This window comes from Rutidosis leptorrhynchoides, chromosome 4, assembly GCF_046630445.1.
Source record: "Rutidosis leptorrhynchoides isolate AG116_Rl617_1_P2 chromosome 4, CSIRO_AGI_Rlap_v1, whole genome shotgun sequence".
NCBI lineage: Eukaryota > Viridiplantae > Streptophyta > Magnoliopsida > Asterales > Asteraceae > Rutidosis > Rutidosis leptorrhynchoides.
In genome coordinates, this window is record NC_092336.1 from 636,240,379 (window position 1) to 636,312,467 (window position 72,089).

At 34.0% G+C, this 72,089-nt stretch overlaps 1 protein-coding gene and 1 pseudogene across 1 annotated transcript; one reads left to right on the forward strand and one right to left on the reverse strand.

The window, feature by feature from the left end:
* The first annotated feature begins 17,598 nt into the window (after positions 1–17,598).
* On the forward strand, positions 17,599–23,473 carry LOC139843145 (protein ALP1-like; annotated as a pseudogene).
* A 7,114-nt stretch (positions 23,474–30,587) lies between these two features.
* Positions 30,588–32,625, reverse strand: LOC139904272 (indole-3-pyruvate monooxygenase YUCCA2-like). The gene is made up of 4 exons (XM_071886214.1): positions 31,863–32,625; positions 31,303–31,551; positions 31,045–31,167; positions 30,588–30,944 (listed from the first exon to the last, which is right to left on the reverse strand). The coding sequence occupies exons 1-4, from the start codon at positions 32,547–32,549 to the stop codon at positions 30,747–30,749; spliced, it is 1,257 nt and encodes a 418-aa protein (XP_071742315.1). The 5' UTR covers positions 32,550–32,625; the 3' UTR covers positions 30,588–30,746.
* Between the last annotated feature and the right edge of the window lie 39,464 nt (positions 32,626–72,089).

Consider the following 72,089-nt stretch of genomic DNA (forward strand, 5'->3'; position numbering starts at 1 on the left):
ATTAACAATATTTATATAAATATTCATATATATATATAACAAGTTAAGATTTTTATTAAAATACTAATCAAATATATATTAATATAACTATATTAATATTAAAATTTTGAATATATACATAAATTAAATATATATAATATATAATTTAAGATATAATACATAAAATTGTTCAATTACGATTATACATTTTAATATATATACAAATGATATAGGTTTGTGAATCTGATGCCAACCCTACACTTGTTCAATGCCGTCATATGTATTTTTACGATAAAATACAGTATCGTGAGTTTCATTTGCTCCCTTTTTAAATGCTTTTGCAATATATATTTTTGGGACTGAGAATACATGCGCTGCCTTTATAAATGTTTTACGAAATAGACACAAGTAATCGAAACTACATTCTATGGTTGGATTATCGAATCGAATATGCCCCTTTTAGTCTGGTAATCTAAGAATTATGGAACAGACACCCTAATTGACGCGAATCCTAAAGATAGATCTATGGGCACTAACAAGCCCCAGTCAGAGAATTTGAACTGCTTTAGTACTTCGATTTTATCATGTCCGAAGGGAGTCCCGGAATGATGGGGATATTCTATATGCATCTTGTTAATGTCGATTACCAGGTGTTCAATCCATATGAATGATTTTTGTCTCTATGTATGGAACGTATATTTATGAGAAATGGAAATGAAAATCTTGTGGTCTATTAAAATGATGGAAATGATCGATTTACGATAAACTAATGAACTCACCAACCTTTTGGTTGACACTTTAAAGCATGTTTATTCTCAGGTATTAAAGAAATCTTCCGCTGTGCATTAGCTCATTTTAAGAATATTACTTGGAGTCATTCATGGCATATTTCGAAAGGCGTTGCATTCGAGTCGTTGAGTTCATCAAGATTATTATTAAGTCAATTATAGTTGGATGTATTATGTGAAATGTCCCGTTCTTATTGATTAAAAACGTTCCATATTAATTGATTTCGTTGCGAGGTTTTGACCTCTATATGAGACGTTTTTCAAAGACTGCATTCATTTTAAAACAAACCATAACCTTTATTTCATCAATAAAGGTTTAAAAAGCTTTACGTAGATTATCAAATAATGATAATCTAAAATATCCTGTTTACACACGACCATTACATAATGGTTTACAATACAAATATGTTACAACAAAATAAGTTTCTTGAATGCAGTTTTTACACAATATCATACAAGCATGGACTCCAAATCTCGTCCTTATTTAAGTATGTGACAGCGGAAGCTCTTAATAATCACCTGAGAATAAACATGCTTAAAACGTCAACAAAAATGTTGGTGAGTTATAGGTTTAACCTATATATATCAAATCATAATAATAATAGACCACAAGATTTCATATTTCAATACACATCCCATACATAGAGATAAAAATCATTCATATGGTGAACACCTGGTAACCGACATTAACAAGATGCATATATAAGAATATCCCCATCATTCCGGGACACCCTTCGGATATGATATAAATTTCGAAGTACTAAAGCATCCGGTACTTTGGATGGGGTTTGTTAGGCCCAATAGATCTATCTTTAGGATTCGCGTCAATTAGGGTGTCTGTTCCCTAATTCTTAGATTACCAGACTTAATAAAAAGGGGCATATTCAATTTCAATAATTCAACCATAGAATGTAGTTTCACGTACTTGTGTCTATTTTGTAAATCATTTATAAAACCTGCATGTATTCTCATCCCAAAAATATTAGATTTTAAAAGTGGGACTATAACTCACTTTCACATATTTTTACTTCGTCGGGAAGTAAGACTTGGCCACTGGTTGATTCACGAACCTATAACAATATATACATATATATCAAAGTATGTTCAAAATATATTTACAACACTTTTAATATATTTTGATGTTTTAAGTTTATTAAGTCAGCTGTCCTCGTTAGTAACCTACAACTAGTTGTCCACAGTTAGATGTACAGAAATAAATCGATAGATATTATCTTGAATCAATCCACGACCCAGTGTATACGTATCTCAGTATTGATCACAACTCAAACTATATATATTTTGGAATCAACCTCAACCCTGTATAGCTAACGCCAACATTCACATATAGAGTGTCTATGGTTGTTCCGGAATATATATAGATGTGTCGACATGATAGGTTGAAACATTGTATACGTGTCTATGGTATCTCAAGATTACATAATATACAATACAAGTTGATTAAGTTATGGTTGGAATAGATTTGTTACCAATTTTCACGTAGCTAAAATGAGAAAAATTATCCAATCTTGTTTTACCCATAACTTCTTCATTTTAAATCCGTTTTGAGTGAATCAAATTGCTATGGTTTCATATTGAACTCTATTTTATGAATCTAAACAGAAAAAGTATAGGTTTATAGTCGGAAAAATAAGTTACAAGTCGTTTTTGTAAAGGTAGTCATTTTAGTCGAAAGAACGACGTCTAGATGACCATTTTAGAAAACATACTTCCACTTTGAGTTTAACCATAATTTTTGGATATAGTTTCATGTTCATAATAAAAATTATTTTCTCAGAATAACAACTTTTAAATCAAAGTTTATCATAGTTTTTAATTAACTAACCCAAAACAGCCCGCGGTGTTACTACGACGGCGTAAATCCGGTTTTACGGTGTTTTTCGTGTTTTCAGGTTTTAAATCATTAAGTTAGCATATCATATAGATATAGAACATGTGTTTAGTTGATTTTAAAAGTCAAGTTAGAAGGATTAACTTTTGTTTGCGAACAAGTTTAGAATTAACTAAACTATGTTCTAGTGATTACAAGTTTAAACCTTCGAATAAGATAGCTTTATACGTATGAATCGAATGATGTTATGAACATCATTACTACCTTAATTTCCTTGGATAAACCTACTGGAAAAGAGAAAAATGGATCTAGCTTCAACGGATCCTTGGATGGCTCGAAGTTCTTGAAGCAGAATCATGACACGAAAACAAGTTCAAGTAAGATCATCACTTGAAATAAGATTGTTATAGTTATAGAAATTGAACCAAAGTTTGAATATGATTATTACCTTGTATTAGAATGATAACCTACTGTAAGAAACAAAGATTTCTTGAGGTTGGATGATCACCTTACAAGATTGGAAGTGAGCTAGCAAACTTGAAAGTATTCTTGATTTTATGTAACTAGAACTTGTAGAATATATGAAGAACACTTAGAACTTGAAGATAGAACTTGAGAGAGATCAATTAGATGAAGAAAATTGAAGAATGAAAGTGTTTGTAGGTGTTTTTGGTCGTTGGTGTATGGATTAGATATAAAGGATATGTAATTTTGTTTTCATGTAAATAAGTCATGAATGATTACTCATATTTTTGTAATTTTATGAGATATTTCATGCTAGTTGCCAAATGATGGTTCCCACATGTGTTAGGTGACTCACATGGGCTGCTAAGAGCTGATCATTGGAGTGTATATACCAATAGTACATACATCTAAAAGCTGTGTATTGTACGAGTACGAATACGGGTGCATACGAGTAGAATTGTTGATGAAACTGAACGAGGATGTAATTGTAAGCATTTTTGTTAAGTAGAAGTATTTTGATAAGTGTATTGAAGTCTTTCAAAAGTGTATAAATACATATTAAAACACTACATGTATATACATTTTAACTGAGTCGTTAAGTCATCGTTAGTCGTTACATGTAAGTGTTGTTTTTAAACCTTTAGGTTAACGGTCTTGTTAAATGTTGTTAACCCAATGTTTATAATATCAAATGAGATTTTAAATTATTATATTATCATGATATTATCATGTATGAATATCTCTTAATATGATATATATACATTAAATGTCTTTACAACGATAATCGTTACATATATGTCTCGTTTAAAAATCATTAAGTTAGTAGTCTTGTTTTTACATATGTAGTTCATTGTTAATATACTTAATGATATGTTTACTTATCATAGTATCATGTTAACTATATATATATCTATATATATGTCATCATATAGTTTTTACAAGTTTTAACGTTCGTGAATCACCGGTCAACTTGGGTGGTCAATTGTCTATATGAAACATATTTCAATTAATCAAGTCTTAACAAGTTTGATTGCTTAACATGTTGGAAACATTTAATCATGTAAATATCAATCTCAATTAATATATATAAACATGGAAAAGTTCGGGTCACTACAGTACCTACCCGTTAAATAAATTTCGTCCCGAAATTTTAAGCTGTTGAAGGTGTTGACGAATCTTCTGGAAATAGATGTGGGTATTTCTTCTTCATCTGATCTTCACGCTCCCAGGTGAACTCGGGTCCTCTACGAGCATTCCATCGAACCTTAACAATTGGTATCTTGTTTTGCTTAAGTCTTTTAACCTCACGATCCATTATTTCGACGGGTTCTTCGATGAATTGAAGTTTTTTGTTGATTTGGATTTCATCTAACGGAATAGTGAGATCTTCTTTAGCAAAACATTTCTTCAAATTCGAGACGTGGAAAGTGTTATGTACAGCCGCGAGTTGTTGAGGTAACTCTAGTCGGTAAGCTACTGGTCCGACACGATCAATAATCTTGAATGGTCCAATATACCTTGGATTTAATTTCCCTCGTTTACCAAATCGAACAACGCCTTTCCAAGGTGCAACTTTAAGCATGACCATCTCTCCAATTTCAAATTCTATATCTTTTCTTTTAATGTCAGCGTAGCTCTTTTGTCGACTTTGGGCGGTTTTCAACCGTTGTTGAATTTGGATGATCTTCTCGGTAGTTTCTTGTATAATCTCCGGACCCGTAATCTGTCTATCCCCCACTTCACTTCAACAAATCGGAGACCTGCACTTTCTACCATAAAGTGCTTCAAACGGCGCCATCTCAATGCTTGAATGGTAGCTGTTGTTGTAGGAAAATTCTGCTAACGGTAGATGTCGATCCCAACTGTTTCCGAAATCAATAACACATGCTCGTAGCATGTCTTCAAGCGTTTGTATCGTTTTTTCGCTCTGCCCATCAGTTTGTGGATGATAGGCAGTACTCATGTCTAGACGAGTTCCTAATGCTTGCTGTAATGTCTGCCAGAATCTTGAAATAAATCTGCCATCCCTATCAGAGATAATAGAGATTGGTATTCCATGTCTGGAGACGACTTCCTTCAAATACAGTCGTGCTAACTTCTCCATCTTGTCATCTTCTCTTATTGGCAGGAAGTGTGCTGATTTGGTGAGACGATCAACTATTACCCAAATAGTATCAAAACCACTTGCAGTCCTTGGCAATTTAGTGATGAAATCCATGGTAATGTTTTCCCATTTCCATTCCGGGATTTCGGGTTGTTGAAGTAGACCTGATGGTTTCTGATGCTCAGCTTTGACCTTAGAACACGTCAAACATTCTCCTACGTATTTAGCAACATCGGCTTTCATACCTGGCCACCAAAAATGTTTCTTGAGATCCTTGTACATCTTCCCCGTTCCAGGATGTATTGAGTATCTGGTTTTATGAGCTTCTCTAAGTACCATTTCTCTCATATCTCCAAATTTTGGTACCCAAATCCTTTCAGCCCTATACCGGGTTCCGTCTTCCCGAATATTAAGATGTTTCTCCGATCCTTTGGGTATTTCATCCTTTAAATTTCCCTCTTTTAAAACTCCTTGTTGCGCCTCTTTTATTTGAGTAGTAAGGTTATTATGAATCATTATATTCATAGATTTTACTCGAATGGGTTCTCTGTCCTTCCTGCTCAAGGCGTCGGCTACCACATTTGCCTTCCCCGGGTGGTAACGAATCTCAAAGTCGTAATCATTCAACAATTCAATCCACCTACGCTGCCTCATATTCAGTTGTTTCTGATTAAATATGTGTTGAAGACTTTTGTGGTCGGTATATATAATACTTTTGACCCCATATAAGTAGTGCCTCCAAGTCTTTAATGCAAAAACAACCGCGCCTAATTCCAAATCATGCGTCGTATAATTTTGTTCGTGAATCTTCAATTATCTAGACGCATAAGCAATCACCTTCGTTCGTTGCATTAATACACAACCGAGAACTTGCTTTGATGCGTCACAATAAATCACAAAATCATCATTCCCTTCAGGCAATGACAATATAGGTGCCGTAGTTAGCTTTTTCTTCAATAACTGAAACGCTTTCTCTTGTTCATCATTCCATTCAAATTTCTTCCCTTTATGCGTTAATGCAGTCAAGGGTTTTGCTATTCTGGAAAAGTCTTGGATGAACCTTCTGTAGTAACCAGCTAGTCCTAAAAACTGGCGTATGTGTTTCGGAGTTTTCGGGGTTTTCCACTTTTCAACAGTTTCTATCTTTGCCGGATCCACCTTAATACCTTCTTTGTTCACTATGTGACCGAGGAATTGAACTTCTTCCAACCAAAATACACACTTTGAAAACTTAGCGTACAATTCTTCCTTCCTCAATACTTCTAACACCTTTCTCAAATGTTCACCGTGTTCTTGGTCATTCTTTGAGTAAATAAGTATGTCATCAATGAAAACAATGACAAACTTGTCAAGGTATGGTCCACACACTCGGTTCATAAGGTCCATGAACACAGCTGGTGCATTAGTTAAACCAAACGGCATGACCATAAACTCGTAATGACCGTAACGTGTTCTGAAAGCAGTCTTTGGAATATCATCTTCTTTCACCCGCATTTGATGATACCCGGAACGTAAGTCAATCTTTGAATAAACAGACGAGCCTTGTAGTTGATCAAATAAGTCGTCGATTCTCGGTAGTGGGTAGCGGTTCTTGATGGTAAGTTTGTTCAACTCTCGGTAGTCGATACACAACCTGAATGTACCATCTTTCTTCTTGACAAACAAAACAGGAGCTCCCCACGGTGATGTGCTTGGTCGAATGAAACCACGCTCTAAAAGTTCTTGTAATTGGCTTTGCAGTTCTTTCATCTCGCTGGGTGCGAGTCTGTAAGGAGCACGAGCTATTGGTGCAGCTCCTGGTACAAGATCTATTTGAAATTCAACGGATCGATGTGGGGGTAATCCCGGTAATTCTTTCGAAAATACATCGGGAAATTCTTTTGCAATGGGAACATCATTGATGCTCTTTTCTTCAGTTTGTACTTTCTCGACGTGTGCTAGAACAGCATAGCAACCTTTTCTTATTAGTTTTTGTGCCTTCAAATTACTAATAAGATGTAGCTTCGTGTTGCCCTTTTCTCCGTACACCATTAAGGGTTTTCCTTTCTCTCGTATAATGCGAATTGCATTTTTGTAACAAACGATCTCTGCTTTCACCTCTTTCAACCAGTCCATACCGATTATCACATCAAAACTCCCTAACTCTACTGGTATCAAATCAATCTTAAATGTTTCGCTAACCAGTTTAATTTCTCGATTCCGACATATATTATCTGCTGAAATTAATTTACCATTTGCTAATTCGAGTAAAAATTTACTATCCAAAGGCGTCAATGGACAACTTAATTTAGCACAAAAATCTCTACTCATATAGCTTCTATCCGCACCCGAATCAAATAAAACGTAAGCAGATTTATTGTCAATAAGAAACGTACCCGTAACAAGCTCCGAGTCTTCCTGTGCCTCTGCCGCATTAATATTGAAAACTCTTCCGCGGCCTTGTCCATTCGTGTTCTCCTGGTTCGGGCAATTTCTAATAATGTGGCCCGGTTTTTCACATTTATAACAAACTACATTGGCATAACTTGCTCCGACACTACTTGCTCCGCCATTACTCGTTCCGACACCATTTGTTCCTTTCGTTCTATTAACCCCTGGTCCGTAGACCTCACACTTCGCCGCGATATGACCATTTCTTTTACACTTGTTGCAAAATTCGGTGCAGAACCCCGAGTGATACTTTTCACACCTTTGGCATAGCTGCTTCTGATTGTTGTTGTTGTTGCGGTTATTATTGTTGTTAGGATGATTGTTGTAGTTGCTGTTGTTGTTGTTGTTGTTGTTGTTGTTGTTGTTGTTGGGCCGTTTGTTGTAGTTGCGATTGATGTTGCGATTGTTGGGATAATTGTTGCGATTATTGTTGTAATTGCTGTTGTTGTTGTATTGGTGATTCTTATCACCGTTTTCCTCCCACTTTCTTTTGACTTGCTTCACATTGGCCTCTTCAGCAGTCTGTTCTTTAATTCTTTCTTCAATCTGGTTCACTAGTTTGTGAGCCATTCTACATGCCTGTTGTATGGAGGCGGGCTCGTGTGAACTTATATCTTCTTGGATTCTTTCCGGTAATCCTTTCACAAACGCGTCGATCTTCTCTTCCTCATCTTCGAATGCTCCCGGACACAATAGGCACAATTCTGTGAATCGTCTTTCGTACGTGGTAATATCAAATCCCTGGGTTCGTAACCCTCTAAGTTCTGTCTTGAGCTTATTGACCTCGGTTCTAGGACGGTACTTCTCGTTCATCAAGTGCTTGAATGCTGACCACGGTAGTGCGTACGCATCATCTTGTCCCACTTGCTCTAGATAGGTATTCCACCATGTTAACGCAGAACCTGTGAAGGTATGCGTAGCGTACTTCACTTTTTCCTCTTCAGTACACTTACTTATGGCAAACACCGATTCGACCTTCTCGGTCCACCGTTTCAATCCGATCGGTCCTTCGGTTCCATCAAATTCCAAAGGTTTGCAGGCAGTGAATTCTTTGTAGGTGCATCCTACACGATTTCCTGTACTGCCAGATCCAAGGTTATTGTTGGTATGTAGCGCAGCCTGTACCGCGGCTATGTTTGAAGCTATAAAAGTACGGAATTCCTCTTCATTCATATTCACGGTGTGTCGAGTAGTCGGTGCCATTTCCTTCAAAATAGTCAAATGGAACAAGTTAATCATACAGAATATTAAGAGTAGTTAATAGTATTTCGTAGCATAATATGAACTCATTTATAAAAGCTTTTTCTTCATATTAGCATTTTATAAGTTTAAATTCGGGTAGTACCTACCCGTTAAGTTCATACTTAGTAGCTAATATACAATTCAACTACTACAATTCTATATGAAAAACTGATTGTAATAATATTTCACGTTCAAACTTTTATACAATATTTTACAAACTTACAATACCGCTTATTTTACATAAAGCATGAAATATAGCACACAATAACTTTGATACAAGATAGTTGTGAAGATAATTCTAGCTAGTACACAAGTCGTTGAGCAAAGGCAATAAAGACACGTAATTCATACGTCCAGAAACAAGTCATGCATTCTGGTTTTACTAGGACTACTTCCCATCCTTGGTCTTGTGGAACATAACCGTTATGGCCGTTGATAAGACAGCGTGTTGTAACGTCGTCAAAGGGACGAGGGTTACGTAATGACCAACAGTCTCGTAATAACCTAAAAACCTCATTTCTTATCCCAATTACCGACTCCGTTACTTGTGGGAACGTTTTATTTAATAGTTGTAGCCCGATGTTCTTGTTCTCACTTTGGTGAGAAGCGAACATTACTAACCCGTAAGCATAACATGCTTCTTTATGTTGCATGTTAGCCGCTTTTTCTAAATCATGAAGTCCTATATTCGGATATACTGAGTCAAAATAATTTCTTAACCCGTTGCGTAAAATAGCATTTGGGTTCCCCGCAATATATGCGTCAAAGTAAACACATCGTAACTTATGGATTTCCCAATGTGATATCCCCCATCTTCCGAACGAAAGCCTTTTATAAACCAAGGCATTCTTGGAACGTTCTTCGAATGTCTTACAAACTGATCTCGCCTTAAATAGTTGTGCCGAGGAATTCTGACCGACTCTAGACAAGATTTCATAAATCATGTCTCCGGGTAGGTCTCTTAAAATATTGGGTTGTCTATCCATTTTGTGTTTTTATACTGTAAAATAGACAAGAGTTAGATTCATAAAAAAAATACTTATTAATACAAGCAATTTTTACATATATCATAAAGCATAAGCACACTATATTACATATATTACACCACATGAATACAACTATCTTATTCCGACTCGCTTGTTTCTTCTTCTTCGGTTTTGGTTCGTTTTGCCAAGTTTCTAGGGATATATGATTTTCCCCTAATACGAGCCGTCGTTATCCACATTGGTTTAGAAAAACCTGGTGGTTTAGAGGTTCCCGGGTCATTGTTACAACTTAAGGACTTCGGGGGTTGACGATACATATAAAGTTCATCGGGGTTGGAATTAGATTTCTCTATTTTTATGCCCTTTCCCTTATTATTTTCTTTTGCCTTTTTAAATTCAGTTGGGTTAATTTCTATAACATCATCGGAATTCTCATCGGAATCCGATTCATCGGAGAATTGGTAATCCTCCCAATATTTTGCTTCCTTGGCGGAAACACCATTGACCATAATTAACCTTGGTCGGTTGGTTGAGGATTTTCTTTTACTTAACCGTTTTATTATTTCCCCCACCGGTTCTATTTCTTCATCCGGTTCCGATTCTTCTTCCGGTTCCGATTCTTCTTCCGGTTCCGACTCTTCTTCCGGTTCCTCTTCGGGAACTTGTGAATCAGTCCACGAATCATTCCAATTTACATTTGACTCTTCATTATTATTAGGTGAGTCAATGGGACTTATTCTAGAGGTAGACATCTATCACATAATATCAAACGCGTTAAGAGATTAATATATCACATAATATTCACATGTTAAAAATATATAGTTTTCAACAAAATTTGTTAAGCAATCATTTTTCAAGTAAACACGGTCGAAGTCCAGACTCACTAATGCATCCTAACAACCTCGATAAGACACACTAATGCAAAATTCTGGTTCTCTAAGACCAACGCTCGGATACCAACTGAAATGTCCCGTTCTTATTGATTAAAAACGTTCCATATTAATTGATTTCGTTGCGAGGTTTTGACCTCTATATGAGACGTTTTTCAAAGACTGCATTCATTTTAAAACAAACCATAACCTTTATTTCATCAATAAAGGTTTAAAAAGCTTTACGTAGATTATCAAATAATGATAATCTAAAATATCCTGTTTACACACGACCATTACATAATGGTTTACAATACAAATATGTTACAACAAAATAAGTTTCTTGAATGCAGTTTTTACACAATATCATACAAGCATGGACTCCAAATCTCGTCCTTATTTAAGTATGTGACAGCGGAAGCTCTTAATAATCACCTGAGAATAAACATGCTTAAAACGTCAACAAAAATGTTGGTGAGTTATAGGTTTAACCTATATATATCAAATCATAATAATAATAGACCACAAGATTTCATATTTCAATACACATCCCATACATAGAGATAAAAATCATTCATATGGTGAACACCTGGTAACCGACATTAACAAGATGCATATATAAGAATATCCCCATCATTCCGGGACACCCTTCGGATATGATATAAATTTCGAAGTACTAAAGCATCCGGTACTTTGGATGGGGTTTGTTAGGCCCAATAGATCTATCTTTAGGATTCGCGTCAATTAGGGTGTCTGTTACCTAATTCTTAGATTACCAGACTTAATAAAAAGGGGCATATTCGATTTCGATAATTCAACCATAGAATGTAGTTTCACGTACTTGTGTCTATTTTGTAAATCATTTATAAAACCTGCATGTATTCTCATCCCAAAAATATTAGATTTTAAAAGTGGGACTATAACTCACTTTCACAGATTTTTACTTCGTCGGGAAGTAAGACTTGGCCACTGGTTGATTCACGAACCTATAACAATATATACATATATATCAAAGTATGTTCAAAATATATTTACAACACTTTTAATATATTTTGATGTTTTAAGTTTCTTAAGTCAGCTGTCCTCGTTAGTAACCTACAACTAGTTGTCCACAGTTAGATGTACAAAAATAAATCGATAAATATTATCTTGAATCAATCCACGACCCAGTGTATACATATCTCAGTATTGATCACAACTCAAACTATATATATTTTGGAATCAACCTCAACCCTGTATAGCTAACTCCAATATTCACATATAGAGTGTCTATGGTTGTTCCGAAATATATATAGATGTGTCGACATGATAGGTCGAAACATTGTATACGTGTCTATGGTATCTCAAGATTACATAATATACAATACAAGTTGATTAAGTTATGGTTGGAATAGATTTGTTACCAATTTTCACTTAGCTAAAATGAGAAAAATTATCCAATCTTGTTTTACCCATAACTTCTTCATTTTAAATCCGTTTTGAGTGAATCAAATTGCTATGGTTTCATATTGAACTCTATTTTATGAATCTAAACAGAAAAATTATAGGTTTATAGTCGGAAAAATAAGTTACAAGTTGTTTTTGTAAAGGTAGTCATTTCAGTCGAAAGAACGACGTCTAGATGACCATTTTAGAAAACATACTTCCACTTTGAGTTTAACCATAATTTTTGGATATAGTTTCATGTTCATAATAAAAATCATTTTCTCAGAATAACAACTTTTAAATCAAAGTTTATCATAGTTTTTAATTAACTAACCCAAAACAGCCCGCGGTGTTACTACGACGGCGTAAATCCGGTTTTACGGTGTTTTTCGTGTATTCAGGTTTTAAATCATTAAGTTAGCATATCATATAGATATAGAACATGTGTTTAGTTGATTTTAAAAGTCAAGTTAGAAGGATTAACTTTTGTTTGTGAACAAGTTTAGAATTAACTAAACTATGTTCTAGTGATTACAAGTTTAAACCTTCGAATAAGATAGCTTTATACGTATGAATCGAATGATGTTATGAACATCATTACTACCTTAATTTTCTTGGATAAACCTACTGGAAAAGAGAAAAATGGATCTAGCTTCAACGGATCCTTGGATGGCTCGAAGTTCTTGAAGCAGAATCATGACACGAAAACAAGTTCAAGTAAGATCATCACTTGAAATAAGATTGTTATAGTTATAGAAATTGAACCAAAGTTTGAATATGATTATTACCTTGTATTAGAATGATAACCTACTATAAGAAACAAAGATTTCTTGAGGTTGGATGATCACCTTACAAGATTGGAAGTGAGCTAGCAAACTTGAAAGTATTCTTGATTTTATGTAACTAGAACTTGTAGAATATATGAAGAACACTTAGAACTTGAAGATAGAACTTGAGAGAGATCAATTAGATGAAGAAAATTGAAGAATGAAAGTGTTTGTAGGTGTTTTTGGTCGTTGGTGTATGGATTAGATATAAAGGATATGTAATTTTGTTTTCATGTAAATAAGTCATGAATGATTACTCATATTTTTGTAATTTTATGAGATATTTCATGCTAGTTGCCAAATGATGGTTCCCACATGTGTTAGGTGACTCACATGGGCTGCTAAGAGCTGATCATTGGAGTGTATATACCAATAGTACATACATCTAAAAGCTGTGTATTGTACGAGTACGAATACGGGTGCATACGAGTAGAATTGTTGATGAAACTGAACGAGGATGTAATTGTAAGCATTTTTGTTAAGTAGAAGTATTTTGATAAGTGTATTGAAGTCTTTCAAAAGTGTATAAATACATATTAAAACACTACATGTATATACATTTTAACTGAGTCGTTAAGTCATCGTTAGTCGTTACATGTAAGTGTTGTTTTTAAACCTTTAGGTTAACGGTCTTGTTAAATGTTGTTAACCCAATGTTTATAATATCAAATGAGATTTTAAATTATTATATTATCATGATATTATCATGTATGAATATCTCTTAATATGATATATATACATTAAATGTCTTTACAACGATAATCGTTACATATATGTCTCGTTTAAAAATCATTAAGTTAGTAGTCTTGTTTTTACATATGTAGTTCATTGTTAATATACTTAATGATATGTTTACTTATCATAGTATCATGTTAACTATATATATATCTATATATATGTCATCATATAGTTTTTACAAGTTTTAACGTTCGTGAATCACCGGTCAACTTGGGTGGTCAATTGTCTATATGAAACATATTTCAATTAATCAAGTCTTAACAAGTTTGATTGCTTAACATGTTGGAAATATTTAATCATGTAAATATCAATCTCAATTAATATATATAAACATGGAAAAGTTCGGGTCACTACATTATGAAATGGTATGCATGCTGTCAACTTTCGATGAAAAGAAAGTTTGTCTTTTAAAAACGAATGCAATGTTTGTAAAATGTATCATATAGAGGTCAAATACCTCGCGATGTAATCAACTATTGTGAATCGTTTATAATGTATATGAACGGGTCCTTTCATAAAATGTCAAAACTGACGCCTCATTAGATGTGTCAGTTGGTGACTTGGTGTCAGTTGGTGCCACATGTGCTGCCACCTCATCTGACTAAAAAAAGTGAAGCCACGTTGAAAATAGTGTAAATACTTGCATCTTTTTCACTCATACTATGTTGCACTTAACCTTTTCCTTCCTTGACCAAAAAGACACATGCACCTCACACTCTAACCCACCCTAAACGACCATATTTATTGTGGGTGTTAGTAAATATGGAAATACTCTTATATGGTAGTATAAAAGGGAGATGATTCTCACACACCTATTATTGATCCATCAACACCATTTTCTATAAAATCACCATTCTACCCCTCATATTAATTTACTCTCCAACTATTACTATTTTTCTTTCAAACCCTTGGCACTAAATAGTACGAGTAATATCTTTTATTATGAAAATATATTCTCAATCATGAGCACGACGTTCTTTAGTGATGATGGTTATATTCAAGTAACTTATTTTCTTCTGTAGAAATATTAAGATATGAGAATAATTCAAGGATTCAAAATAATTTTATCAACACTTTAATAAATATTTAATTATTTAATTATTATATAATTTTATCAAACAAAATGTCCAGTATCCACTCATATGAATATTTTACCTAACTTTATTTTCTTTTTAATTAAAAAAAAACAAATATGCAATTCATAACCATATGAAAAATTCAACCCACAATCCCTTAATTATCTTACCTCCATTGTTGAGCAGTAGCCTCATTTCCTGACGCAACATAATAACCCGAAGGAGACAACCCATTAGGGAAAAAGACATCAGAATGTTATTACCTTTAATTCTCCCAAACCACCGTCCAACTTTTCGATTGGGAGCATTTATCGATTATGAACTCTTAGAAACAAATGTTTCAGTAGTTAGGGTTTGAGGATTTACGAGGATGAAATAAAGATAATGGTTAAGATAAATAGTTAAAGAGTAGATTAACTAAATTAATATAAAGGGTAGAATGGTCACTTTTAATAAAAGAGTGTAGATGGATTAATAATAGGTGTGTGAGAATCACCTTTCATAAAATATACTATAGACTATATTATAATTATAATATAATATAATTATTAAATTAATATTAATATTAATATTAATATTCATTAACCATATATTATAAATAGTATGTACTCTAGTGAGTATTATCTGTGAATGTCTATTTTAGTAATTTACTTATTTAGTTATCAAATAATCTAATTTCTCAAACACTAAAATAAATGATTATTTAATTATTACGTTATCAAACAACATAATCTAATCCAAATACATTTTCTTCACAACACGTTTTGCTATAGCTGATTATATGGTTCTAATTATTTAAAACGCATAAATAATTTTCCAATCGCAAATCCGAACACCCCCTTAATAAGTTACATCATTTTTGTGTTTTCTTTTTTTTAATGGTTTTTACCTATTTCTTTTTTCACATCAACAAATCACACTATTTTGTTCTTTTTTTAGTCTTATCAATTTATGTTTTCACATTACTGTTCTTTAATTAGAAAAAAAAATTCTGAAGTTGAACTTGTGTAATAAAACAAAATACATTTCGTATATAAAATATTTAATCAAGCTCAGAGACATTGGAATGAACCTTATGGACAAATCTAACCACAATTTATTAACATACAAAAATAAATATAATTTAAATGAACAAGACACTGTGTCTAGGTAAAGGATCCATCAAATTAAAAAATTGTTATCTTTTAAAAATATATGATTAATTTGTTTTGCATTATGTTGATGACAAATTAGCAGAGAAGAACAAAACACATACATGAATCTCAACATTGAGCAGAGCCCTTTTGTACTCGACACTTTGAAATTTAACACAAGATGACAATTATTTTGCCAAAATCCTTGACAATTATTAACATTGACATTGTACATATTCTATAAAAAAATAAATAGCGAAACATCAAATGATGTGTTGTCGAATTATCAAATTTTAATTTGAAGTTTAAACGGAGATGTTGTCTCTATTCAAACTATTCTAGAAGGATGCAAATTTGACTCAGATGTAAGCGATTTGATGTAATTATTTTGTGGTCGTTTTCGACTATTTTCTTGATATGTGTTGCTAATAAAGTTTTGACATGAGATTTCTTGTGAATATATTTCAATGTGTTAGTCGTTATGTAATGTATAGTACAGTTTATTCATTTTTTAAAAGAACATTATTTAAAATTTTATTGACTGTATATAAATTACATCATAGACACGTTTGTACTATACTATGCTTTGGGAGTGGGGGTCCTAATTCGTGCTCAGGAAGTGCTTCAACAAATATGGGAACAAACTGCAATAACTTTTTATTTTTTATTTTTTACATTATACTGTCATAACTTTTAACATTAAGTATTTATTTAAAATAATTAAGTCGTACAATGGAAGGAACATTATAGGGTTCTATATTATGTCACTTTCTTAGCTAAATAAAGTGATTTTATAGAATCATAGCATATGTAGCTATATCTATCTACATTGAACCTAAAATTGCCACATTTTAGGATATAGAAAGTTTTCACGTGGGATGAAAATATATTTACGTATTCACTTACAATATAAACATATAATTTAATGTTTGTGTGTAAAAGTGTAGATTGGCAGGGACACCTTAACCCTGTGTTGCCTTTGGCAACCCACCAAGCCAACCCCGTAATAGCCGGATGCCTGTAAAACACCTCCACCGAATACCCCATGAGTGGCAAGCACGAGTCTAACCCGAAGGCATACTCCGAGGGAATTGCTCCCCCCAGGACTCGAACCTGCGCCCTGTTTGTGTGTAGCTTCCAAACATGGGGCCCCGGCTTCAAAGGGACGGGTACCGTTGAAGCACTGCTTCTTTGGTATATAATTTAATGTTGATGAGACGTACGGAGTATGATTTAACTAAAATGAGTCGACATTCATAGACGTGTAACAAATTATATTCCAAAATGATAATATTGCGTCGCAAAATTTTTTTTTTTTTTTTTTTTTTTTTTTTTTGATGTTTACTCGCAACTTAATAGTAATCTCAACTAAGGCCGCATGCAATGATCCACCACCACCACCGTTATCCATCACCACTGCCTCACCACCATCATCAGCAATCTGCCACTGGCTCCGCCAGTAGCTGCTGCAACGACTCTAACGGGATTATTTGTGGGGCCCACTTCAATTCAATTTTGAAAAATTCATCCGTTGGTTTTTTTTTAACCCATTTCATATATATATATATATATATATATATATATATATATATATATATATATATACACACCATTACTTAATCAAAATCATACCGTTTCACTCATTATCTCACACATACATTTTTCACTCTCAATTTTTACACAAAAAATGGTTATCACAAACACGGTTACGTTCGAGATTTACGGCGGCGGGTTGTTTTTCGATGAAATGGACCGATACGTCGGTGGGAGGGTCGATACCTGAGATGTGGCGGTTACCGTCCTTTACGTTAGTGATTTGTTCGATCATTTAAGGCAAACCGCTGATTGCGACGAGGTTTCGCATTTTGCATACTGGAATGACGAAATGAAGGTCTTTAAGTGGCTCGAAGATAACGATAAATGGGCGTGGCTACTCGGAACCGCAATAATCAACTCGACAAATGTCGTGTTGTATACGAAACATATTTGGGACGATCTTCCTCACGTAACTGATCGTAGTGAGGATGTTTATTATACCGATTAATCGATATTTAGTTTATTTACTCGTGCTTTTTTTTAATGTACTCGTTTTTTTATTATGTACTCGTTTTTTTTGGGTACTCGTAGTTTAATTTTAATTTTAATGTAATCGTATTTTTATTAATTAATGTAATCGGTTTTTTTATTATTTTTTCTTTAATCCGTATTTTTTTTAGTTTATAAATATTATTTATATTTCTATATTAAGTTTTAAATAATAATATAAAATGGGTAAAGTGGGGTGGTGAAATTATGATTGTGAGGGTTTAGTGAAAGGAATGTGAAAAGAATATTAAAGTGTTTGTGCTGATATGACGCTGATGTGACAGATAAAAGTAGTGTTAAACTTAGAAACCATTGCATGTGGCCTAAGACGTTCATTAACCCGGCGCGATCGGGGTCTTTTTGGGTCGATCACGCCCCCACCGCGCTATATCGCGGCGCCATTGGACAAAAATTGGTCCGGCGTGATGGTTGGATCACCGGGGAAAATTGCAGAGGTGATGGGGGAGACCGAATGAAATGAAGCCGCGTGTCACTTGTAACGGATATATACCCGTTAGAAATTAAATAAATTATTTTTTTTCTTTTATAAATATCACATTTCTACACAATTTTTACACACACTTATTTCATTTCAATACTTCTTAAATATTTAAAATATTCTAAACATCTCTAAAAAAAATGTCATAAATTTTGTTTAATGCTTTTGATAAGTGGGATTCCGATGATCTTGAAGATTTGGAATTTTTACGAGCAATGGCCGAAGAAATTGATGCTGAAGAGGCTGAAGAACATGTTAACAACGAACGAGTTACACGGTCTCGAACATACATTCATAGAGATCGTGAACAAGCAGGTGAAATGTTACACAAACACTATTTTTGTGCATCTCCAAAATATCACGATCGTCACTTTAAAAGATGTTTTAGAATGAGTAAAGATTTATTCTTACGCATCACAAATGATATAATTGCTTACGATGTTCAACCTTTACCAAGACATTTTGAATTTTTTAAACCAAAAATTGATGCTCTTGGTCGACAAAGTTTTTCAACGATACAAAAGTGTACATCTACGTTGCGTCAATTGACGTACGGTACATCAGCGGACATGTTTGACGAATACCTGCAAATGTCCGAATGTACATCTATAGTATGTCTTGATATGTTTTGTAGATGTATTTTGGAACTTTATGTTGATGAATATTTGAGGAAACCAGCGAGTAACGATATAGCTCGTCTGTATAGCGCTCATGAAGAAAAACACGGTTTTAAGGGAATGCTTGGAAGCATCGACTGCATGCATTGGTAGTGGAGGAATTGTCCAGTTGCTTGGAAAGGGCAATATACGAGTGGTCATCAAAAACACCCAACCATTGTTCTTGAAGCCGTTGCTTCATATGATACGTGGATTTGGCATGCATTCTTTGGTGCTGCGGGTGCTAACAACGATGTTAATGTTTTGAATCAATCTTCGTTGTTTGATGACATCAAAAATGGAACTGCACCATTTGCATCATTTACTGTAAATGGTAATACTTACACAAATGGTTATTATTTAGCTGATGGCATTTACCCCGATTGGGCAACATTAATCAAGGCGTATTCGACTCCAACCGAAGAGACCCGTATAAAATTTAAACGCTTCCAAGAAAGTGCACGTAAAGATGTTGAGAGAACATTCGGTGTTCTTAAGGGTAGATTTCATATTCTACAAATGGCTGGACGACCACAAAGTGTCAACAAGTTGAGACGAATATTATATTGTTGTGTGTTATTGCACAACATGATAGTTGAGGATAATGGCTTCAACATTTCATGGCTCGAGGAAGAATTACTTAACACTAGAGAAGCTAATCCTAACTTTGTATGGAATCAATCTGTAACGACCCTACTTTTTCCGTTATCTTTTACCGTTAATTATTTAACGACCGTTAACTGTTATCTATGACCTATATTATTATTTTTGTAATAATATATTAATTATTATGTGTTAAATGAATATTTGTATTCATATTTTAAGTTATGCGTTTCTACGTGTCGCGAATTTCTATCCGGCGAATCTTTTCGGTTTTCAAACCAACGGTCGAGCTTTTAGGATTTTTAAGTCCTAATTATTTTAAATATTATATTTTAATGTCATATATTTATATATAGTATTTATATATATTTTTCGTCGCGTATTTGTTATCTCTCCGAAATTTTAATCGCGTAATCGTGTTTTCGCGTTTCGGGTTTCGATTGGGCGTTCGGGCCACTAGGATTTTACCAAATAATCAAGATGGCCCACTAAGGGGCCCACCCACATGCAATTCGGCCGAACACTCCATGGGGAGGGAGTGTTGGCTCATTTCCTTTCCATTTGATTTTTGTAACTTCATTTTACAACATTTCCTAAACCTAACTTTTTCTCTCAATTTTTTTCTCCCTTTCCTCCTTCCCTTGGCCGCCGTTTTCATCATCATCATTCTTCAACAAATTAAAGCTTGGATCAATCAATCATATACATAATCGGATTCTACACGTTCTTCTCTACACGTTAACATCTCTTGATTCTCGATTAGGGTATAAACCCTAACCCTAGATTTTAATTTTTCAATTATTTTACTAATTTTATATGTTATATTAGTAGTATGATGATTATATGTTATTGTATTATTGATTGTATGCGTAGAAATGCTTGTTAATTCATGTTTTCGGTTTGATTGTTTTGGGACAGCGGTTTGATTGTTGTTTTCTGGAAATATAACTGATATAACAGTGAAATTAGAGTGTTTACATTAGTTCCTCTCATTAAGACATTAATTTTAGACTCCAGATTCATGTCATTTCGATTCCCAGAGCTCTAGTTATGATTAAAATGGTGTTTCATTGAAATTGAAAGGTGAAAACGAATTGAATCAGGTATGATCTAACTTTGTGACCATTTTTAGAGTCTTTAGGGTGTACTAGTGTGGTAGGATTGATGATGGGATGAACTTTCATGTTCGGGTCATCGAAATCCGAGCCACGTATCACCCGTTATGACTAAAACACGTTTTTGAGCGAATTAAAGATCCAAACTGATTAGTGGCTGTAAGCCACGACTTGGTGACTGTTCTTAGGATGTTCTTGAGCACATTAACGTGTCGGGTGGGTTGGTTAGGCGAAGATATATATAAGGCTCGCCGAAAACTGATTCCCGGGGCTCAAGTTATGACCCGATGAACTTTTAATTAAAACTTATGGTTATTAATTATGACTTATGATACAAATAATGAATTTCATTATTAATTAATTACTTATGATATAAAAAGTAATTATTTAATTTAAGACTTGTGATATATATATTTATTATATCATTTACTAATTACTTATGATTTAATTAAACATTTAATTAAATTTATGATTAATAATACTTTTATTATTAATGGAAAATACTTATGGTAAGTATTAAACTTATATTATGAGATTATTATAATAAGACTTATAATAAGGATTAATTAATCATTTAATTATTATAAGGCTTAGTTATTATTTAATTATAATTTAATTATTAAATACTTATGATTTAATGATTATAATTAGAAACTTATGATATGATTAATAATTCATTATTAATTAATAATACTTATGATATGATTTAAAATCTATTATTAATTAATAATACTTATGTTATGACTAATATTTAATTAATTAATTAAATACTTATGTCATAATAATTATATCATTTAAACTTATGTTAACTTTAATAATTCATTTAATTTAATTAAACTTATGTTATGACATAATTATACATATTTGACTTTAAATAACATTATAACCTATATTATTATTATAACCTATACTTTTAAAATTTAACGTTGACTATGTTTGACCAAGGTTGACTTTTGAGTTGACTTTCGGTTGACTTTGACTTTCAGTTGACTTTTGTTGACTTTCTAATTAAGGAAACTTTCCTAACTTACAAACTTTCCAAAAATAGAAACTTTCCTAAAATAGAAACCTTCCAAAAATAGAAACTTTCCTAAAATAGAAACTTTCCAAAATAGAATTTTCCAAAAATAGAAACTTTCCAAAAATAGAAACTTTCCAAAAATGGAAACCTGCTAAAAATAGAAACTTTCTAAAAATAGAAAGTGTGTGTCCGTACGCTGTTCCGATCAAACTGATGCATGTTGAGTGTTGTTCTATGTCTACTTGCAACATGTATAATAGCTATCATAATAAGACTTGACATAAGTTAGTTATTTATATCGACCTGCTTTATTTATAGGTCGGCGTTGTGATCATTCCTGATCACTTTACTTCGTTTGCTGTTCGCTTATTTGTGTGGTTACTTCGTTTACTATTAAGGTGAGTTATTGTCCCGTTTTTACATACTTTTAAAGTATATTTTTTGGATGTGATTACATGCATTTTGTTTTACGTTTAGACACAAGTGACAATTAAATTTGAATTATTCGTTATGAGTTGAACAAAAAAATTCCCTAGTCTGGTAACTGTAATCACTAGTTTCTACTGGTGAACGCGAATCCTACCGATAGATCTATCGGGTTTGACAACCCCATTTCGAGCTAGTAGCGCTAGCAATTTATAATCAGAATGTTTAGTACTTCGTATTTTGTTGTAGATACACTTGTTCAGTGTATATTATTTATTGTGTTTGGCAAGGGTAAATAAAAGGTTAAGTGGTTACCAGGTGGCTCATTGATAATGGAATAATGTTTTATGTTTTCTAACATTTTAAATCTTGTGGTCTAAAGCTTATACGTTTATTTAAACCTATAATTCACTCAACATTTTTGTTGACAGTTTACTCGCATGTTTTCACAGGTACTTGAGTTATTTGGTTGCTTTCGCTGTGTTAGAAGAGTCTCCATGCATTTGAGCAGATTTTATTAAACAATTATGAAACTTTGAACTTGCATTCTATTTTTGAAATAATTTAATCTTGTGGGTTTTGTTGACAATGTTTTATGTCAACTTTGGTATTTAATATGTTGGGTTACTTAAACTACATATTTTCGGTATATTTTCTTTTTGGGAAACTTTTGAAATAAAAGAATGCAATGTCGTTTGTTAAATTCATTTAAGTTCGATCAAGCTGTGGGACCAAGTGACGGAGCCGTTAAGTGTTTTGACGGGGCCATCACACGATTTACAAGTCGTGATGTAAGAGATCAAGAAATATGAGATAGAAACATTCATGGCCAACTCCGAGAAGATCTCACTCAACACATTTGAGACCTTCCACCAAACTTAAGAACTTTAAATGCTTAATTTAATTTCAGTTTGATTTGTGTATAGTTTCAGTAATTTGAATAATTTGTAATCGTTATCTTTAATTTGAATAAATTTTAATCGTTAGCTTTAATTTTATTCATAACTGAGTAAAGATGCTTTCAGAAAACTGAGATGATTTGACATAGCATAGCAGCTTTAATTAAAGATGTATGTAACAGAGATTCCCTGAATAAAGCTGATGAAGACAGAGATTCTTTAATTAAAGCTGATGAAGACAGAGATTCTGTGACCTGAATCAGATTTTCTTTATTAGAAGTTGTATATTAATGGCTGTATTCAACAAACGTGTTTATTGCCACAACTACTTACTACCTTCTACCTCTATAAATAGAAGCCATTATTTCTCATCAAACCACACATACTTCAAAACTTATCTACTACTTCTCTACTACTTCAAAATGAGTCAAATTCATGTTTTGGTCCAAGTGAACTACGGTGGAGAATTCGACCCTCAGGTCAGGAATTACTCCACCACCGTCAATGCTGAACAAAGGGAGTACCGCTTAAACGTCCGTAATCATCCACTGTCCAATCTGCTTGATTTCCTCAAGGATGAGATACCTCTTGTATTCTCACAAGTCTGGTTCTTCAAGGAACCCAATGTTCCAGCCACTCCTCTTAAAGAAGAAGATGACTGGTGTATGCTTGTGGGTCGAGCTGTGACTCGCAACGAGTCAATCAAGCTGTACATCGAGTATCCGGTTGAGATGGGGTACATTGATCCCTCTGATGAAGAGGACTATGTACCAAGCGGGCCACAGTAAGACACGGATGGTAAGTTCTACTCGTCTGGTGATTCGGACGATTTCTAAATGTTTAGCTTAATTATCGTTGTAATTGTGTTGGATGTTTAGTTTTTTTTTTTTTAAAAAACTTGTAACCGTGTTTGTTTGTGTTTAATAAAAGTTCTGTTAAAAAAATGAATATTCTCTATGATAATTATTATAATTAATAATACGAATTAATAATAATAAATAATATTAATATTAATAATAATAATAATAATAATAATAATTATTATTATTATAAAAACTCAAACAAAAATGAAAAAAAAAATCAAAAATGTGGAACCAACAACCCCCATCACACCCCCATCACGCATACCATTACAAAATCAATCACTCCATCACCCCCATCACCTTTGCCACATCAGCACTATACCCCACAAAAACCCCATCACCCCCCATCACCCCCATCACCATTAAAAAGAGTCTAAGTGAGAGACATAATCAGTCACTCAAAAAAGGGCAGTACACTCGTCCTTTTCATCTTCTTCTCAATTTTACCCTCAAATTTTCCCTCTAATATAAAATACAAAACTCCATTTTCACATCATTACGTTGGTCTGCATCCACCCCATTACAGTCATGAAATCGAAAGTCACAATTAATACTTCCTTAGTCCCAAATCTATTGTCCCCAGACAAAAAAAATGCAGTATAAGAAAAAGTGACTGTCACATGTATTTTTTCGTCAATTTTTCAGTCTTACCTCTTACTTTTTATCTATATCACTATATGTAATATTTTTGTCTTAAAAGAATAAAGTAGGGGCAGAAAAGAACTTCATCACATTATTCTTCTCTATTATTGAAAGTGGACAATTAATTTGAAAAATCCCGAAAAAAATGGACAATAGAATTGAGACAGATGGAGTATCACATTAAAGTCATGAAATCGAAGGTTTGAGAAAAGAACAATAGAAGTCGTGAAATTAAACGTTGCGAAATCGACAGTGAGGAAGTCGGAAGTTAAAAAAAAAATCACGAAGTCGAAGATTTTAAAGTCCTAAATCTTACCTACGGTTTTAACGGGATGTGTTTTCCCATTAGATATTGATCGTCGCAGTTCATCATATGTGTTTTTGTTGTTATGGGTTGTTAGTTGGGCAAATGGCTAGAAAAGGTAACATATGTTACCAAATTTGACAATCAAGGTAACCCTTCAATTTGCACAAGCTCGAAAAGGATTTCAATTTTATTTTTGCGCAAGAAAAAGAGTACGTGTTCAAAAATTTTAAAATGAGGTAATATTCGTCAAATTAATTAACGGTCATTAGTCAAAATACACGATTAGTCCATAAAGTTTCTTAAACAATAGCACCACTCATCCTTTTCATTACCATTTTCATATTATCTGTTGAAACTGATGGTCGTACATATTTATTTATTTGTAGGTACATAGAGTACTAGATGTTATTATTAAATGTTTTGTTATTATTAATTACCTATACACTAAATGGCATCCGTGTTTTGATCGTATTTGGCCAAAACAGTTTATCAAACGACATCACAAGAAAAAGAACAACTCCGACCGCCGAACTTTATCCAAAATACAGTTTAACCACTCGCAATAGGGGTGAAATGTAAGTCTAATATTTTAACAAAAAACTTTAAACAAACCCAACAAAAATTTTAACGGGTCATATCTTCCACCTCGCCACGAGTTAAATTTTTCCGACACCACCGTTCAAATGGAAATAATTTTACGAACACACCGCAACTAACTACACGCGAAACTGACGCTTCTTAAAAAACGCTAAATCTTTCGGCCTATCTCTCATACATATACATACACGTACAATAACGACTCAAACTAATCACATCATACCAATGGCTCTGTTTCCTTTTTTATGCGATTTTTCTGCCATAATAAACGCGCAATATATAAGGTATACTAGGTACTAACCACGTGTTTTCAAACATATACCCGTAGCAACGCGTTTTAAACTCTGTAAATACATAACGCTACGTTAAATATGAATTTTCAACCCGAAAGTCCCGCTACATCGCGCGAGCCGATATTTTTCTAGTTATATCCTAAGTATCAAGTTTATTGACTGAAATTGGATATTACTTCTTCTTTGACATAACGTTTTTATTAAGAAAAACCAAACACAAACACAAATAGAAATAGAAAATATGCAATAATTTAAAGAAAGATTGGTGTTATCTGTTTCAGGTTAAGCTACTATTAATATAATATATTCAGTTTTTTTTTTTCGATGTAAAAAAAAAAAAAAAACTTTTATAGCTTAAGAAATTCATCAAAAAGATGAAACCTTATAAAGAGTCAAACTTTTGAGCTAAACTAAAAAACAATCTCGACTTAAGCTCACGACATGAAAAACGATCACCAACAACCAACAATACTGTTGGCCAAACGCAGAGGCGAAATCAGGATTTACGGATAACGGTGGTATTTTTCGAAAAATAAATATAGATATTATATTATTCATATTTAAGGAATGATAGAATTTATAATTAACGGATATTGGCTATCAATTTACAATTTCTAATATAATAGACATTTGAAAAGTTGGAGATGACAACGCATTCACATACATCCCTATGTCTCCGCCTCGCCACGTGTGTCCATACGTAGAAGCCAGGAAGACAGCTGCTGAGTTAACGGATAATGAGCTATTCGAAAAGAAGTGGGTCAATATAAATTAGAGGACGGGCTTTAAAACTTGTATATGGATAATAAGCCCAATAAAGTTGATGTTGGATTAGGAACACAATAAAATCGAGTATGTACCATTCTGAGTGAGTAGTTTTTCTTTCATTTATGCTCCACAAGATGATAATGGTTAGGTGGCCCTCGTATTATTTATAGGAACCGAAATTTAAATGGATTATATATATATATATATATATATATATATATATATATATATATATATATATATATATATATATATATATATATATATATATATATATATATATATATATATATATATATATATATAAAATAAGGTGAGTGATTCGTACACCACCTATTTTTAGCCGTACACCACCAAATGTGCTTTACAGAATTGTACAGTACAGCACTGTAAAACATGTTTGGTGGTGTATGGTTAAAAATAGGTGGTGTACGAATCATCACCATATAAAAAACTCGAGTTTCACTCGAGTGAATATTTAGGAGTAGTTTTGAAGGAAAACTATTTGGGTGATTGAATCATCTGATCACAATTAATTGGGCTAGCCCGATATGTATACCCAAGAATCACAGCACGTAATAAAAAAGGCCCAAGTTTGTTTAAGTTGGACTAAGATTACTTGCTGATCTTCTACTTTCTTTCTCGTTAAAAAAAAATATACATTCATCAATTCTAAAGAATTTTATTTTATAAAAGTTGGTCATGATGCTATTTCAAGCATAGACTAGCGCTCCTGCATTTGAAAGTAAAGACATCCAACTTTTTCATTTTAGTGATTGGAATAAGATAGCAAGATCATACAAGATAGAAAGTGAAAAGAATGTTCACATGTTTGTTAATGAGAATAATTTTTTGTGGTATGAACAAGACATGAGAAGGATTCCACTATCATTTGTTGTAAAAAAGATGAAGATCAAATATATGGATTCATCAAATGTCCTTTGCCTAGCTTTCACCGATTACAATGAAAAATCACTTTTACTTTAGAATTTGTCATTAACATGTACAATAACATTATACACAGTAGTCAATTATTAATTTTATAGTACGGAGTAGCAATTAATCAATTGTAAAAATATTATTATACGTGTTTGCGACAACCTTAACAGCTTTAAAAATTGAAAAAGCCTACTTTTAAGACAGAAACTTGTCCCAACAACGCATTCAATAGATAAGCCTATTAGTCATAGAGAAAATGATCCATGGAACATGTATACTTTTGATTAACAATGTGAGATTGAATTTGTAAGTACAAATAGTTCTAATACATTTGCTACTAGTGTCTATATATGATTGCTATAATGTTTTATGCAACGAAATAGTACACCTCTTATAATGCCAGAAATCATGTGTGGGACAATATATATATGTAGTGGCTTTTCCTTTTCAGAACAACCATAGTATCTTATCCCCTCACTTGTGAATGTACTTATGATAACAAATGTTGAGCATGTGCTTTTCCACACTTTTTGGAGCACATGATGTACATTCATTTTGTAAACGTACATGTTATGTCAAATTCTCAATTCAGTATCATATGTTTTTAGTACAAATTTTCCATAGGAAACTAAACCAAAAACCATGTCTAATGTATCCTTATATTAGTCCTCAAATGTATAATTTCAAATATTTAACTTTAGATACACATGTTAATACACAACCCCTTAATTAGTTAATGGAACACTTACATATTGCTAATCTGAAGGTTAACTAATAATACACAAATTAAAGTTTTATGAATATGTATGTTAACATAATCGTACATATTTTTTGAGACCAATTCAAAGTACGAGTATTTTCTAAATGCAACCCATGGCCTGGTCCCGGCCACAAGGGTGTTGACACTGAGTCACCAGTGCACCAATGGACCATCCATGTCCTCATTTTCAATTCGCGTGTTCTACTTTATGATGAATTGCACGAAACCAATTCAAATTTGAAGATATTTGATCATTTGAGAAAGAGAAAACAATCATCATAGCTGGCAAATATTTTCTTACTCCGTATTAATTATGTGTGAAATTCTTTTTCCTTGAATACGGTCTCGTGAAATAGGCATGGGTTATCTAGGATGTACCCTGTGAATGTCACGTGCATATGGACCAGTTACATTCTATTTGTATCACTGGCTTATTTAATCATAAGTCTATGGACTATGGACATATATTCTTAAATTTTTCTTTAAAAAACGGTCCATTAAATTATTCCAAAATTGCTATTGGGGAAACTCCATTTCTTCAACACTAAGACTGATCCCAACGCAGCGTTAGTTATCCCATTTGGCAATTTTTTGACGCCCTTGACGCCCCTAACGCGGCGTCAAAATTTGACGCCCCAGGCATCAGTCGAAAATTTGAGGGAAGAGTAAAGGTGTGTCAAATTTATTTCAGCCAATCAGATTTCACCACATATTTTTATATATTATTAGTTATTATATTTTGTATCTAACTACCAATAATATTTTACCACATCACCACCACAATATTTAACACTCAAATTTAACACTCCCCTTTAAAAAATTGCATCTCTTGACCTTGCCACATTATCAAAAAGTACATCACTTTCCTTTAACGTCACCGCCACGGTTAGAAACAGTCTAAGGGGTTGTTTACTTTTTTGTGTAGTTTTCATTTACATCTGATTGGGAAATAGTGTTTGATTCTATGTCTCTTAGAAACAGACTGATTTTCGGATTAATTAACAAAGAAACAACAATTTTACTTACCCAATTAAGAGTTGTACATAACAGATAGGTAGGTGGAAAGTAAACAGACCTTAAGTCTCTAGTCTTTGTGAAAATTAAGCATCCATCTCTTGAAGACTTGTACAACAACTGAAGTACAATGCTATGCATTAGGTTTTTGGCTTGCATGCTAAAATGAGAGCATTCATACATCCATTTGTCATCATAAAAGTAGTTAGTAATTATCTTAATTTAGAGTAGGTCCTAATTCAATCATTGATATAATCACATCTTATTCAAATGATAGAGATTTTATGGTGCACAATTGTTAGACTGCTAACAACCCCACCCTTACCCCTTCCCCTGCCTTTGAGGTTATTGGTGTGGTCCTCTCTTTATCACCATGATCAAATTCAAGTGTTCTACTTAATTTTTCAGAAAATATGAATACTCACACACGTCACCTATCACGAATATATGCACATTTGTCAATGTCAAGACTTGAACATACAACCTCATTGTTGGAAGGTCCGCACCACGATACCGATAGTCCAATGTAATTAACTTACGTCAATGAATTTTATTTCTGATATTGATTATCTTTTAAGATACACAATTGTTCCTAATTAGTTGCTTGTCAATCGAAAGTTATATAAGTCCTAATACAAATAAATCAAATACAACTTTGTTGTTGGTCATTAAGAAGCAATATTACACTGTTGGGTATATTGGAGACCCATTCCCTTCCTGCTTAAACTTAATTATCAAGGAAGCAATAAGTCCTAACATAAATGATGTTTTGATTTTTAATTTGCAATTTTTGTAGGCAAGTTAGGTCACAAACCACTTTATCTTAGATTCAACTTTCAAATCTAGCCTCATTTGGTGTGACAACAAACTGCAACATGTAAGATTGCTCTAATCAAACAAATAGATTACAAATCTTGGAGTCTTAGATTGCACTTTCTTTAGGTTGAAGACAATATAAGATGATGGTCCCAGATAAAGGATGTATACTCGCCTTATCTCTTACAGTTATTATCTGATGATGATAACGCAAGCAAATCAGTAAGTCGTTTAAATTATGATTTAGGTGCCATAAGGCGTAGGTTCGATAGATACATGACACGCGAGCATTATTAAGATTCGAAAGCTCATCACATTTTCTTGATATTTCACATTGTGGTAATACAACCAGTACCAGACTTAGATTCCCCCATATACATATAATCAAATAATCAATCGAAAATATATACTATTGTACACTTAAATTGTAGAATATGAACATACCCTAGTTCATTATATTTTCTAATGAAGCTAACTAAATACACTTGCAATATAAACAATCTTAATTTGCTAAGCACATATGAACTCAAAGTTATGGTGGTGGATGACGTAACAAGTTAAATTGTTTCGTGTCTATGTCCCATTGGCGTGCAATGTCTTCCGCAATTCTAACAGCGTCCATGGATGTACCAAGTAAGCCACGTTTTGTGAACCCGACGGCGTATAATCCACACTCACCTTTCCAACCTTCTATGGGAAAACTATCTTTTTTTGAGCATATGTTTGTGTCCTAATTATGCACAATAGTATGATTAAAATCACACCTTTGTATTATCAATGAATTTTGTTTAGTGGAACATATTTTGAAGTTAAATATATAGCTAGCATACCTTTAACCAAGTAGTGACATTACTTTTATAACCAGTAGCTAAGATAATAGCATCAAATTTCTCCATTCTTCCATCTAAAAACTCCACATTATTGCATACTAATCTCTTTATTCCTGGATAAACCTATCAAGTTTCAATTTTGTTCATTTAGTCACAAAATCACATCTTGAAAGGAACATTTTTTCCTACTTAACTAGAGGTAACAACAATATGCAAGGACGCTTTAACGAAAAATAAAAGAAGAAGATTAGTCGAAACCTTGATGTCTCCGCTTCTAATCTTTGCAAGTGTGCCCACATCTAACACGGGCGTTTTGCCTGAGATGTTCTTTAGCTCAAGGGGACCGAGCTTAGGTCTACTGAGACCAAGTCTCTCTGTGTCCCCAATCATGAAATGTGACGCCATAAGCAAGAGCTGATCGACAACTTTTATAGGAAACCATTTGAGCAAGCACATGGATATTCCGAAAGTTGATCTACCAAGCATTTCTTGTGGTAATACATGCAACTGAAAGGAACTTGAAAATATTTAATATTTATATATAAGCTGAGATTTTTAAAAATTGAAAGGATAATTCTAATGACATCTCTAAAGTCTATCATTAAAGAATTAGGACACGCATTATTAGTTTGTACGTTCAAAATTAATGCCCACTTTACATAAGAAAAAAAAATAAAAATACTATCAATCAACAAGTGTACTACTATTTTTTGAATAATTTTATTTCTTAAAGACAACCCTTAAGGCTCTCATTAAAAAGTTCCATTTTAGAACTATCAAACGTGTTACTTGAGCGAGATTAAAAATAAAACACTTACTGAATCTCGAACCACGATTGAGGGGCAAGCATTGTGGTTGCAAAGATCCAAGCAAACTTCCATGCCTGAATTCCCACACCCAACCACCAAAACCTTCTTGTTTTTAAAACAATCACCACTTTTGTAACAACTTGTATGCAAAACTGGCCCAATGAACTCATTCATCCCTTCTATATTTGGTACAACTTCTTCAGCATTTTCTCCGGTAGCAACTATCACCCACCGGCAAACATACTCAGTCACCTTTGTTTTCACTCTCCACAACCCACTTCCTCCATCGTATTCCGCCTTCACCACCATTGTATTGAAAATAGGCTTTAAATCGAAGTTATTTGCATAGGCTTCAAGGTATGCTAAGAAATGTTGTTTAGTTGGGTAAGTTGGGAATTCTTTAGGGAAAGGCATAAATGGGAGTTGACAAAATTGTTTAGGGAGATGAAGACGTAAGCGATCATATGTTTTAACTTGCCACAAAGACGCTATACAGTCGCTCTTTTCAAGAATCGGGGCACGAATGCCTCGATTCTTAAGACAAGCAGCTGCAGCCAGCCCTGAAGGGCCCGCTCCAACAATGACTGGCCCAGGAACCCAAACACGGTTTACTATGGATTCATCTCCTAAAACCGTTGTAGTTGCCAATTCAGTTTGGAAATATGGATCATGTACTCTCTTTGCATATTCTTCCATTAGCAAGTTTTGGTTGTAAAATTCATGCAAAAGAATGAAGTTTGTGTGATGTGGACTAAGTTTATTTTTAAGAATCTTGTTTCTTGGTTGACAAATAGATTAAGGTGAGAAGAGAACATATATGCACGTTGTTGATCTTCACTAGCTAGTAAGAAATCAAAAAGAAGGAATAATTGCTTAATGGAAATAGGTACTTACTACTTAACTTGAAGTGTCTGAAGCCATGTATATGCATATATATACACACACACTCTTGAGGGGTATAAACACGGAAAATAAGAATTATAATTGATTAAACCGTTTTTTCCGAAAATAAAATACATAAAATCTAGGAACATATTACATATACTATGATGGCATATATATATTAGACATAAATAAAGCATTTAACCAAAAACAAAAGTCGTTTACATTTTTTTTCTTGGGTTCGTAGAGGAAAACATCTCTAGCTACAACCACATTGGGTCCCATTAGCGAGAAAAACTTCTGGGTGATGAGCCTATAAGTTCACAGTATTTGAACTATGAGCACCAGACTCTCAATTGAATAGTAAATATGAATTATAAGAACAATAATTGAGAGAACACGATATGAAGATATAAGAAAGACAATGTTAATCGTGCAAAAGGGTGCTTTACAATGATAAACCGTAGCCCTATTTATACAGAGTTAAACCAAATCTTGAAGATTTGATTTCCTAAACTACTTGACTAAAACTTAGGAAAAGATAAACTTAAAACTAACAAATATTCTAAACAATGCAAAGTTTATCTTCTAGAGATAACACAAAATCAAAACACAATCTTCTTAATATTTAAATAAATCTCCAGAATTTTCCATAGCTTAATCATCAAGTAATCAAAACGTTGACTTTATCAGAATCTACAACTTCAGACTCTAGGACTCCAGACTCTAACTCCTGCAAAACACTTTGACTTATCAGATCATTTTTCCAACAATCTCCCCCTATCTGATGATGTCAAAACCACCTGTTCACCTATTCCTTCAGTTTTGCATACTCCCTTTCAATCAATTTGCACTTGCTCTTCATAGACCTGATATTCTTCAACATAGAAAGCTTACTATACAAGTGCTTCACCAATTTAACTCTGAAGGGGTGAGTCTGCTCTGTCACACATCTAGTCAACAAGCCAAGCAACTATTCAATACATGCTCCTTCAAATTGATCAGTTCTCATCATCATTCTTTGGTTACCAGTTGTCTTGAACATTAAAGCATCCAAATACTCAACATAACTATCATCAACAAACTCTAGATGTTCTGGAACAGAATACCTTTCTACATGACCTTTAACTCTCCTCTCCTTCATCTCTAACTCAAACATACCACAAAATACTTCATAATCTTTCAAACTTATAAAACCTTCTTCAAATACCAAATGCACTAGATTACAAACTTTCTTTAAAACCTCTTTCACAATAGTTTGATCATCTTCACACTTTTGAATACATACAGCTAAACCTCTCCATTCACAGAACCCTAAACGAGCAATTTTGTTCAACTTAACTCTTAACCTCCTATCAGAAAATGTGTCATAGTTAACAACAAAGTTACACCTTCAAATTCAGATTTATCAACCTCAACCTTGACAACATCACCTTCATATCTTCTGAATCTAAATCTCTTGTTCATCTGAGCCCTTAAATCACCATCTACTCTTTGAGTAGCAGCAACCACAACAGCACTAGAGCTCCCCTGAATATCACCAACACCACCAACAGTAACCATTTGAGTATCACCAACACCCCTATCAGTTATATTCTCCCCCTCAACCTGATGCTCCCCCTCAATTTGAGCTCTCTTTGATTGCTCCCCCTCAACACTTGCAAAAACTGCATCTGCAGTACCTGTACATGCATCATCTGACCTCTTTCTTTTCTCCCCCTTTTTGACATCATCTAAAGGCAGAGAAGATATGACCTTCCAAATTTCAGTTTGTTGATTTTTGAGGGAACAAATATCAGAAGCAAACCCAGTAAAGCATTGTCTCAGTTCATCAACACCAACCATCCTTTTCTCCAGCTCAGCCAACCTGTGATTAATTTCTGCAACAGACCCTGAATCACCTGAACTAGACAACTCCTGCATATCCCCAACCAACCTCCTTACCTCCAACAACTCATCTTTTGAAACAAAATTATTATTAAAGTTAAGATTATTAATCTTAGACTGCACACTAGAGAGCTTGTCATCAAAACTCCTTAGTCAACTTGGTCAAAGCCTGATGTTGGCCAACCATGGTGACTGGTGCCTCAGTCTGAGAAGTAGTGCCAGAAGATAATGATAGGGTTGGTATGTCCTCACAGCCTTCCTGTTGAAAAGTAGGGCGATCTTTGGACATAGAAGGATTTGAGGCCTGTATCACACCCTGTGACATGAGTGTAACATTGGCAGCCTGTGCAAGAATGTGTAAGGATGGAACATTTTGGATGGGTAGTGACATAATTAAGTCTGGGGTAACAGTTGGCTTGGTCATTGCAGCTGGTTTTTGGATTTGGTTATTTGAGTCCAGGATTGGGACTTCTTCAAATAAGTCAACTGAGTGGGTTTCTTCAGTGACTGTAATGAGGGTATCCAAGTTTACTATCCTATCAGGTTTAGGTTGAGTCAAAGCACTGCCTTCACCAACCTCTAGCAGAGGTGATGTTCTAGTACTAGAAGCACCTTGCCTAGTGAATTTTTGAGGTGAATTCACAAGTGTTGTAACATCTAGGGTTTTAAGTATGGTGGTATTCTCAATATGAACTGGTGAGTTCATAAGGTTGGTTAAATGAAGTTTTTGTTCAGTAGCAGCGGGAGAAGATGGGTTAGAATGAGGTGGGATTTCCTCATTCATGTCCTCAGCCTGCTCTGTATGTGTAACATCATGGGGTGGAGTATACCGTTAATTCCAATGATACCAAAAAGGCTCTCGTTATTGGTTTTAGCCCCAATAAGGCTCTAGTGTGCGGTTCATCCGTGGGTTACAAGCTTGTGTATTCAAAGTTGTTCCCTGTTTCGAAACAACCACACGTCGAGTAAAATTACCGAGCCAACTAAACCCGGTGTCGGTGTAGGGCGGAAAAGATACTCGAGAATGGCAATTTGTACAATCAATTCAATTCAATTCTGGGGTAACAACTCAGACTTCGATTGCTCAGAATCTGCAGGTTGGTCTGCACGGTCAAGATTGATCCAATGCATTATAGCAAAAAGTTATCAAAAAGATTGACACAATCATTATCAAATTAATACTCCTGACAAAAATTTTCAAAAGGTTACCATTAACTCCCTTTATTAATACCAAATTTGACCCTTTTATTTTAGGAAATAGAATAAAGGAAAAAAATTTTAACCTAAAAATGAAATTTAAAAAAAAAAACTTTATTTGACTAAAGAAGGAAACAAATTTATACACAAAAATACACTTGAGTAAACTTTCCCAGACTCTGAACAATATTACGTCACCCAGACTCTAAGAAAATAATTCAGACTCAACAAATATCATCACTGGACAACATTTCAATAGATGGATTTAACATTCCAAGTTGTCCAAGAAGATAGAAATGTCTTTCCTCAGGAAGTGCTTTAGTGAAAATATCTGCCAATTGATCCTTAGTGCCAATATGCTTTAAAAATGCTTTGCCCTTCTCAACACAATCCCTTATAAAATGATGCCTGATTTCAATATGCTTGGTTCTGGAGTGAAACACTGGATTCTCAGTAATAGCAATTGCACTTTCATTATCACACATTATTGGAGTTTTGGTTAATGTTAACCCAAAATCCAAAAGTTGATGTTGCATCTAAAGTAATTGAGCACAACAACTTCCTGCAGCAACATATTCAGCTTCTGCTGTGGAAGTGGCCACTGAATTTTGCTTTTTACTGGACCAGCTCACCAATTTTCCACCTAATAATTGACACCCACCAGAAGTGCTTTTTCTGTCTAACTTACAACCTGCATAGTCTGCATCTGTGTAACCAATTAGATCAAACCCTGAGTCTTTAGCATACCAAAGACCCAGGTTAGGGGTACCTTTTAAGTACCTAAATATTCTTTTCACAGCTTTATAATGAGACTCCTTAGGATCTGACTGATAACGTGCACACATACATGTAGCAAACATTATATCAGGTCTACTAGCAGTTAAATATAACAAAGATCCAATCATACCTCTATAGGTTGATTGACAAGTGGGTTTTCCAGACTCATCTTTATCAAGTTTTTCAGAAACACTCATTGGAGTTCTTAAAGAGGAGCAATTTTTAAAACCATATTTAGTTAACATATCAGAAATGTAATTACTTTGGTTAATAAAAATACCCTCATGACTCTGCTTTATTTGTAGCCCAAGAAAATAGTTTAGAATACATAAATTACTCATTCTATATTCTTTAGACATTATGTCTGAAAACCATTTTCTCAAAAGTGGATTAGTAGACCCAAAAATAATGTCAACAACATAAATTTGAACAAGTAACACATCACCTTTCTCCTTTTTGATGAATAAAGTTTTGTCAATAGCCCCTCTAGAAAATTTCTTTTCTAGAAGAAATGTTGACAAAGTATCATACCAGGCTCTGGGAGCTTGCTTCAGACCATACAAATCTTTCTTCAACTTGAAGACATGCTTGGGAAACTTCTTACTCTTGAAACCAGGAGGTTGCTTCACATAAACCTCTTCTTGCAATTTACCATTTAGAAAAGCACTCTTTACATCCATTTGGAACACCACAAAATCTTTATCTGAAGCATATGCCAGAAACAATCTAATAGCTTCAATTCTAGTAACTAGAGCAAATGTCTCATCATAGTCTATACCTTCTTCTTGTCTATACCCTTGAGCCACTAACCTTGCTTTATTCCTAACCACAATACCATCTTTGTCAACCTTGTTTCTGTAAACCCATTTAGTACCAATTGCAGTTTTACCATCAGGTTTTGGAACCAACTCCCATACATCATTCCTTTCAAACTCTGTCAACTCTTCAGTCATAGCTTCAACCCAATCATTGTCAGCCAATGCTTCATCTACTTCTTTGGGTTCAATGAGTGAAAGAAAATTAGAAAAGAAACAACAGTTTGCAATGGAAAAGTCAGATACAGGTGTCTGAGAAGAACCAGGTTTAGGCAAACCAGCAGGATCTACAACATAATCTTTAAGATGCTTTGGAGGAACTATATTTCTAGAAGATTTTCTGATAGGAACAACAGGAACCAAGGTGTTATTAGGTGATTGATCACCTTCTTGAATAACAACAGACTCATATTCTTGTTGAACTTCTTCTGTATGAGAATTATCTGCAGAATCATTTTTCAATCCAGAAGAATGAGGTTCATCTGACTCAGACTCTGAATCTAGAGTCTGAACACTGTTACCAGAAATTAAATTTGACAATTCACCGAGTGCAGAATGCTCAGAACTAGATGACTGATCCATTTTAATAGAACTTTCATCAAAAGAAACATTAATGGATTCTTCAATCTTCATTCTTCTCTTATTAAATACTCTAAAAGCTTTAGAAACAGAAGAATATCCCATGAACACACCTTCATCAGATTTTGGCCTCATCTTTTCAAGCTGATCTCTTTGATTCAAAATATAGCACTTATGTAGTGACCCGAACTTTTCCATGTTTATATATATTAATTGAGATTGATATTTACATGATTAAATGTTTCCAACATGTTAAGCAATCAAACTTGTTAAGACTTGATTAATTGAAATATGTTTCATATAGACAATTGACCACCCAAGTTGACCGGTGATTCACGAACGTTAAAACTTGTAAAAACTATATGATGACATATATATGGATATATATATATATATATAGTTAACATGATACTATGATAAGTAAACATATCATTAAGTATATTAACAATGAACTACATATGTAAAAACAAGACTACTAACTTAATGATTTTTAAACGAGACATATATGTAACGATTATCGTTGTAAAGACATTTAATGTATATATATCATATTAAGAGATATTCATACATGATAATATCATGATAATATAATAATTTAAAATCTCATTTGATATTATAAACATTGGGTTAACAACCTTTAACAAGATCGTTAACCTAAAGGTTTCAAAACAACACTTACATGTAACGACTAACGATGACTTAACGACTCAGTTAATATGTATATACATGTAGTGTTTTAATATGTATTTATACACTTTTGAAAGACTTCAATACACTTATCAAAATACTTCTACTTAACAAAAATGCTTACAATTACATCCTCGTTCAGTTTCATCAACAATTCTACTCGTATGCACCCGTATTCGTACTCGTACAATACAGAGCTTTTAGATGTATGTACTATTGGTATATACACTCCAATGATCAGCTCTTAGCAGCCCATGTGAGTCACCTAACACATGTGGGAACCATCATTTGGCAACTAGCATGAAATATCTCATAAAATTACAAAAATATGAGTAATCATTCATGACTTATTTACATGAAAACAAAATTACATATCCTTTATATCTAATCCATACACCAACGACCAAAAACACCTACAAACACTTTCATTCTTCAATTTTCTTCATCTAATTGATCTCTCTCAAGTTCTATCTTCAAGTTCTAAGTGTTCTTCATATATTCTACAAGTTCTAGTTACATAAAATCAAGAATACTTTCAAGTTTGCTAGCTCACTTCCAATCTTGTAAGGTGATCATCCAACCTCAAGAAATCTTTGTTTCTTACAGTAGGTTATCATTCTAATACAAGGTAATAATCATATTCAAACTTTGGTTCAATTTCTATAACTATAACAATCTTATTTCAAGTGATGATCTTACTTGAACTTGTTTTCGTGTCATGATTCTGCTTCAAGAACTTCGAGCCATTCAAGGATCCGTTGAAGCTAGATCCATTTTTCTCTTTTCCAGTAGGTTTATCCAAGGAACTTAAGGTAGTAATGATGTTCATAACATCATTCGATTCATACATATAAAGCTATCTTATTCGAAGTTTTAAACTTGTAATCACTAGAACATAGTTTAGTTAATTCTAAACTTGTTCGCAAACAAAAGTTAATCTTTCTAACTTGACTTTTAAAATCAACTAAACACATGTTCTATATCTATATGATATGCTAACTTAATGATTTAAAACCTGGAAACACGAAAACACCGTAAAACCAGATTTACGCCGTCGTAGTAACACCGCGGGCTGTTTTGGGTTAGTTAATTAAAAACTATGATAAACTTTGATTTAAAAGTTGTTATTCTGAGAAAATGATTTTTATTATGAACATGAAACTATATCCAAAAATTATGGTTAAACTCAAAGTGGAAGTATGTTTTCTAAAATGGTCATCTAGACGTCGTTCTTTCGACTGAAATGACTACCTTTACAAAAACGACTTGTAACTTATTTTTCCAACTATAAACCTATACTTTTTCTGTTTAGATTCATAAAATAGAGTTCAATATGAAACCATAGCAATTTGATTCACTGAAAACGGATTTAAAATGAAGAAGTTATGGGTAAAACAAGATTGGATAATTTTTCTCATTTTAGCTACGTGAAAATTGGTAACAAATCTATTCCAACCATAACTTAATCAACTTGTATTGTATATTATGTAATCTTGAGATACCATAGACACGTATACAATGTTTCAACCTATCATGTCGACACATCTATATATATTCCGGAACAACCATAGACACTCTATATGTGAATGTTGGCGTTAGCTATACAGGGTTGAGGTTGATTCCAAAATATATATAGTTTGAGTTGTGATCAATACTGAGATACGTATACACTGGGTCGTGGATTGATTCAAGATAATATCTATCGATTTATTTCTGTACATCTAACTGTGGACAACTAGTTGTAGGTTACTAACGAGGACAGCTGACTTAATAAACTTAAAACATCAAAATATATTAAAAGTGTTGTAAATATATTTTGAACATACTTTGATATATATGTATATATTGTTATAGGTTCGTGAATCAACCAGTGGTCAAGTCTTACTTCCCGACGAAGTAAAAATCTGTGAAAGTGAGTTATAGTCCCACTTTTAAAATCTAATATTTTTGGGATGAGAATACATGCAGGTTTTATAAATGATTTACAAAATAGACACAAGTACGTGAAACTACATTCTATGGTTGAATTATCGAAATCGAATATGCCCCTTTTTATTAAGTCTGGTAATCTAAGAATTAGGGAACAGACACCCTAATTGACGCGAATCCTAAAGATAGATCTATTGGGCCTAACAAACCCCATCCAAAGTACCGGATGCTTTAGTACTTCGAAATTTATATCATATCCGAAGGGTGTCCCGGAATGATGGGGATATTCTTATATATGCATCTTGTTAATGTCGGTTACCAGGTGTTCACCATATGAATGATTTTTATCTCTATGTATGGGATGTGTATTGAAATATGAAATCTTGTGGTCTATTATTATGATTTGATATATATAGGTTAAACCTATAACTCACCAACATTTTTGTTGACGTTTTAAGCATGTTTATTCTCAGGTGATTATTAAGAGCTTCCGCTGTCGCATACTTAAATAAGGACGAGATTTGGAGTCCATGCTTGTATGATATTGTGTAAAAACTGCATTCAAGAAACTTATTTTGTTGTAACATATTTGTATTGTAAACCATTATGTAATGGTTGTGTGTAAACAGGATATTTTAGATTATCATTATTTGATAATCTACGTAAAGCTTTTTAAACCTTTATTGATGAAATAAAGGTTATGGTTTGTTTTAAAATGAATGCAGTCTTTGAGAAACATCTCATATAGAGGTCAAAACCTCGCAACGAAATCAATTAATATGGAACGTTTTTAATCAATAAGAACGGGACATTTCAGTTGGTATCAGAGCATTGGTCTTAGAGAACCAGAATTTTGCATTAGTGTGTCTTATCGAGTTTGTTAGGATGCATTAGTGAGTCTGGACTTCGACCGTGTTTACTTGAAAAATGATTGCATAACAAATTTTGTTGGAAACTATATATTTTTAACATGTGAATATTATGTGATATATTAATCTCTTAACGTGTTTGATATTATGTGATAGATGTCTACCTCTAGAACAAGTCCCATTGACTCACCTAATAATAATGAAGAGTCAAATGTAAATTGGAATGATTCGTGGACTGATTCACAAGTTCCCGAAGAGGAACCGGAAGAAGAGTCGGAACCGGAAGAAGAATCGGAACCGGAAGAAGAATCGGAACCGGATGAAGAAATAGAACCGGTGGGGGAAATAATAAAACGGTTAAGTAAAAGAAAATCCTCAACCAACCGACCAAGGTTAATTATGGTCAATGGTGTTTCCGCCAAGGAAGCAAAATATTGGGAGGATTACCAATTCTCCGATGAATCGGATTCCGACGAGAATTCCAATGATGTTATAGAAATTACCCCAACTGAATTTAAAAAGGCAAAAGAAAATAATAAGGGAAAGGGCATAAAAATAGAGAAATCTAACTCCAACCCCGATGAACTTTATATGTATCGTCAACCCCCGAAGTCCTTAAGTTGTAACAATGACCCGGGAACCTCTAAACCACCAGGTTTTTCTAAACCAATGTGGAAATTGACGGCTCGTATTAGGGGAACATCATATATCCCTAGAAACTTGGCAAAACAAACCAAAACCGAAGAAGAAGAAACAAGCGAGCCGGAATAAGATAGTTATATTCGTGTGGTGTAATATATGTAATATAGTGTGCTTATGCTTTATGATATATGTAAAAATTGCTTGTATTAATAAGTATTTTTTTTTTATGAATCTAACTCTTGTCTATTTTACAGTATAAAAACACAAAATGGATAGACAACCCAATATTTTAAGAGACCTACCCGGAGACATGATTGATGAAATCTTGTCTAGAGTCGGTCAGAATTCTTCGACACAACTATTTAAGGCGAGATCAGTTTGTAAGACATTCGAAGAACGTTCCAAGAATGCCTTGGTTTATAAAAGGCTTTCGTTCAAAAGATGGGGGATATCACATTGGGAAATCCATAAGTTACGATGTGTTTACTTTGACGCATATATTGCGGGGAACCCAAATGCTATTTTACGCAATGGGTTAAGAAATTATTTTGACTCAATATATCCGAATATTGGACTTCGTGATTTAGAAAAAGCGGCTAACATGCAACATAAAGAAGCATGTTATGCTTATGGATTAGTAATGTTCGCTTCTCACCAAAGTGAGAACAAGAACATCGGGCTACAACTATTAAACAAAACGTTCCCACAAGTGACGGAGTCGGTAATTGGGGTAAGAAATGAGGTTTTTAGATTGTTATGGGACTGTTAGACATTACGTAACCCTCGTCCCTTTGACGACGTTACAACACGCTGTCTTATCAACGACCATAATGGTTATGTTCCACAAGACCAAGGATGGGAAGTAATCCTAGTAAAACCAGAATGCATGACTTGTTTCTGGACGTATGAATTACGTGTCTTTATTGCCTTTGCTGAACGACTTGTGTACTAGCTAGAATTATCTTCACAACCATCTTGTATCAAATTTATTATGTGCTATATTTCATGCTATATGTAAAATAAGCGGTATTGTAAGTTTGTAAAATATTGTGTAAAAGTTTGAACGCGAAATATTATTATAATCAGTTTTTCATATAGAATTGTAGTAGTTAAATTGTATATTAGCTACTAAGTATGAACTTAACGGGTAGGTACTACCCGAATTTAAACTTATAAAACGCTAATATGAAGAAAAAGCTTTTATAAATGAGTTCATATTATGCTACGAAATACTATTAACTACTCTTAATATTCTGTATGATTAACTTGTTCCATTTGACTATTTTGAAGGAAATGGCACCGACTACTCGACACACCGTGAATATGAATGAAGAGGAATTCCGTACTTTTCTAGCTTCAAACATAGCCGCAGTACAGGCTGCGCTACATACCAACAATAACCTTGGATCTAGCAGTACAGGAAATCGTGTAGGATGCACCTACAAAGAATTCACTGCCTGCAAACCTTTGGAATTTGATGGAACCGAAGGACCGATCGGATTGAAACGGTGGACCAAGAAGGTCGAATCGGTGTTTGCCATAAGTAAGTGTACTGAAGAGGACAAAGTGAAGTACGCTACGCATACCTTCACAGGTTCTGCGTTAACATGGTGGAATACCTATCTAGAGCAAGTGGGACAAGACGATGTGTATGCACTACCGTGGTCAGCATTCAAGCACTTGATGAACGAGAAGTACCATCCCAGAACCGAGGTCAATAAGCTCAAGACAGAACTTAGAGGGTTACGAACCCAAGGATTTGATATTACCACGTACGAAAGACGATTCACAGAATTGTGCCTATTGTGTCCGGGAGCATTCGAAGATGAGGAAGAGAAGATCGACGCGTTTGTGAAAGGATTACCGGAAAGAATCCAAGAAGATATAAGTTCACACGAGCCCGCCTCCATACAATAGGCATGTAGAATGGCTCACAAACTAGTGAACCAGATTGAAGAAAGAATTAAAGAACAGACTGCTGAAGAGGCAAATGTGAAGCAAGTCAAAAGAAAGTGGGAGGAAAACGGTGATAAGAATCACCAATACAACAACAACAGCAATTACAACAATAATCGCAACAATTATCCCAACAATCGCAACATCAATCACAACTACAACAAACGGCCCAACAACAACAACAACAACAGCAACTACAACAATCATCCCAATAACAATAATAACCGCAATAACAATAACAATCAGAAGCAGCTATGCCAAAGGTGTGAAAAGTATCACTCGGGGTTCTGCATCAAATTTTGCAACAAGTGTAAAAGAAATGGTCATAGCGCAGCGAAGTGTGAGGTTTACGGACCAGGGGTTAATAGAACGAAAGGAACAAATGGTGTCGGAACGAGTAATGGCAGAGCAAGTAGTGTCGGAGCAAGTTATGCCAATGTAGTTTGTTATAAATGTGGAAAACCGGGCCACATTATTAGAAATTGCCCGAACCAGGAGAACACGAATGGACAAGGCCGCGGAAGAGTTTTTAATATTAATGCGGCAGAGGCACAGGAAGACCCGGAGCTTGTTACGGGTACGTTTCTTATTGACAATAAATCTGCTTACGTTTTATTTGATTTGGGTGCGGATAGAAGCTATATGAGTAGAGATTTTTGTGCTAAATTAAGTTGTCCATTGACGCCTTTGGATAGTAAATTTTTACTCGAATTAGCAAATGGTAAATTAATTTCAGCAGATAATATATGTCGGAATCGAGAAATTAAACTGGTTAGCGAAACATTTAAGATTGATTTGATACCAGTAGAGTTAGGGAGTTTTGATGTGATAATCGGTATGGACTGGTTGAAAGAAGTGAAAGCAGAGATCGTTTGTTACAAAAATGCAATTCGCATTATACGAGAAAAAGGAAAACCCTTAATGGTGTACGGAGAAAAGGGCAACACGAAGCTACATCTTATTAGTAATTTGAAGGCATAAAAACTAATAAGAAAAGGTTGCTATGCTGTTCTAGCACACGTCGAGAAAGTACAAACTGAAGAAAAGAGCATCAATGATGTTCCCATTGCAAAAGAATTTCCCGATGTATTTCCGAAAGAATTACCGGGATTACCCCCACATCGATCCGTTGAATTTCAAATAGATCTTGTACCAGGAGCTGCACCAATAGCTCGTGCTCCTTATAGACTCGCACCCAGCGAGATGAAAGAACTGCAAAGCCAATTACAAGAACTTTTAGAGCGTGGTTTCATTCGACCAAGCACATCACCGTGGGGAGCTCCTGTTTTGTTTGTCAAGAAGAAAGATGGTACATTCAGGTTGTGTATCGACTACCGAGAGTTGAACAAACTTACCATCAAGAACCGCTACCCACTACCGAGAATCGACGACTTATTTGATCAACTACAAGGCTCGTCTGTTTACTCAAAGATTGACTTACGTTTCGGGTATCATCAAATGCGGGTGAAAGAAGATGATATTCCAAAGACTGCTTTCAGAACACGTTACGGTCATTACGAGTTTATGGTCATGCCGTTTGGTTTAACTAATGCACCAGCTGTGTTCATGGACCTTATGAACCGAGTGTGTGGACCATACCTTGATAAGTTTGTCATTGTTTTCATTGATGACATACTTATTTACTCAAAGAATGACCAAGAACACGGTGAACATTTGAGAAAGGTGTTAGAAGTATTGAGGAAGGAAGAATTGTACGCTAAGTTTTCAAAGTGTGCATTTTGGTTGGAAGAAGTTCAATTCTTCGGTCACATAGTGAACAAAGAAGGTATTAAGGTGGATCCGGCAAAGATAGAAACTGTTGAAAAGTGGGAAACCCCGAAAACTCCGAAACACATACGCCAGTTTTTAGGACTAGCTGGTTACTACAGAAGGTTCATCCAAGACTTTTCCAGAATAGCAAAACCCTTGACTGCATTAACGCATAAAGGGAAGAAATTTGAATGGAATGATGAACAAGAGAAAGCGTTTCAGTTATTGAAGAAAAAGCTAACTACGGCACCTATATTGTCATTGCCTGAAGGGAATGATGATTTTGTGATTTACTGTGACGCATCAAAGCAAGGTCTTGGTTGTGTATTAATGCAACGAACGAAGGTGATTGCTTATACGTCTAGACAATTGAAGATTCACGAACAAAATTATACGACGCATGATTTGGAATTAGGCGCGGTTGTTTTTGCATTAAAGACTTGGAGGCACTACTTATATGGGGTCAAAAGTATTATATATACCGACCACAAAAGTCTTCAACACATATTTAATCAGAAACAACTGAATATGAGGCAGCGTAGGTGGATTGAATTATTGAATGATTACGACTTTGAGATTCGTTACCACCCGGGGAAGGCAAATGTGGTAGCCGATGCCTTGAGCAGGAAGGACAGAGAACCCATTCGAGTAAAATCTATGAATATAATGATTCATAATAACCTTACTACTCAAATAAAGGAGGCGCAACAAGGAGTTTTAAAAGAGGGAAATTTAAAGGATGAAATACCCAAAGGATTGGAGAAGCATCTTAATATTCGGGAAGACGGAACCCGGTATAGGGCTGAAAGGATTTGGGTACCAAAATTTGGAGATATGAGAGAAATGGTACTTAGAGAAGCTCATAAAACCAGATACTCAATACATCCTGGAACGGGGAAGATGTACAAGGATCTCAAGAAACATTTTTGGTGGCCGGGTATGAAAGCCGATGTTGCTAAATACGTAGGAGAATGTTTGACGTGTTCTAAGGTCAAAGCTGAGCATCAGAAACCATCAGGTCTACTTCAACAACCCGAAATCCCGGAATGGAAATGGGAAAACATTGCCATGGATTTCATCACTAAATTGCCAAGGACTGCAAGTGGTTTTGATACTATTTGGGTAGTAGTTGATCGTCTCACCAAATCAGCACACTTCCTGCCAATAAGAGAAGATGACAAGATGGAGAAGTTAGCATGACTGTATTTGAAGGAAGTCGTCTCCAGACATGGAATACCAATCTCTATTATCTCTGATAGGGATGGCAGATTTATTTCAAGATTCTGGCAGACATTACACCAAGCATTAGGAACTCGTCTAGACATGAGTACTGCCTATCATCCACAAACTGATGGGCAGAGTGAAAGGACGATACAAACGCTTGAAGACATGCTACGAGCATGTGTTATTGATTTCGGAAACAGTTGGGATCGACATCTACCGTTAGCAGAATTTTCCTACAACAACAGCTACCATTCAAGCATTGAGATGGCGCCATTTGAAGCACTTTATGGTAGAAAGTGCAGGTCTTCGATTTGTTGGAGTGAAGTGGGGGATAGACAGATTACGGGTCCAGAGATTATACAAGAAACTACCGAGAAGATCATCCAAATTCAACAACGGTTGAAAACCGCCCAAAGTCGACAAAAGAGCTACGCTGACATTAAAAGAAAAGATATAGAATTTGAAATTGGAGAGATGGTCATGCTTAAAGTTGCACCTTGGAAAGGCGTTGTTCGATTTGGTAAACGAGGGAAATTAAATCCAAGGTATATTGGACCATTCAAGATTATTGATCGTGTCGGACCAGTAGCTTACCGACTTGAGTTACCTCAACAACTCGCGGCTGTACATAACACTTTCCACGTCTCGAATTTGAAGAAATGTTTTGCTAAAGAAGATCTCACTATTCCGTTAGATGAAATCCAAATCAACGAAAAACTTCAATTCATCGAAGAACCCGTCGAAATAATGGATCGTGAGGTTAAAAGACTTAAGCAAAACAAGATACCAATTGTTAAGGTTCGATGGAATGCTCGTAGAGGAACCGAATTCACCTGGGAGCGTGAAGATCAGATGAAGAAGAAATACCCGCATCTATTTCTAGAAGATTCGTCAACACCTTCAACAGCTTAAAATTTCGGGACGAAAGTTATTTAACGGGTAGGTACTGTAGTGACCCAAACTTTTCCATGTTTATATATATTAATTGAGATTGATATTTACATGATTAAATTTTTCCAACATGTTAAGCAATCAAACTTGTTAAGACTTGATTAATTGAAATATGTTTCATATAGACAATTGACCACCCAAGTTGACCGGTGATTCACGAACGTTAAAACTTGTAAAAACTATATGATGACATATATATGGATATATATATAGTTAACATGATACTATGATAAGTAAACATATCATTAAGTATATTAACAATGAACTACATATGTAAAAACAAGACTACTAACTTAATGATTTTTAAACGAGACATATATGTAACGATTATCGTTGTAAAGACATTTAATGTATATATATCATATTAAGAGATATTCATACATGATAATATCATGATAATATAATAATTTAAAATCTCATTTGATATTATAAACATTGGGTTAACAACATTTAACAAGATCGTTAACCTAAAGATTTCAAAACAACACTTACATGTAACGACTAACGATGACTTAACGACTCAGTTAAAATGTATATACATGTAGTGTTTTAATATGTATTTATACACTTTTGAAAGACTTCAATACACTTATCAAAATACTTCTACTTAACAAAAATGCTTACAATTACATCCTCGTTCAGTTTCATCAACAATTCTACTCGTATGCACCCGTATTCGTACTCGTACAATACACAGCTTTTAGATGTATGTACTATTGGTATATATACTCCAATGATCAGCTCTTAGTAGCCCATGTGAGTCACCTAACACATGTGGGAACCATCATTTGGCAACTAGCATGAAATATCTCATAAAATTACAAAAATATGAGTAATCATTCATGACTTATTTACATGAAAACAAAATTACATATCCTTTATATCTAATCCATACACCAACGACCAAAAACACCTACAAACACTTTCATTCTTCAATTTTATTCATCTAATTGATCTCTCTCAAGTTCTATCTTCAAGTTCTAAGTGTTCTTCATATATTCTACAAGTTCTAGTTACATAAAATCAAGAATACTTTCAAGTTTGCTAGCTCACTTCCAATCTTGTAAGGTGATCATCCAACCTTAATAAATCTTTGTTTATTACAGTAGGTTATCATTCTAATACAAGGTAATAATCATATTCAAACTTTGGTTCAATTTCTACAGCTATAACAATCTTATTTCAAGTGATGATCTTACTTGAACTTGTTTTCGTGTCATGATTCTGCTTCAAGAACTTCGAGCCATCCAAGGATCCGTTGAAGCTAGATCCATTTTTCTCTTTTCCAATAGGTTTATCCAAGGAACTTAAGGTAGTAATGATGTTCATAACATCATTCGATTCATACATATAAAGCTATCTTATTCGAAGTTTTAAACTTGTAATCACTAGAACATAGTTTAGTTAATTCTAAACTTGTTCGCAAACAAAAGTTAATCCTTCTAAATTTACTTTTAAAATCAACTAAACACATGTTCTATATCTATATGATATGCTAACTTAATGATTTAAAACCTGGAAACAAGAAAAACACCGTAAAACCGGATTTACGCCGTCGTAGTAACACCGCGGGCTGTTTTGGGTTAGTTAATTAAAAACTATGATAAACTTTGATTTAAAAGTTGTTATTCTGAGAAAATGATTTTTATTATGAACATGAAACTATATCCAAAAATTATGGTTAAACTCAAAGTGGAAGTATGTTTTCTAAAATGGTCATCTAGACGTCGTTCTTTCGACTGAAATGACTACCTTTACAAAAATGACTTGTAACTTATTTTTCCGACTATAAACCTATACTTTTTCTGTTTAGATTCATAAAATAGAGTTCAATATGAAACCATAGCAATTTGATTCACTCAAAACGGATTTAAAATGAAGAAGTTATGGGTAAAACAAGATTGGATAATTTTTCTCATTTTAGCTACGTGAAAATTGGTAACAAATCTATTCCAACCATAACTTAATCAACTTGTATTGTATATTATGTAATCTTGAGATACCATAGACACGTATACAATGTTTTGACCTATCATGTCGACAAATCTATATATATTTCGGAACAACCATAGACACTCTATATGTGAATGTTGGAGTTAGCTATACAGGGTTGAGGTTGATTCCAAAATATATATAGTTTGAGTTGTGATCAATACTGAGATACGTATACACTGGGTCGTGGATTGATTCAAGATAATATCTATCGATTTATTTCTGTACATCTAACTGTGGACAACTAGTTGTAGGTTACTAACGAGGACAGCCGACTTAATAAACTTAAAACATCAAAATATATTAAAAGTGTTGTAAATATATTTTGAACATACTTTGATATATATGTATATATTGTTATAGGTTCGTGAATCAACCAGTGGTCAAGTCTTACTTCCCGACGAAGTAAAAATCTGTGAAAGTGAGTTATAGTCCCACTTTTAAAATCTAATATTTTTGGGATGAGAATACATGCAGGTTTTATAAATGATTTACAAAATAGACACAAGTACGTGAAACTACATTCTATGGTTGAATTATCGAAATTGAATATGCCCCTTTTTATTAAGTCTGGTAATCTAAGAATTAGGGAACAGACACCCTAATTGACGCGAATCCTAAAGATAGATCTATTGGGCCTAACAAACCCCATCCAAAGTACCGGATGCTTTAGTACTTCGAAATTTATATCATATCCGAAGGGTGTCCCGGAATGATGGGGATATTCTTATATATGCATCTTGTTAATGTCGGTTACCAGGTGTTCACCATATGAATGATTTTTATCTCTATGTATGGGATGTGTATTGAAATATGAAATCTTGTGGTCTATTATTATGATTTGATATATATAGGTTAAACCTATAACTCACCAACATTTTTGTTGACGTTTTAAGCATGTTTATTCTCAGGTGATTATTAAGAGCTTCCGCTGTCGCATACTTAAATAAGGACGAGATTTGGAGTCCATGCTTGTATGATATTGTGTAAAAACTGCATTCAAGAAACTTATTTTGTTGTAACATATTTGTATTGTAAACCATTATGTAATGGTTGTGTGTAAATAGGATATTTTAGATTATCATTATTTGATAATCTACGTAAAGCTTTTTAAACCTTTATTGATGAAATAAAGGTTATGGTTTGTTTTAAAATGAATGCAGTCTTTGAAAAACGTCTCATATAGAGGTCAACACCTCGCAACGAAATCAATTAATATGGAACGTTTTTAATCAATAAGAACGGGACATTTCAACTTACATCCAAATACATGGAAGTAATGAATAGTAGGTATCTTTTTATGATATAGCTCATAGGAAGTTTTGCCATGTTTCTTCACAATCAAGGACCTGTTTTGAGTATAACAAGCTGTATTAACAGCTTCTGCCCAGAATCTGAGTGCAACATTTGATTGGCATAGCATAGTTCTGGCTGCTTCAATAAGTGTTCTATTTCTTCTTTTAGCAACTCCATTTTGTTGTGAAGTTCTAACAGCAGAGAAATTTTGACCAATTCCAGACTCTTCACAAAAGTCAATTAAAGTAACATTTTTGAACTCAGTGCCATGATCACTTCTCAATTACTTAACAAGAACACCTTTTTGAACCTGTTCTCTCTTGATCAAATTAATGATTTCTTCAGGAGCATCACTTTTTGCAGCTAAGAAAATAACCCAGGTAAACCTAGAATACTCATCAACAATTACCAAAGTATATCTTTTCCCACCCAAACTACTAGTGTTCATTGGACCAAATAGATCCATGTGAAGCATATGAAGTGGATCACTAATAGTAGCTAGGGTTTTTGAGGGAAACTTTGTTTTGGTTTGTTTACCCATAATGCAAGCAGAACAAGGTTTATCTTTCTTGAAAGGTTGTTGAGGCAACCCTCTAACAAGCTTCTTTTTGGAAAGCTCATTAATATTTTTGATATTGAGATGAGATAACCTTTTATGCCAAAGCCAATTAAGTTCAGGAACAGTCTGAGAATACAAACAAGTTTCAATTCCAGTATCAACAGAATCTAAATCCAGCATATACACATTTTGAACTCTCCAAGCTACAAATGTTGGCCTTCCTTTTGGATCATAAATAATACCAGCTTTCTTTCTTATTCTAATCTCACAATCTTCATCAGCAATCTGACTCACACTTAGCAGATTATGCTTCAACCCTTCAACTAAAGCAACTTTCTTAAATGAAACACTTCCAGCTTTAACAGTACCATAACCAATAGTCTTTGCAACAGAATTATCACCATATCTTACAGAAGGACCTTTTTCTTCAACAAACCCTACAAGATGCTCTTTGCATCCAGTCATGTGTCTTGAGCAGCCACTGTCCAAATACCACAAATTACCCTGCTACACAAGACACAAAACAAAAGAAAATAGTTAGTTTTTAAGGGGAACCCACTTTTCAGTGGGTTCAGTTGGAGTGCTCTTCACTCTCCAAACAAAAGCTTTGTTCCCAATCCAAATCAACTTGTCCTTAACTGTTCTCAAAACACTTTCACAAACTTTAGGTTTCCATACCTTTTCAATTTTTTCAGGAAAACAAGATGTTCTTTTAACTAAAGGTTTTTCTTGACTCTTGATTTTTTTATTGAGTTTTGAAATTTTCCTTTTGAGTTTTTGGATAGTCTTTGCTTGTTTTGACCTTCTTTTAGTTGACCTTATTGGATCTGGACAAGTGTTACTATCAGAGGATGATTCATAATCACTTTTGCTACTTGAATCTTGGGTGTCAGACTCTAGGTCAGAACATACACTTTCACTTTATGAGACTAAACTGTTAGAGTCTGAGGATTTCAAGAGTTCAGACTCTAATGGATTTCTGCATTCTAGTATTATAGTCTCTGAGGGTTCAACAGGATCTAATGATCTTACAAATGCATTAGTTAAAATCTTTTTGTCACCATCAAATTTTACAAAAGTGTCAGGTAAAATGTCAGGTTTGAATACACTAGGATCAACTTCCACATTATTATCTAATATGTACTTTTCACCTAGTATAGCTTTGACATCATTTGGAATTTGTTTGGCAATAGCATCAGAATTCTTTTTGGAAGAAACACACCAAGATTTACAAATTATTTCATAGTGATTTGACCTTTTCATTGATCTTCATAATTCTGTATTTAACCTTTTACTTTCTTCTGTGTATGCCATTTTATAAGTGTCAAGTTCTGCCTCACATTTTTGCAATTCTTTAATTTCAGCATCTTTGTTTTTGATGGTATTTTTAAGATCAAAAATTTGTGTTCTTAATCTATCAATATCATCTAAACACCACTTAAAGTCAAGCAACAAGTACTGAAACATTCTCACTTTTTCATTATCAAGATAATTCACAAAGTTTTGTACCTTATAGGCAGAAGCTTTATTGCAAGTAGAGTCTTTATCCATCTTCTCAACAGCTTTCAGATCTTCCTGAAACTTGCTAGAACCACCATCCTTTTCAATTATAGCCATAACTGGGTAGTAATAGTACTGGTAGACATCTTGATGACAATATGGATCGTTTTAAAAGATTACCAAGAATGGATTTACACCTTTCCTGCTCTGATACCAGTTATAAGTTCACAGTATTTGAACTATGAACACCAGACTCTCAATTAAATAGTAAATATGAATTATAAGAACAATAATTGAGAGAACACGATATGAAGATATAAGAAAGACAATGTTAATCGTGCAAAAGGGTGCTTTACAATGATAAACCGTAGCCCTATTTATACAGAGTTAAACCAAATCTTGAAGATTTGGTTTCCTAAACTACTTGACTAAAAATTAGGAAAAGATAAACTTAAAACTAACAAATATTCTAAACAATGCAAAGTTTATCTTCTAGAGATAACACAAAATCAAAACACAATCTTCTTAATATTTAAACAAATCTCCAGAATTTTCCATAGCTTAATCATCAAGTAATCAAAACATTGACTTTATCAGAATCTGCAACTTCAGACTCTCGAACTCCAGACTCTAACTCCTGCAAAACACTTTGACTCATCAGATCATTTTTCCAACAGAGCCCCCGAGCGACGAGACCCGTAACCGGGTGAATTGTTGCGCACATTGGTGCCCCCTCTGGTCAAGTGCCCAATTAATTCAATCTTGATTTCCTGCTGTTTGTGATTTTTAGCATGATCCAACATATCATTTTAGTGATTGGATTACTAAGTTGAAAGTGTTTTTGAATCATTGATACGTTACATGAATTCGGAGAGTGTGGAGTACACGTTCATAAAACGTGAGGTGGTTTGAGGTTTCTTTTGGACTTGGAAATAATGTTTGGAACTTAAGAAATGTGAATTGGACTTGAAAGAATGCGAAACGCGACTTGAAAGGCTAAACACACTTGAAGATAAGCTAAAACAAAAATTTGGTGTCCAGTAGCTTTAAGCCGCAGCGGGCTCCTGGGACCGCGGCGCGGCTTAAGGCATGATTTTCATGTCGAGCATTTTTGCATGTTTTGAAGTCGGGTCCTTTGTTAGCCCGCGGCGCGGCTTAACACTAAGTCGCTGAAAAGGTGCCTTTTCAACCCAAAAGGCACAACCGAACCCCAAACGTTTTGGGGTTGTTCCAGGGCATTTTAACTGCGTTTTTACATGTTTTTAGACAATTTTTAGTCTAAATACATAAACATTAACTTCCAAGTCACTAATGGGTATGAATCAAAGGTTGTGACTATTCAAGAAACCTTTTGACCCATTATAAATACACTCTTTGTGTATTTGAAAAATGTTCTAGAATTTTTAACCTTTGCACACACTTTCAACTTTAAACAATTAGAAGATAAATCTCTGCAATTGTTTTGATTGTTTTCTTTTAGCCAAGACAACAATCTAGTCTTTGTCTTATCCTAATCGAAACTTCGTGTAACCCGTGGCTAATTGGGTCGAAATATTCGATTAGGAAAGTGTTCACATGATTCAAAGATCAATCCGGAGTAGATTGGGCCAAGGATCAAAGGATCCTACTCCTAATCAAGGTCAAATTTCTGACTTTGTGACCATTCCAATTAAGAACTATGTTTCACATATTTCTGATGCATTCTATGTACAGGTTGATACAATTGGATGGTGGTAGATTCAGGTACAACATGCCATGCTTGCAAGGACCGTGAATGGTTCAAGACTTTTGTACCGAAAAAAGATGTCTTGCACATGGGCAACGAATCTATTACTAGTGTTGTTGGTTATGGAAATGTTGTATTGGAGTTTAGCTCCAGAAAATCTATTACTCTTTATAATGTATTGTATGTACCTAACTAGCGTAAGAATCTTATATCTAGTCCCATGTTGAACAAATGTGGGTATAAACAAGTGTTTGAAAGTGACAAATACATTTTGTTTAAGTGTGGTGTGTTTGTTAGTTTTGGGTATTATAACAATGGTATGTTCATGCTTAATCTCAAAAATGTTCCTAGGGCCATCAATTCTACTTGCATGATTAGTTCTAGTACAAGTGATTCCGGTTTATGGCATGCTCGTTTAGGTAATGTACATTACAAAAGAATGTATGAAATGTCTAAGGATGGCTTAATACCAAGTTTTGATAAACATTTAGATAAATGTAAAACTTGTATGCTAACAAAGATCACTAAACAACCTTTTAGAGAAATAAACCGGAAATCATCATTATTAGAACTAATTCATAGTGATCTATGTGATCTTCATGCTACTCCTTCAATGGGTAACAAGAAGTACATGATTACCTTTATAGATGATTGATTCGTCTAGGTATTTCTATGTGTATCTTTTGCATTCTAAAGATGAAGCTCTAGACAAATTCAAAATCTATAAAACTGAAGTAGAATTGCAACTTGATTGTTCAATTAAAACATTACGTACCGACCGAGGTGGCGAGTATTATGACCCAGAATATTTCCAATCGATAGGAGTGATTCACCAAACCACGGCTCCCTATACGCCAAAATAAAATTGGATAGCCGAAAGGAAGAATAGGACACTTAAAGAGATGGTTAATTCCATGTTGTCTTATTCCGGTTTGAGTGAGGGATTTTGGGGGGAAGCCATGTTAACGGCTTGTTACATTTTGAATAGGGTTCCCAATAAGAATGGGAAGAAGACTCCATATGAACTTTGGTTTAACAAACGTCCTAACTTGCATTACTTGCGAATTTGGGGAAGTAGGGCGGTCGTGAGACTTTCGGAACCCAAAAGGAAAACGTTGGGTGAAAAGGGTATTGATTGCATTTTTATTGGATATGGCGAGCATTCCAAGGCGTATAGATTCTTTGTCATTGATCCAAATGATGCGATTTTGGTTAATACCGTAATTGAATCTATAGATGCAATATTTGATGAATCTAGGTTCTCATCAATACCTAAACCAAAGGATATGGCACCTATTGCAAGTACCTCCCAAGGTGCTCAATTGGAAGAAATTTAAAATGAGACTCATGAGCCACGAAGAGGGAGTAGGAAAAGAACTCCTAAATCATATGGTGAGGATTTTCAACTATTCTTAGTTGAAGGAACTAGAGATAGTGTCATATCTCAACTTCATTATTGTTATAATATTGAAGAGGATCTGAGGACATAAGATGAGGCCATGAGGTCTCGTGATGTTGCCTTTTGGAAAGAGGCAATTCGTGACGAGATAGACTCTATCATGGAAAACAATACATGGGTTCTAGTCGATTTGCCTCCCGGTTGTAAACCTTTGGGCAACAAGTGGATCTTCAAAAGGATGATGAAAGTTGATGGATCAATTGATAAGTTCAAAGCACGTTTGGTCATACAAGGCTTTAGGCAAAAGGAGGGTATTGACTATTTTGATACCTATGCTCCGGTTGCGCGTATCACCACCATTAGATTATTGATTTCGCTTGCGTCAATTCACAATCTTGTTATTCACCAAATGGATGTAAAAACCGCTTTTCTTAACGGTGATTTGGAGGAGGAGGTGTACATGAAACAACCGGAAGGATTTGTGTTGCCGGGACAAGAAACGAAGGTGTGCAAATTGATTAAGACTTTGTATGGACTTAAGCAAGCACCAAAGCAATGGCATCAAAAGTTTGATGATGTCATTTTGTCCCGTGGCTTTATGATCAACCAATCGGATAAAGGTGTGTATAGCAAATTTGATCACAAGGGGAATGGTGTGATTATTTGCTTGTATATGGATGACATGTTTATATTTGGTACTAACCAAGATCAAGTTGATAAGACCAAACAATTTTTGTCATCTAAGTTTTCGATGAAGGATATGGGGGTTACGGATGTGATTTTTGGGATAAGAATCATCCGTGGTGACAATGGTATTACGATAACTCAATCTTATTATATTGAGAAGATTCTCAAGAAGTTCAATCTTGAGGATACCTCCCCGGTTAGCACTCCCATTGATCCTACTCTTAAGCTCTTACCCAATACGGGTTCGGCTGTGTATCAACTTATATACTCAAGTGCTATAGGGTGTCTAATGTATGCAATGACTTGCACTAGACCGGATATTGCCTATGCGGTGGGTAAATTAAGTAGATTTACAAGTAACCCGGGTTCTCACCATTGGCAAGCTGTGAATAGAGTATTTAAGTATTTGAAGCGAATGAAATACTTTGGTATCACATATACCGGCTTTCCTTCTATCCTAGAATGTTATTCGGATGCGAGTTGGATAACCAATATGGAAGATCATTCTTCTACTACTGGTTGGATATTTCTACTTGGTGGAGGGGCAATTTCATGGGCTTCTAAAAAGCAAACATGTATTACAAATTCGACAATGGAGTCGGAATTTGTTGCATTGGCTGCGGCGGGTAATGAAGCTGAGTGGTTAAGAAATTTGGTATATGAAATTCCTTTGTGGCCAAAGCCCATTCCTCCTATTGGTATGCATTGTGATAGTGCTTCAACGGTGGCTAAGGCTTATAGTTACATGTATAATGGTAAGTCTAGACACTTGGGTGTTAGACATTCCATGGTACGTGAATTAATCACGAATGGAGTGATCTCCATTGATTTTGTTAGATCGGAACAAAATCTAGCAGATCACTTGACCAAGGGACTAGCCAGGGACTCGGTGCACAAGTCTGCTATTGGTGTGGGATTGAAGTCCATCTAAATCTTTCAAAGTGGAATACCCAATTCCCTTCTAGTACAACGCTAGGAGCTGAATTCAATGAGGAAAGCCTATTTTGAGAAGATTGGAACACATGTTTTCATATAATCCCAAAGGTATGTGTTCGAACCTACAAGATAAAGTGAGGTTGAAGTTTATGAATTCTTAATAGTTCTCTTAAAAAATTGCATTGTAGGAGCAAGATTGAAGAGAGCTACCTAAGTGGACATGAAGTTGAGCCGCTTCAAGAAAGATTTGGACTTAGTTTTCTATATGTTCATGATTGGATTGGGACACATGGCTCCTAATAGTGTCAAGTTTGTATTGTTAGAGATTACAGAACTAGTGTGTATATTATCGACAGGTTTTCAAATGAATTGATGGGTTTAAACTATTAGAGCACCCTGATTTTCAAATTCTTGCACGTGTAATATACTATGTGTAAATTCAATCCATGTGACATTTACACTTATGCATTAGTTTCTAATTGTTGATGTTTTAGTAATCAAGGATCATACTAAAATGAGGCGGATTTGTTGGTGATTTTTAGCATGATCCAACATATCATTTTAGTGATTGGATTACTAAGTTGAAAGTGTTTTCGAACCATTGATACGTTACATGAATTCGGAGAGGGTGGAGTACACGTTCATAAAACGTGAGGTGGTTTGAGGTTTCTTTTGGACTTGGAAATAATGTTTGGAACTTAAGAAATGTGAATTGGACTTGAAAGAATGCGAAACGTGACTTGAAAGGCTAAACACACTTGAAAATAAGCTAAAACAAAAATTTGGTGTGCAGTTGCTTTAAGCCGCGGCGCGGATCCTGGGCCCGCGGCGCGTCTTAAGGCATGATTTTCATGTCGAGCGTTTTTGCATGTTTTGAAGTCTGGTCCTTTGTTAGCCCGCGGCACGGCTCTTGGGCCCGCGGCGCGGCTTAACACTAAGTCACTGAAAAGGTGCCTTTTTAACCCAAAAGGCACAACCGAACCCCAAACATTTTGGAGTTGTTCCAGGGCATTTTTACTGCGTTTTTACATGTTTTTAGACAATTTTTAGTCTAAATACATAAAAATTAACTTCCAAGTCACTAATGGGTATGAATCAAAGGTTGTGACTTTTCAAGAAACCTTTTGACCCATTATAAATACACTCTTTGTGTATTTGAAAAAGGTTCCAGAATTTTTAACCTCTGTACACACTTTCAACTTTAAACAATTAGAAGATAAATCTCTGCAATTGTTTTGATTGTTTTCTTTTAGCCAAGACAACAATATAGTCTTTGTCTTATCCCAATCGAAACTTCGTGTAACCCGTGGCTAATTGGGTCGAAATATTCGATTAGGAAAGTGGTCACACGATTCAAAGATCAATCCGGAGTCGGTTCCGTTTCAGGCACGAAGATTACTTACAATCCAGGTTCATAACACCTGCTTCATTGGGACTCAGCAATTACTTGGACTATGCCTTTCGTTATTCTAAAACAATGGTAGTAACGTCAATATAACGAAAATGAACACTTTCAAATATATAAACGTGTGTAACAAATGACGTTAAACCTAACATATGAAAGTATAAAGTGTCGCTTTTTCATGATGTACATGAAAGGATCTAAACATAATTAAGATAACGAACATTGTTATAAACCATCATATTCGATACCACATTGAGAAACACAAAAATGGGGTATTCACATTGGTTTGCGTGTGACAATTTTACGCATATGTGTCATGCCCATAACAATCCGATTATGATATTTTGTGGTCATACCTAGTATTAAAAGGAACGTAACACGGAATTTAAACGAAGTGAACATGATTTTTCATATGATCATCAGTTATACGGAGTATATGGTGAAAAATTTTATATAATACAGTAATCATGCACACATCAGCATCCGAATGAATATAATGGTTATTCAATGCATTGAGATTTACGTGTGCAAATCTATGTAGTTATTTAATGTGCTTAAGGTCTCCATGTGCGCGGATATCCCCGGTCGTATCTAGGGTTAGGTAGATTCAAGTATATATTTTTTTCTTATTTATAGGCCAATAACACTAGTTTGTTATAGGGTGTTAATAAATTCTAACATTAAAATTTATAGATCTACCATCTTCATGCGTTGATGATTTGTATTGTATAACTTTTCAATGCATAAAAGTAATAGATTTATCAATTTTAATGTTGAATTTGTCATTACCCTTATAGAAATGATATGAATTGTCTAATTCGTCGCTTAGAGTCCCCCAATAAATACTAAGCCCGTGGATTGGAAAAAGTGTTGGATGTGTGAAAGATATCAAAACAACAAGAAAAAAAGGCTGTCAGCAAATCACACCTTAAGGCGCGACGCGGCCCAAGTCTTGACGGGTTAAATTTTCTAGAATCAAGTTTTCTTGTTCCCTAAGTTGTTTCCTTGCCTATATAAACACCATAATGTAACCTGTAATTGTGTGCACGAAAATTATAGTGAAAAATCTCTGGTTTGCGCCCGTGGAGTAAACCCTTCTCCGTGTTTTGAAGTTTGGATACAACCACGTTAAATCTCGTGTCATTTATAGTTATCGTTACATACTTTATTTTATCGTTTATCGTTCGTAAGTTTGGTGATTGGTTTAAATCACCGGTTTTGTTGGGCCCCATAAATCCTAACAAGTGATATCGGAGCTCAAGGTTTCGAGTGGAGCGATGGCGATTTGAAGCATGGTGAACGAACGATGGATTTTGTACACCATGTATCGAGATCAAAGGGCTTAGTTGAAGAGATCGCGAAGAACTCACTGGTATGTCTATTTACTCATGAGATAATCTATTAAAATTGGTCTATGATTATAATAGATTATTATGGTGATTCACGGTGATAACGGAGTCGGTGGGCGGATCGATAGTTTTTGTTGTGAAAGAGATTTTTTCAAAAATTAGGAATTCTGCCGCAGTTGTGATAGAAAATTCGTAGCGATGTCGTTAACCATTGGATCTTCCTGATATTTTAATCGTACGTTTAAGACTCATAGATCTAGTCATGTACCAAATTTGAAAGTGATTAGAAGGTTGGATAAGGAGATACAATTTTCCGAAGTTGTAGTAACTCGGTATAGGGTTTAATTGCAGAGCTGTGGTCAAAAATTCATAGAGGGTGCGTTAACCGTTGGATCATCTTGAAACTTTTTTCGTAGGTGGCAGACATGTAGGTCTAAAACTTATCCGATAATCGTAGCAATCGGACCGTTCAATTTGGAGTTATATGTTTTCGAATTTTGCAGACGCCAGGAAAAACCCATTTGGGGTTTGTTTGCGCATCTATGCGAGAAAATTAATTGTGGGTTCGTCTATCGTTGGATCGACTTTCTTTTTGGGCTAGTAATTGTACACACAGATTTCTAGTTTTGGTAAAAATTTGAGGCAAATCGGACCGTTGGATTTTCAGATATGATTTTTCGAATTTGGGCAGTTTCAGGGTTGAACTTTTTTCGGGTTTGATGACGCGAGTGCGAGACGGTTTTTGTCTAGTGAAACTTCAAGCGATACGACCAGTGTTTTCAAATATGTTGGTTTGTTACGGAAGCTCAGTAGGGTGGTTTACTCAGATGTGGGCTGCGTTGTAATGAACGGGGTGCATCGAGTTGAAAGTTGATAGTGGGAATTATCAGGGAAGTTTGTTGCTTGCGTGGGTATGAAAGTGGGTAACCAAGTGTATGGTCGAATATTTTAAGCCAATGGAATATAAGGACGGATTAGAGCTTCTCTCACTAAGGAGAATTGGTTGACGAAGGGTGTTGGATAGAACGCGTTCGACTGGTGCTCAAGGTTTTTGGTAATGATTGTTTCAACAAACGATCGATTTCTTCGGGGTGACCAATTTGGAGTTCTTAGGAGATTGAAGTGGATAATCTTGTAAGTTCCGGAACTTGAGCTTTCAAGATATTGTTGAGAGTGTCAGGAGCTCGGAGTGAGTTTGGGAACTGACGGAAGTATCGGGTAAGTGGGAGTTGGACGACTAGTGAGAGTTGTAGAGGTGGTTATGCGACAAGTTTCTCTGATTTTTCACAGTGTTAGTGTGTCAATTCTGACTAGATACTCGGGTACTTATTTTACTCTCCAATGGTAAAGAAATTTGCAACTGACTAGGCGGTACGAAACAGATTTTTCTCGGGTAACCGCGGTTTATTATCTTACTCATACAATGGGAGCGTGCTTGAGGTTGAGAAGATGGGTTCGTGAAATTCATAGTTATGAGATAAGTTAGTGTACTAGCGTGAAAGCGGAAAGTTGAAAGTGTAGATTTTGAGGTTGTGACTGCGCTCTCATTAAAGCCTTGATGAATACTCTACGAGGGTGTTTGTCATATTTTCTGATTGCTGGGAAGGAAAATCAGTGATAGACGAAAATTCTGTATGAGGGTGATCATTCACATGTCGGTGAAGGGGTTGGGCGTGTCTAGATTGATGCGTTGAGGCGGTTATGCCTCCTGTTTGAAATCCTGTGATTGAAGTCTCGCACACTTCAATGGTGGCGCAGAAATTTAGAGATGACCAAAGCTAGCAATGAAGATCAGATTATTACTCAGGTATTTGAGTGTTGAAAGTCTTCCTTTTCATGGCGTGGAAGTGTGGCGCGTCCCGGGTGTTTATTCAGCGGTGTTCAAATGGAGTTCTATAATCAGGTGATCTAGAGTTGTTGTGGGTGTTTAACACAATTGACAGGTGAAGTTGATTACGTTTTGGCGAAGTGTAGTTGAAGTGCTCTTTATCAAAAGCTGCTAACTTGTTGGTTAGAATGTGCGTGTTCCAAGAAGCTTTCTTGACGGTATAGCTGGTTAGGTTCAATGAAGTCAAGACAGGTGATCTGGTATGGGGTGATAAAAATGGGTTTTGTTTAGATCATCTTTCAAGTGGGAGATTGTTAGATGTGTGAAGGATATCAAAACAACAAGAAAAAAAAGGCTGTCACCAAATCACACCTTAAGGCGCGACGCGGCCTTTCCTGGCACGACGCGGCCCAAGTCTTGACGTGCTGAATTTTCTAGAATCAAGTTTTCTTGTTCCCTAAGTTGTTCCCTTGCCTATATAAACATCATAATGTAACCTGTAATTGTGTGCACGAAAATCATAGTGAAAAATCTCTTGTTTGCGCAGTGGAGTAAACCCTTCTCCGTGTTTTAGAGTTGGGATATAACCACGTTAAATCTCGTGTCGTTTACATTTATCGTTACATGCTTTATTTTATCGTTTATCGTTTGTGGGTTTAGTGATTGATTTAAATCACCGGTCTTGTTGGGCCCCATAAATCATAACAAAAAGGACACATTTTTCTTACGCAATCACTCTTGTAAATATGCAAGCCCAGAGATTACTTGGTGATTTTAAAGTAAGGGCTTCAATACATATCCGATATTCGTTCTAGAACGGTCCTACACCTTCAGGGAAGATTCGTCCTAAATTTACTGTCGGACGATCAAGGATCTCCGATGGTGAATTATGCTCAATCCCCTTGAGATCATCAATTTAACGAGGGTTATCTACGATAATTAGATCGGAGTTTATAACTAGTATATATAATACCCAAGTCTTTAAAGTAAGGCTCTCATCCGAATATTTATAAGAATGTGGATTTTTTAATCATACATATTGTAACAACTCGACTTTTTCGTTAACTTTTCCGTGAAATACTTAACGACCGTTAGTTAAATTCTACGAATTTATACGCCATAACTTTTTCTTAGAAAATACTATTTTTAATATGTGCTACATATTACTTGATTTCATACTTTGGTTTAGAAGTATGCGAGAAACTTAAAAAACGCAAGAAAAACGTACGATTAGTGAAAACCGGAAAAACGTCTTTAAGACGACGAAACGATTGATAATCCACTTTTAATAATTATTTTATATAATTATTACGCTTTAAAGATACTTTTAATTTATTAGGAGTTTTATAAATTTAAAACGCGTAGAATTCGCTAAGACGCTCGGTTAACGTTCCAGCTTTCGGTTTCGATTAACGACACTTAGTAACGAATTAAATAATTATTAAAAAAATAATTATTCCATGTATTTTGTAAAAATAGAATTCTTTTGTAATTAAAATATTTATTTAATATAGGAATTCGAAGGATTAAACGTTTAGCGATTCGGTTCGCATTTTCGGTTAACAGCACATAGAAACGAACTATAAGACTTAATATAGAAATTAAACTTGATCCCAAGGGAATTCTTATGTGTTGAGTCCCCAAAATAATTAAGGATTTAATTATGACAAAACTGTAATTTATTTGCACTAAAATGTTATGTGCTGCCAGCACAAGTTTGTTTATGTATAGACATCAGATATTGCTATGTCGAGTGTTTAGTTTGCTGCTTAGTCTAACAGTACAAGGTAGATAGTATTCTTCAATTAGCACAGGATGTGTACTCAGCAATTCAAGAATATCAAGTGACTCAGCAATGAAGAACCAGTATAGCTGGAATGCAGCTTACTACACAAGACAGCTACGCTCCATTACAAGCATAGTGGTTTCCTGAGTGGTCTACATCAATTGTACTATTCAACAGAAGTCAAAGACAAAGTTGAACAGAAAAGGACACGCGTCGGCAGCTGACAAGTGACCTTACAAGACCACGTGGGAATGCAGAAGTTTAACGCATGTGCAGACATGTGTTATACTTTGTCAACGCCTAGGGAACACAACATTCTATTTGTTTAAACAAATAGTGGTGCCAAACCGAATTGGGGTGTTCCTGCAAATAGCTACCAAAGAGGAAAGAGGAGAGCACGCTCTCTAAAGCAGTTGTCCCCACAAGTACAGACATCCTATGTACTAGTGGACAATAGAATAATTACACGGATAACAGGTATAGTATAAATTGATGTATCCACTATTGTAACAACTAGTGGTGTGGGTTTGTTTATTTAGAGTCCAAAACGTGTAATAGCTTAGAACACTCTCTTTAATTCATTGACAACTAGTTGTAATTCTTTGTGATTTAATCAATAAAAAATAAACTGTTGAAAAATTACCTTTGACTCTATTTAATTTACTTGCTTGAATACTAAACTGAGTCTTAACTATTAAGTTAATTGAAAGAATTGTATTCACCCCCCTCTACAATACTCCTGTTATTTATCAAGGGACCAACAACTGGTATCAGAGCTTCAGTCTTGATAATTTAATATCTTGGATCTGAATTCTCTCATGGTTGCATATTCAAATACAGCTTACCTTGAAAATGGCTCATCCAATAGACCACCCAAATTTGATGAAGATGAGTATGAAACTTGGAAGGCAAGGTTCATGCTTCACCTGGAGTCTATTGACCCACTCATGCATGGTATTGGCACAGATGGTCTATTTATCCCAACTGAGACTATTGATAGTATTCCAGCTACTGCTGATACTCCTGCCATTCATGGCAGAGAGGTTGTTAAATGGGATGATGAGGACAAACGTCGTGTTGGACTTGACCCTAAGATCAGAACGCTGTTAGCTATAACATTACCTAACCACCTGTTCAAACTGATTAATGGAAAACTGAATTCTAAGCTTATGTTAGATTATTTAGATGTTACTTATGAAGGCATGGATGAGGTTAGGCAGAACAAGATTATTGCTTTGAAAAGAGAGTATGAAATGTTCTTTGCCTATAAGAATGAGACCCTTAAGAAAACTTTCATTAGGTTTAACTCCTTAGTTGCTGACCTGCTTAATTTGAAAATCACATACTGATTTTGAACAAGTAAACAAATTCATTGACTCACTGTCTGTATGACAACCCGGAAATTTCCGACTAAATTTAAACCTAACTTTTATAGGATTCCGACGATTCACGAACCATTATTTGTAAATAGTTATTTATTATATTAATATTATTATTATCACTCATCATTATCATTTACAAGTATTACAACTATTACTAATGTTATTATTATTAATAATAATTATTAATAACATTAATATTATTAGTATTATCACTTTTACTAAAAGTGATAAGATTATTATTAAGATTATTATAAATATCTTTATTATTAATACATTTATTATTAAAAGTGTTATTAACATTCTATAATGATTATTATTATTAATTATAAATAAAATTATCATCATTAATATTGTTATATTAATATTGTTATCATTATTTTTAATTATCACTAATACTACTTTTATTATTATTAATAATATTATCAAATTATTATTATTAATATATATATTAATATATTATGAAAGTCAAAAATAGCACAACCCAGATATATTCTTTTCTGCTTTTGATTTATTTAACAAATCATGAATTATATATATATATATATATATCTGCTCTTTAATTTTTATCCATGTTGAGCTAGCATTTATTTTTTTATTATTATTTCTTCCTCCTGATTTTGATTATGTCGACTTCAATCATGATACAAAATAAATTGTTGTTACTTGATCAATCACTCACACATTATATAAAACCACTACTGCAATTGAGAGATTAAAAACACAAAAAAAATACAAAAAAAAAGCTCGACTCTCTGTTCTTGCTTCATTTTTCAAAAACTTCGATTTCGAATTTAATTCCAAAAAGTAATAATGCAGTTATGTTAGAAATCCTTTACTCAATCTATCTGCAAAATCTCAAATCCCAATTCCTTCTATCAAACACGAATTTTTGAGTCAAAGTTTCGGTTTTCAAAAGTCAAAGTTTGTGTTCATCGTGAAATTCGTAATCGTTTCGACGTTCTCAGTTAAATTGACGATTCCATTAGATTCTAGGAGTGATTTGAAACTTATTTCGTGTTGTAACAATGGCCCAAAACGTTCTCGAAATCAAGAATCAAAATTTTTTTTCTTCCTTTTTAGCGACAACAGCAGCAGCACTGTTTCTTTTTTTATTTATTTATTTATTTTTTAAGAACACTCCTTTCTAGTTTCATGATTATTTACAAGTCTGAATTAAAATCACAAATTCGTATTTATGGTATTTGGTTCTCTAGTCGAATGGAAAAGGAAGAAGAAGTAGAAAAAGTTAAAAACACGGGTTAAATAGATATAGTTATGGGTTAAAACAGAAAAACAGATACAACGAAATGGTTAAGGGTGTTGATTGGTTTTGAGAGGTCACGTGTTCGAGTCCCATCTTGGGCATTTTTTTTAGAAAGGGCTCCTAAGGTAGTTTTCTTACTATTATTATTATTATTATTATTATTATTATTATTATTATTATTATTATTATTATTATTATTATTATTATTATTATTATTATTATTATTATTATTATTTTTATTATTATTATTATTATTATTATTATTATTATTATTATTATTATTATTATTATTATTATTATTATTATTATTATTATTATTATTATTATTTTTATTTTTATTTTTATTTTTATTATTATTATTATTATTATTATTATTATTATTATTATTATTATTATTATTATTATTATTATTATTATTATTATTATTATTATCATAAGTATTAGTAGTATTACTATCATTATAATTAGTAATATTAAAAGTATTATCGTAATCAAATATACCTTTTTATATATTATTATCGATATTATTACTATTACTAATGTTAAAGTTATTATAAACATTAATATTTAAAACATAACTATAATTAAAAAGTATCACTTTAATTAGAGTTATCAGAATTATAATTTCTAATAAAACTATCATTTTATTAAAAATTGACATTGTTATTAAAATTATAATTTCATTTAGGTTATTATTATTATTATCATAAAAAGATACAACTTTATATTTATACTTATTAATATTATTTTACTAAATAAATACTCGTTGTATAAAAATATATTCAAAACCTATAACAGAACTATATTTATATAATGAACACTGCTTAATTAATTATAATAAATATATTTAATGTACTATTTTCAAATAACATACATATATATATAAACATATATAAATGAAATAACAAATATATTACTATAAGTAATATATTATATACAAACTAGTTTAATTAACATTATATGTTCAATATACGTGTTAATATATAAATAATTGATATAGGTTCGTGAATCCGAGGACAACTCCGCACTTGTTCAATGCCATCATACACATAATTACTACAAACTATCATATCGTATCGTGAGTTTATTTGATTCCCTTTTACTCTTTACATTTTTGGGCTGAGAATACATGCACAACTTTTATAACTGTTTTACACGCTAGACACAAGTACCAACTTTACACTATACTATACTCGGCTATGTCCGACTAAGTCCCTAACCGACGAGTATAAACACAACTTGTCTTTGGGGCAAACTTTGAACAACTTTTGGATCTGCGTGATCTACTAATTGGTCCATGTGAGACCAAGCTTATGAATAACTTTTGGATCTACGTGATATACTAATTGGTCCCTGCGAGACCAAGCTTATGAACAACTTTTGGATCTACGTGATCTACTAATTGGTCCATGTGAGACCAAGCTTATGACCAACTTTTGGATCTACGAGATCTACTAATTGGTCCATGTGAGACCAAGCTTATGAACAACTTTTGGATCTACGTGATCTACTAATTAGTCCCTGCGAGACCAAGCTTAAGAATAGCTTTTGGATCTGCGTGATCTACTTTTTGGTCCCTGCGAGACCAACTTTATGAACAACTTTTGGATCTACGTGATCTACTAATTGGTCCCTGCGAGACCAAGCATATGAACAAAAATCTTGTGGTCTAACACTATTATTGAAATTATTATTTATGACAAACCTATGAACTCACTCAACCTAGTATTGACTTTTTAAGCATGTTTATTCTCAGGTACTTAAATATTGCTTCCGCTGTATATCTGCTGTTTTGATGATGATTGCTTGCCATGCTTGGAGTATTCATTACATATCATACCAATTAAAGACATTTAATGCATTGTTCATTAAATACAATGTAATCTATTTATCTTTCGCTGGAAAACTCAACAAAACGTCTCATATAGAGTCTTTCTCGTTTATACAACTGTGATTTGATATATTTAGTGACGTTATTCTTCCAGGACCTATATGGAGGTCGTCACATATTGGTATCAGAGCAGTTTGTTGTAGAGAACCAGGATTGCATTTTATGTGTACCTTATACAATTAGGTACCTTAGCAATGTAGGACTACAACTTTCCTTGACCATAGTGCCTTTAATTGTTGCCTTTAATTGTTAAATGCTACACTATGCCTTAGAAACTATGCTTATTAAATTTTTTAATCTTCCTTAGAATGTCAAGCCAATCTAAGAACTCTGCTCACTTTCCTAAGTATTATCCAATTACGCCACCGTATTTAAATGCGACACCTTGATTTCTGAAGTTCTTGACATTCCTATATCATCTATCATGGTTTTGTGTATTACATATGTATTACCTGAAATATTATCCATGATTTTTGAAACTCCTATAATTGTTACTATTCATACTCAAACGTATATAACTCCCTGTTATATATCACGTACCTATATGCCTTATACCTTTATGCATCGGTTTGCGAACCAGAAAATGTCATTGGGTTATCACAGTATATGAATTGAAAGTCTTTAATCGAAAGATTATTAGATTACATACTTATCATTTTATGATCTCGACACGTCATACTGCCATTATTGGAGTATAGACAAATCATATCTTATCATATCTATCCCAATAGACTTTGTCTAACACTTTTTCTAAATTTCCTCCATAAATTACGGAAATCTTTTTGCTATATATACGTATTCAAGGAGACGAATATATCATACAATATTCAACACCCATTTCATATCAAACCCTAATTCCAAACACATAATATGGATTCTTCGAACTCCTCGAGCTCCAATGGCAGCGTAACCGGAACAAACGAACCAATCAGCCATCATCTATTCTGGATGAATTGGGGATGAGTTTGTAGTCGACTTAATCAATGGAGAAGTGAAGAAGGAGATCCTTTCCACACATCAAATTGCCCTATTGGCTAAGAACCTGAAGCACTTACCGGCGAACCAATCCGAAACACTATTTTCACCCTCATTTTCAGGATATCCCGTCACGAATATATAATATCTAGAATCCTAGATCTTATTCATCCGCTATTCTGAACCGCCAATCATCCCGGAGTAAGAGAAGGAGTCAACGAGCTTCGCGCTCGAGTAGTGGCTTTAGAAAATATGGTGCAAAATCTACGAACACCAGCAGCAGCACCAGCATCATAACCATCACCACCATTACCATCAGCATCACCACCAACATCACCAGCTTCATCAACAACAACATCCGCATCCCAAGCCTCAACATCACATTTGGTACCTCGGATATCAACATCATACGCACATAGATACCAAGGAATATTAGTAATAATGAGTTAAGATTTATTGACTCATTCTTCCTAAAGATTATATATGTATACTTTATATATATATATATATATATATATATATATATATATATATATATATATATATATATATATATATATATATATATATATATATATATATATGCTTTAAAACAATAATAAATTTTTTTTACTAAGCTATTACGTGTGAATCTTAACTAGTATGCACTACTTGGTTAATTTATATCACTAATATGCTATAATGTACATCCTTCATTAATAACTTAACAATCGTTAATCACTGCTTCAGCACAATAAACTTCATTTCATAATAAACCAAGTGCATTAATCAAACACATGTTTGATTGTATACTTTCAATTTCGATGTACTCAAAACTCTTTAGAAAACATTATTCGTGCCTTGTGAATTTCACAAGAATTTCACAAGCATCAACATCATAACAATGAACGATGAAGTATTGATTCATAACTTCATTAAAGAAATATTCCGCGACGATTATGTACTCTCAAGTTTTGGAGATTATTTATTCCCGTTCCAACCGCAAATCAAATGAGTTTAATATTATATTAACTCATTAAAACCATGATTATATCTGAAGAATATATATGTGAATGTATATCTTCATAAAGATGGTAATTAAAAATCCTTTTGTACAAACTGTTAATTGTGAAAATATTTTAACGGGTAGGTAAAACCCGAGAAATATTTATATCTCACATTAATATGTTACATTGTACATTCTTCAATTCTGATTCAGCAGCCAGTAAATATACTACTTACAATCACAAGATATATATATCCGTTCACGAAAGAACAACCATTCTCATACAAATTCAATTACATATTCTGATTTTGACATATCAGAATTTAAGTAAAACTTTAGCAGGTGTTATCTTCCTAAAGATCACTACATTCATGAATTATATTCATTCGTATTCTATTATGAATTATCACATCAAACCACCAAAATTATCATTCATTACTTTTGAAATCAACAACGCCTATTCTTCAACCATTAGATCCGTTGACGATTACAATCAGAGTTTAATCATCTAAAAACGAAATTTCTTGAAACCATCACGGATTGATAACCGATGATTCAAATATGGCTGCATTAAATGCAGAGGAAACATTGTAGAAGGTCTTAAGGGCCAAAAGTTTGATGATAAAGAATGGTATAAACTCAGATTTGGAACTGGAAAACGGATTGAGAAAACTATGAAGGAGGCTGTGGACAAATCACAAGGACTAAACCTGCCTTCAAAGAATCCAAATGATTCAGTATCTGCTGAAGTCATTAAACGAATACCTTGCTCCTGACTCTATACCTTTACGGACAAATCTTCTTTATCATCCTTCGATATTAGAAATTCTAAGATATCATCGTATCCCTCGTTATAAATATCCTCTATATTTCTGAAGATATCTTCATAACAATTCTTGTTCGCAATTAATTATCTCTTTGCGATATCTTTATCACATCATAAAAAAAACTTTTTTAGTTTCTATATTCTGTAAAATTCAAGTTTAAATTATAAATGTCTTGAAGAAGTGTTGGGAATTGAAGCATGAGTTAGTATAATATAATGACGTCAGGCCAACGTGATTATATTACAGTAAGTCATGCTAAATTTTTAATGGAAGATGATGATTCA

Excerpts from the sequence above, each read along its gene's own strand:
- LOC139904272 (XM_071886214.1), bottom strand. The coding sequence starts at position 32,549 with ATGGAAGAATATGCAAAGAGAGTACATGATCCATATTTCCAAACTGAA. Across the intron at positions 31,552-31,862 it reads CAATCGTGGTTCGAGATTCA|TTGCATGTATTACCACAAGA; the intron begins GTAAGTGTTTTA and ends AGTTCCTTTCAG. Across the intron at positions 30,945-31,044 it reads ATGTCACTACTTGGTTAAAG|GACACAAACATATGCTCAAA; the intron begins GTATGCTAGCTA and ends GTGCATAATTAG.